The sequence below is a fragment of the Ananas comosus genome, linkage group 4 (genome assembly GCF_001540865.1).
Source record: "Ananas comosus cultivar F153 linkage group 4, ASM154086v1, whole genome shotgun sequence".
Lineage (NCBI taxonomy): Eukaryota > Viridiplantae > Streptophyta > Magnoliopsida > Poales > Bromeliaceae > Ananas > Ananas comosus.
Window position 1 is genome coordinate 9113751 of NC_033624.1, and position 56265 is coordinate 9170015.

At 39.3% G+C, this 56265-nt stretch overlaps 1 protein-coding gene and 1 long non-coding RNA gene across 3 annotated transcripts; both read left to right on the forward strand.

The window, feature by feature from the left end:
- On the forward strand, nt 33402-35386 carry LOC109708665 (probable galacturonosyltransferase-like 4). Its single transcript, XM_020230482.1, has one exon. The coding sequence runs from the start codon at nt 33505-33507 to the stop codon at nt 34588-34590; it is 1086 nt and encodes a 361-aa protein (XP_020086071.1). The 5' UTR covers nt 33402-33504; the 3' UTR covers nt 34591-35386.
- LOC109709039 lies at nt 40207-46484 on the forward strand. 2 transcript variants are annotated; one of them, XR_002215877.1, is made up of 8 exons: nt 40207-40532; nt 40956-41319; nt 41429-41500; nt 41591-41669; nt 43220-43334; nt 43976-44038; nt 44421-44454; nt 46217-46484. It is a non-coding gene; the product is annotated as an uncharacterized LOC109709039 (long non-coding RNA). The 2 variants fall into 2 exon arrangements; XR_002215876.1 differs by having other exon boundaries at nt 40213-41319.

A 56265-nucleotide genomic window follows, 5' to 3' on the forward strand; every position in this document is an offset into this window, starting at 1 on the left:
GAGTGAGAGAGAGAGAGAGAAAAAGCAAAAAAAAAAAAAAATGGTCGGCCCCGCCGAAGCCCCCCGCCAAACGCAGGGAGGCTTCGGAGAGAACCCAAGAATTATTATTTCTATAGATTCCACCAAATATTTGGCTTAAATGCCCTTTTACCCTTTCACACTTTCAATTTTTGTAATACATGTTGTGATCAAGATTCTATGCATTTATTATTGATACTTGGGCTTTTTTTGCAAATAGCCCTTTCACAAAATTTTATTTTAAAATTGGCCCTGTCAAAAATTTATTTGCAAAAATGGCCCTGCCCCCGCCACGCAAGCGTCACATCAGCGCCACGCGGGCGAGGTAGGAGTTTAAGTTGAACACCATGAATGGTTCACCATGTCCAATACAAATAATTAGACACGGTGAAAGGTTCACCGTGTCTAATACTAATACAGCCTTAGCCAAAAATGACTAAGTCCTAGGTAGTTATATTGGACACGGTGAATGATTTACCGTGTCCAATACAAATATGTCGATCTTAGCTATTTTGTATTGGACAACCGTGTCCAATACAAAAACTTTGTATTGAACACGGTGAATGGTTTACCGTGTTCAACTTAACCATCTGGCCCAGCCCCGCCTGCGTGGCGCTGACGTGGCGCTTCCGTGGCGGGGCCAGGACCATTTTTGCAAATAAATTTTTGACATGGCCAATTTTAAAAAAAAAAAATTGTAAGGAGGCTGTTTGCAAAAAAAGCCCGAGTGCTTATCAAGGCCTTCACATGTAGAAAGTGGGCACTTAATCTTACCAAAGCCTTTGACTAATATACTTGTCTAAAACAGGTTGCACTGTTAGATTAGTTGAGGATTTGGGCTTTTTTTGCAAATAGCCCCCTAAAAAATTTTATTTTCGAAAATAGCCCTGTGTAAAAATTATTTGCAAAAATGGCCCTGGCCCCGCCCCGTCAGCGCCACGTCAGCGCCACGCGGGCGGGGCTGGGCCAATTGTATAAGTTGAACACGGTGAACCATTCACCGTGTTCAATATAAGATTTTTGTATTGGACACNTGGGGCAGGAGTTTAAGTTGAACACGGTGAATGGTTCACCGTGTCCAATACAAATATCATATTGGACACGGTGAACCATTCACCGTATTCAATACTAATACAGCCTTAGTCAAAAAATGACTAAGTCCTAGGTAGTTGTATTGGACACGGTGAACCGTGTCCAATACAACTAACTCGGCTTAGCCAATTTTTGGCTAAGTGAGGATATTTGTATTGGACACGGTGAATGGTTCACCGTGTCCAATATGATATTTGTATTGGACACGGTGAACCATTCACCGTGTTCAACTTAAACTCCTGCCCCGCCCGGGTGGCGCCGACGTGGCGCTTGCGTGGCAGGGGCTGGGCCATTTTTGCAAATAAATTTTTAACAGGGCCAATTTTAAAATAAAATTTTATCAGGAGGTTATTTGCAAAAAAAACCCTTGATACTTTTATAGTCTAATTTAATTATTTTAATATATTTTATTTGACAAATTTAGTATGACTTTATATTACTGCATTTAGCTGGTATACATACTCTTATGAGCAATGCTTCTATACACCAACAGATCTTAGCCTTTAAATTTTCTAAAATGAATGGTGAGGATGCCTTTTATTTAAGAGGGTGATCGCTTTTGTTGTATTAGGTACCGTTCACCTTCTTATCGAGGGCAAAATATTTTCTCATAATGTAAAGTTAGTATCAAGGGCTTTTTGGGAAATTTTTATTTTCATTCCCATAATGCCTCTTTAGTAAATATAGAACATTCCATTCCATTTTTGTCCATTTTGCTTTCCTTTTTGAAGTAATAGCTAATCTACATTTATAATTTTTAATTGAATTTATTTGTACCGACCGTCCCTAGAGCAAGTGGCAAAGGGTTTGGTGGTTGGTACCCGAGACCCAAGTTCGAATCCTAGTTGATTCACATTTCCAGCTAAGTTTATTTCTAAATGAAATAAACGAAGCGGGTAGCGTGCTACCTATCTCTCTAAAAAAAAATTGAATTTATTTGTATGATTTGATTATAAAATAAAATTTTAAATTTGTCTCATATTTAAAATTTTTTTGCATAAAAAATTTTATGCAAATATAAAAATTGCAATTAACAAATTATATTATGCAATCTCTAAGTAATTGACTATGAAATATTGTCCCCAAGTGAATGTTTAAAAAATTTTGAATTTGACTTTGTGATCAATAGTTCTAACAAATTCAGTTCAACATCTTAATTAAAATAAATTAAACTTTTATAATCTTCACAAGTTTTAGTATACATTACACACTTTATTCTCAAATTATAAGAAGCGTAATACTTTGGTTGTCCAACTTTATTCAAAATTTTTAAATTATTGAATTGAGCTTCACGCTTCAATTTAGATGGCTGAATGATGAGTTAAAGTTGATGTGGTCAAAATTCATGACAAAACTCTTAATAAATTGAAATTGGATGGTCCAAACTAAAATTCAATTAGAAAGAATGTAATATATTGATATATATATTTTAACTTTTGAACATAGATAGTTGATCCGAAGTTGACTGTTCGAGTTATGATTATTTGATTGGATAGCTCAACCAGTGTTATATTAAACTGATTAATTTAATTGTTATTTTATCAGAAAATCCTATGTCAAAATAGGTGGTAAAGAAAATTTTTTAAAGAATAATGTGGTTACAAAGTGAAAATTGTGCTAAACTTTGCATGGGCGCAAAGTGATGTTTTAGACCATGGAAAAACCATTTAAATTGACCTTATGATCCAAGTCAGATGATCCAAATCAAATGAATTTAATGTATTATTTAAACAAGTTAAAAACCATTTTAAAGATAATTTGAAATTTTAATAGCTAAAATTAAATTCAGATTTATAATATAAAGTTAATTTTCAAATATTGAAACGTTTAGTTTAAATAGTTAACAAAATTTATTTTTTTAACTATAATATAAATCAAATCTAAATTTAAAATTTAATTTTAATCAATATTTTTGAACTTTAATGTTGTTTTCACTATTGAATAAACAAGTTGAATTTAATTTTAAAAGCCTTTTATTTAAATAAATAATAAAATTTGGATTTATAAGTACAACATAATTTACAATTTAAAATAAGTTAATATATTTGAATTTTCATGTTATTTTAATATTAGATTAACAATTTGAATTGAAATGTACTACTCATTTAAACAGAATTTTTTTCTTTCTGAAAATTAAAATTAAAATTAAAATTGAATTTAATGTATACAATTATAAAGTTTAAGCTCAAATTAAATTTTAAATTCAATTTTATGAAGGTTTATTACTTATCAAATTAGCGAATATCTAATTTGGTAAATAACAAAATTAAATAAGGAAATAAATATTTATTTAGGGTTTATCAAATTTGGTAATTCGCTAATATTTATTTTCCAATATTACCCTTACTATTGATCTTGAATGGTGACTTGTTGAGCAGGTTACTACTGTCTAAAAGTCAATCTTGCCTTTAAAATATGAAAGGCTAGATTTAATTTAGCCAGTGTATTGAAACATTCCTCTACATTTATTATATTTTTTTAGACATGGAAGGAAAAATTAGATACTTTTTATTAGATTTATTTTGAGGTCTTTATATTATTTTACATGTAGTTCGATAGTTCTTTATTTTAGTTTCCATTTATATTACTATCCATTTGTTTCAAATTTGTATTTGTATGGTGTACTTTAATTATTTTTTATCTCTATATTATACCAGATGCATGTAGTTTGAACGTCCTTTATTTTAGCTTTGATTTATATTACTATGCTTTTATCTCAATTTGTACTTTTAAAGTTTACTTTGCTTACTCTTATTTGTACTGTTTTATGTCTAATAAATAAAAACACTATCTTAAGTGGCATAAATTAAATAGAAAGTTAGAAATTATACGATAATTAACTATTATGAGGGATAAATAGGTCATTTTGTAATTTAAACAAATGAAAAACTGACAACAAAGATGTTTACGATATTAAATACAAATTTATAGGGGTAATATTAATATTGACAATTTTGAAAGGGTGTTTGTGATAATTTTCAAAATTTTGGGTGTTCGAAATTGCCCCTTTAATATAGCAGCGCAAATGCTACATGTACATCTTGAGCCTAGGTATAAATCTTTTTACATCTTAGACTTTCTATGGTTAGGATTAGTCGATTAGTCTTATCAACGTTTTTTTTTTTAAAATAAAATTTATTTAGAATTTTATAGGCTCTAAATTGAAATAGTGTAAGATATACAACCCTATATAGCGTGTGCAAGTAATTATTCTAATATAATTTTGTCCTTCTAATAAACCTGTTAGGTACAGCATCTGTAGGTGTTATGGTTTAATATCTGAACCTTACTTGCACAACGGCACGAACTTAATGGAAAAAGAAATAAAAAAGCAAACAAAAAAAATGTACTAGGAACCCATCGACTGAAGGCGATGTTGAAATAAGCCCCTCAAACATTGTTAATTTTCTTTCACTGACATGTTATTAGGGTTTGAGTGTTTTTTCTTAGTTAAGTTGAGAATCCTGTCTAATTTGGTAGTTACATCAGCTATTACTCGATAGGTATATTTGCTAAAATGTAATTTAAAATATTTAATAGAATTACTTGTCACGCCCTGAATTTTTTGGTGAAAGCCAATTCGAAATCGGATTATCTTCGAAAATACAGAATAAGTGAAAAAACGCCATTTTTTTTTTAACTTTGACCCCACGGTGCAACAAACCCGCTACAAATATAAAAATTTTTCGACATAAACGGATAGAGTCTCTTCTATATTTGCACAATATAGCACATGTACAATTTAACAACCATATCTCTACTCACACACATAACAACTGGATGTATAAGAAGTATCATAATACATCAAACAGCTAGCCGTCCTTAGTCACATCCATTCCACATTCATTCACATTCGTCTTAGAAGTTAAAATTGTCTCCCACACGAAGACTTCTTTTTTAAAACTTTAACTTTGCAAAAAACCTCGAAAAATTTATTTAAAAATATTTCATACACAGAAACCATTATTTTAAAAAATGCTACTACAAAGGGTAGAAAACTATCGATGGGAATCTGATTCCAAAATCACATGTGTTCAAAAATCACAAATGTCCAAAACTATGAGCATCAAAACCCCCCATAAGTACAATATCCAAAATTATAAAATATCAACTGAATCACAAATAAATGTCTAGTAGCAGGTGTAGAGGTAAACTATGTGTAACACACTGAACCTGTGCAAATTGCAAGGTTCGAGTGTTTGACTTGAGTTCCGAGCTTTGCCACGCTTTGTGGAGGGTCGTAGAATGTATTCCGACCTAAAAAGTTCAAATTCTGAATTTTGGCAAGTCCTGAGAGTTTTTACTCTCGGGGACCGGTCCCTGGTGGGAGAGACCGGTCCCCTCGGAATAGTGTCGCGGCCAGGCTTGAGGCAACCGATCCCTGGCGGATGAGACCGGTTCCCGAGCACGATTTTGCGGGGAGAGACCGGTCCCATGCGGGGAGAGACCGGTTCCTGAGAGCAGGTTTTGCGGGATGGACCTGAGAGACCGGTCCCACCTGGGAGAGACCGGTCCCTCTGGGCGAAAATTACCCAATTTGAGCTGATGCACAGGATGGATTGTTGGGGGACCTAAGTAGATATTGTTACTTGGGAGGGCTTATAGGCCATTTCCTCTTTCTCTCTCACACCCTCTAGAAAGAGAAGAAGAAGGAGAAGGAGGAGAGGAGGAGCTTGCTTGAGGGAGCTTGGAGCATCAACCCTTTCTCTCTTTCTTCATCATTGGAGGCTTGGAGCTTAGGCTAGGAGCTTGATAGAGGATCAATCTTCAACCCTTGAGCATTTTGAGCTTGGTTTGGAGCTACCAAGGAGGTTAGTATGTTTAATCTACTCTTTGGAGTATGTTTTGGTAGGTTTTATCAAATGAAATCCTAGATTTTGGGATTTAGGGTTTATTTTGGGAATTTTTGATTTGGGGGCTTTGGGACCTAATTGATGGGTTTAGAACCCTTGTTTAGGTTGGTTTGAAAGGACTCTAACTCCCATTTGGAGATCAAGAGAGCTTCCTTCGCATTCGGTGAGTTTTTCTCCACCTTAGCTTGAGATGGTTAATGATCAACCTTATGGTTGTTCATAAGGTTCGTTTAACTCTTGTTCGTACATCTTTAGGGTGTTAGGAGACTAGTGGACATTTTTGTCAGAGCAAACGAAGGAGCGCAAGAGTTGTGGTGGATTTAGCCTCACCAAAATGGGATAAATCATTCCTATAATGGTTTTTACTTATCGTAAAATGAAAATGCATGCATATTCATGTTAGATAGAATTATTGAGAATTTTAGAATGCTTAAAATACATATGTTATGTATAATGCATTTTTGGACCTCTATGTAGTAGAGGATTTCATGCTGGGCTCGGCCCTATGGATAGCATTCTTATTGTAACTTTGGATCATGTTGCATATAGTGAATTTGACAAGCTTCATACACTCTTGGACTTAGAATTCATGGTTGGCATAGATAGTAAGTTAATGTTATAAAGAGACATTAGGCTTGGAATTGGTATAGTAAGCTAATGTCATAAAGAGGCATTAGGCTTGGAATATGTATGGACTTAGTAAATCTAAGGTCACAAAAGGGTATTGGAATTATTGAACGGTTAAACCTTCACTTGGGACATTGGACTAGACCTATGAGTTGCTAGCGATTATTTTCATGGTAGAGCCATGATGATCCGATCGTTAAGACGATGACTTTGCTTTCTTGCCATTTGTGCTCATTCGCACATGCTTGTGAGGGTCGCTCCCTACAAGCCGGCACTCCGGAGTTGGCCTTTTTCGACACGGTTCGCGCGTGCGGGATTGAGACGCCTGTAGGGTCGCGTGGGACAGTCTCATTCCAGCGCGGGATGATGAGCTACCACGGGCAGCTAGGCAGCGAGACGCCTGTAGGGCCGTGTGGGATAGACTCATTCCTAGTATGGAATGATGGGCTACCACAGGCAGCTAGGCGGCACAAGCTGGACTACCTTGTGTAGGTCCTTAATTGGGACATGGAAATCGACACGGAGTCGTATATGATATAATCACTACTTGATAGTATATCGTAGTTGGATTCTGTGGACATTGGGACATTTAGTATACTTGGTCGCTATGATAGTGCATACTAGATATGTATTAGACACTTGGACATTTAGTATACTTGATAGTATTGCTTATTGCATTTCTTATAGCATACTTCGATGCCGTGATACAGCATACTAGACATGTTTTGGCATATTGGATCATAATAGAATAGATGTGCTCCATGTTCATATCATGTATACTTGTGGCATAGTAGTATAGCATCTCATTATATGCTTTTATTTCTGCAGTTATTATTTCATTATCTTTATCTGCTCATGATTTGGGCCTAGTGGTGCATTTGGCTAAGGTCAGTAATTGCCCACTGAAAACTATAAATTATAGTTCTCACGCCTCCTGTTTTATGTTCTATTTCAGAACCTTCCACTTCGGGAGGGGCTCGGGATTGCGGGAAAGGTTACGCCTCGAGCTAGCTATCGAGAGATTTGGCGATAGGTGGTCCACCTCTCTTTTATTTTTCATTTGGAGAGGTTGTGAGAGTTTTGTACCTTGTTATGGAGACCACCATACTTTTGTATCTTGAGATTTATGATGTATTAGTTTATGTTATACTTTAGTGTTCAGTTTTCTTTTTCCTACTTGTTGTTAGTCTTTAGCTGCTAGTTGCTCTGATATTTATAGTTGTTCTACTTTCCTGGCTTTTATATTTCTATTGTTGTAGACGCCTTATATGTGTAGGCGTATGGCGAGTCTGGGCACGCACCGGGAGGGCCTATGCCGGGTCCCGGGGCGTGACACTATGCTATCACATGTATGTCTATACTAAGTATGGAATATAGTCAAAATGCATATCGAGATCGAGAGATCTAAGACCGCCAACTAGCTTCGGCCTTACGCTGTGTCCCGACTAATTCCACTCGCGTCACCTGTGGAGAAAAGGTGGTGAAAAACCAACAAAGGGTCTCCGAAAGGGTAACGCAAGCCGTCGAGGCAAGTATACTCAACAATAACTAGGTATATGTACACAAAGGCCTACGGTAATTGTCATGCCTCGGGACCGCCGATTTGGTCGGTTCGGGCACGTCAACAGACGCCGGACGGACAGCACCTTCCCTGCCCGCCCAAGGCTCAACACAAGTATTAGTATAGAGTGCAAGAATTTACCCAGGAATTTAAATTCTAAATGTACACAATCGCAATGGCACAAACAGTGCCAACAACAAGAGCAAGTAATCCACTAATAATATGAGTGAAAAGAAGAGAGAACTTTATTAACTATTACATTAGTTTGCATTCTTTTATATTTACATCCCTTTCCAAAATGAATACTTGATCATTTAAAATACATAGCTCTCCAAACCTCATCTATATGAATCTCTCTCAAATACATAGGTGTGCTAATGCAAAAGGAAAGCTACTACTCTACCAAAAATCCTCACTGGTCGGGCGCGATGCTCTTACTCTACCAAAAATCCTCACTGGTTGGGCGCGATGCTCTTGCCGCGGTCCTCGCCCGGCAAACCTGTACCTAGCCCTGGAAATAGAGTGGGGTGANATGAACTATACTCGGGTAGTCACTAGCTAGGGGGCGATACCCTTGCCATGGTCCTCGACCGCCTCGCTCGGATCTGGATCTGAAAAAAATAGTAGGGTGAGAACTATAAGAAAGTTTCCAGTGGATTTGGCCGCCAACCCCGCCGACTTTCTCACTAAGTCTAAATCAGGCATAAATAGAAGAAACATGTAGATAGATAACCATTCTAAATAGATGCAGCCACTATGCCTGAATAAGAATGCTAACAATACATGATGCTCATGATGCATGCCAATTTCCATTCACAATACCCAATCCTCTCGGCTAACCCGTAGGTTTCGCCCAAAAACTCACCAACTCAAATCCCTGCTATCGGGGAGAAACTTCTACAACCCGACAGGATCGTCCTCTGGGGAAACTACAATCTAGTGATGACTACTCTGGAGCTCATCGCTCGAGAGAGTGCGACCGCCCTCAAGCTAAGACTTACAAGTGAGTATGATCCAATCCACAACTCTGAGGATGCAATGTTCAATCCAATCTTTAACTATAAGGATGCTATAATCACAATGCCACAACGCACTATGTGTTCTATTCTCTAGCATTCATTATGCTCACTAATGCTACAAGGTGCTATTTCACTTACTTGTTACAATGTCACCATATTCTTTACCTCAACTAGGTTCATATCTCAATTCATACATATATAGGATTCACAAATGCTCAATAACTCATATGCATCTTTATACTAAAAGCATGCAAGGGACATACGTATATGAACATATTCTCATTTTAACCCTATAATGCATGAATCCTATATATACATATATGCTCAATGGGTGACATTTAGATATAAAAGGAGATTTGATGATTTCGGATAGCACCACCCACCTCGTAGGGTTGCTAAGGTGCTAAAATCCAAGTTCCAGAATTTTTACTCGCCACAATCCCCCGACCCTCGGCAAACGAAGCCAAAACGGGGTATTTCCTCGATTTCTTGACGTAGACTCGATAGAATCTCGATCCGAATTCCCCGACGCGTCAGCTTACTCGTCAATTAGGGCTACAAGAGATCAAAGCCTAGTTAGATCTCATAATTAGCAAAACCCCAATTTGACCTCTAGGGTTTCCAATAATCCACATAAACCTCATAATACATGGATGAACATGAGCTAATCTACTGTAATAGCCCATAGACACAACAACTAGAAGGGATTAACTCAAAACCCTAGCTTAACCATGAGAACTCACCTTGAGTTCAAGCTTTCTCCATAACCTCTTGCATAAGTGCTAACTCTACCCTCCAAGAAGTCTTCTTCTCTACCAAGCCCCCTCTTGGGCAAACACTAGTGAGAAAAGGAGAGGAAGAGAGAGAGAAGTGAGAGAAGCTCTAGAGAGAGAAAGAGAGTACTTTTCTCTTTGTTTCACAAGTGAGGGAAATGAGTTTAGGGCATCAAACTCATATAAAATACCTCCCCAACAACATTTGCACTTAGGCCCCTCACCAAAATACTGTACCGAACAAACCCACGACTTTGTGGGTACGGGGTCCGGACCCTACAAGGAGGGTCCGGGCCCTAAGAGCATTTCCAGCACGAATTGAGCTGAAAATTTCTCAGCTTACTCTCCAAGGTCCATACACCCTGTTTATACACTCCGAAACACACGGAATGAATAACAGAACATTCTAACTAGTCCCACTCTGCACTTCGGCCAATTTGACTGAAGTTCAGTACAACCTGCAGAAGTTTCGATATATTACAGTAGTAATATAAGTGTGAAGAGAGATGAACTATAAGTAAGCATGCAACAACCGCTACTGTAGCTATAGGCATCAACCGGACAAAAAGTCCAAATGTACTCAATCTGTACCGTCGTGTCGGTTTAAGGACCTTAGGCAAGCCACAACCACTGTCTAGCATATAACCCTAACATGGCCGCTGGGGTCACAGATTGGCAACCAACCATTTTTTCGAAAAAGAACACTATCCTGTGGCGGATCAGCCTACTTGCGTTCGTGAAATGCTCGCGAGCTATGACGATCAATGCGAATATGATCAATAGCCAACCGTTTGCGAATAGCCGACAATCACCGTCTCTCTGGGCACACCGACCAATAGGTTATCGAAGCTGTATGGGAACACAAGTACCGACCACTCAGGTCAACTAGGATAGACAAGTTCAATATCCTCTCAAGTATGCAAGTACTGACCACTCAGGTCAACTGGAAACTGTGAGATCAATGACACTATAAGTACACATGCGCTGACAACTTAGGTCAACTGGAATATAAATGCAAATGTCTCTACCGCTCTACTTCTATGTCATGGCAAACGGGAGAGTATACTAAATAGAGTAAGGGTCGAAGTCATGTGATAAAGAGTTCAAATACTGAACTGACTTCGGATTGAAACACCCACCTGTGTCGCAGTTGTACCTAGCTCCTGTGGTGTACAAAATTGTCGACCGGACCTACGACAAGTCCTCCGAGTTAAAAACCAAACCTACTGACTCAAAAGACATCGTTCACAAATCCAAAATCACACGCGGGATCTATTTTCCAAAACCAATTTTCGAACTCGCCGGGAATCCCGAAAACGCACCGGGATGCTTGTAGGACCCACGAAACGTCTTGAAACAAACCGAATCATGCCGCGAGTCGCCCACTGCCCTGAAACACATCTATTTTGAGTGTCTTGGCAGCAAACACAAGAACCAAGTTAATGCGGTCGTCGTCGGTAGATCATTTTGTTCTGGGCTTTAGAAAATGTCCACTTTGGCACCGAAAGCCTCCACTGCTCACCTGTCACCTCCGAACACATGAGATGACCCCCAACAGCAAGCCAACAAAACTGCATTCTACCGGTGATTTCGTTGGAAAACGCACTAAAACCCCTCCATCGCTTATCCACCGCCTCCGGTCTTCAAATGTGGCGGTAGCAACCAGCCAACAAGGCTTGGCCGAGTCTCTAGGGCATTTGATTTGCTAATGTGTGAAAAATGCAACATAAACCACGTCCGATCGGCGAATTTCTGCCGAACAAAGTCGGGAAACCCCATTTTCACTCCGCAACGGCTCTCGGACCTTTGGCAATCAGTTAAGACGTCGCTAATAGTAATTACACATTCTCCGAGGCTATGCATGGGGTCCCTATGCATACAACTTGCAAACAACCCAATATAGCATTAATTACTATACAAATAATATATAAACTAGAGTTTTGAGCTCGTTACCCCGATCCGTGTCGCAATGGATCCAACCAACCAGTCGATTTGATTTGTCTCGACGTAATGATGCTCGTGCTCGCTATCTCAAGCGTAATCAACGGTCGGAAGGCTTTGAAATAGTGAAAAAAACCCCTCTAATTGTTTGCTCCCGAAAGTGGCCAGTCCCACATTCACATCGAAGCTTCGTTGATCGCAGCACAGGTCAGCATAAGACTCCACATGACTCTAGGAGTGCGGTGATCACGTCTACGGCGTTTGCCGAAGCCTTCGATGGCTGAAAAATGAAGATCGCCCAAATCAGCCCCTCGAAATCCACCTTGGTAGCATCCAATAGGGTAGGGCTCGGATCTGGCAGTCGACGGCATGGTAGGCAGAGCTCCGACAAAGGGAGGGTCATCGCGGGGTAGTGGCTGGCAGCCTTGGCCGGTGGTGGAAGGCGGCGGCAGTGCAGCAGCAGCGATGGGGGCCAACAAAGGGCTGTGGCTAGGGCATCACGGATCTCTGCAGTGGTAGGTTGGGACAGCGAGAGGCAGCGCCGGTGGACGCCCTGGGACCTCCGACGTTGCCTTGTGGTGGGGCGGCGTGGCGGCGGCGGCTGCCTGGTAGCTCCCACGGCTGCACATGCTCTGCAGAGCTCCACTCTGTTGCGGCGGTTCCCTGGTGCGTGGCGGCACCGGGGGCAACTCGGGGAGTGTCGCTGGAGTCCGGGATGATGGTGGTGGTGGTCCTGGTGGCCGGCAACACGATTACAAGGGTGCTTGGGCTCTCCCTCTCACACTACTCAAAGTTGGAGAGAGAGAGAAAGAGGAAGAAGAAAGGTTCTTTTTCGTCTTCTTTGGCGGTCGGCGACAACAACGGCCGTGGTGGCTGACCTCTTAAGTTAACAAGGAGGAGAGGATTGTTGGGTTCTAGGGTTTTTGGGTTCCAAAATCCCCAAATCCCCATTTTAAACCCAAATACTACTATTCATAGAGGTAATAGCTCCGAAGTCCCCCAACTCTCGAAATTCACATTCCAGTCCCTCTCTATTAAGTTTCTCTCACCAGAAGGTCCCTGCCAACGAGTTTTCACGCAAAACAGAGCACCGATCTCTTCTAAAAAGCAAGAAGAACTCGGAATAAATGCCCTCCCAGCGACAAAAGCTATTTTTCTCGAAACTGTCTGTCAAATATAAAATCTGTCAGTGTCATTGGTTTCGGCACAGTTGGACCATTGAAAATAAGCTATTGGATCGCCGAGAACGGATCCCGATTCGCGTCCGAAGCCCACCTCTTTCCTTGGCCATCACTGGAAACACGGATATTCACTTTAAGTTAAAAGTAATAATCACGTAAAAATTTTATTTTAAATTATTTTTTGCTAAAATTTGATGGGTAATTTTAAAATTAAAATACACATGATAATACTTAAAAGGGTTAATTTCATACAGGTCCCTGCAAACACAGTGAATTGCAGATATATTCCTGCAAAGTTCAACTTTCAGATCTTATCCCGCAAAAGTCCTAATGTTTTTAAATATGTCCCTCTGGTTAGGATCCGTTAGAGAATTGTTAATTTTTTAATAGTAGAGTTGTGAAATGATAATTTTGCCCCCGCCCTCTTTCTCTTCCTCTTTAGGCTGCGGTAGCGGATGGCGGTGGCGGCGGCGGCGACGGTGACCTTGGGGAGCTTGTCGGAGTTGCGGCCAACGAGGACGAGGAAAAGGCGAAAGGTGAAGGGGCGGCCGATGCCGTTGGAGGCGCCCTTGACGACGGTCCACGCGGGCACCACGTCGGCAACGACGATCGGATCATTAACGACGACCATGAAGAAGAATGAGGAGGAGGAGAAAAAGAGGGGGAAAATGAGGATACGAAGAAAAAGAGGAAGAAGAAGAAGAAGGAGAGGAAGAAGAAGAGGGAAAGGAAGAGGAAGAGGAAGAGGAAGAAGAAGAAGAAGGGAAAAATTGTCAATTCACATTATTAATTAATCATGATTAAGTATTTTAATTGTGGTTAACTAGATTTCTCTAACAGATCCTAATGGCAGGGACATATCTAAATACATTAGGGCTTTCGCAGGGATAACTTACGAAAGTTGAACTTTGTAGGAATATATTTGCTATTCACCATGTTTGCAGGGACCTGTATGAAATTAACTCTATTTCAAAAGATGTCAAACATACATAGAAAAAAAATCTCAATTTTCACATCATCCCCCTTCCCCTCCTCCCCCCTTAAAAGAAGTTTCGTACTCGAAATTTGCTTACACCTCTCCTATAATAAATCTCGATACCGATCTAACATCACCGACTCTAACCCCCGAGTCACATCACACTCCTTTTGATCCAACCCGCAATACCGACACATAAGGAACCGTCCGATTCCAAAGTTGCCTTTCATCGCGTGCCAACACTAGCACTGGAGCCTCCTTGAAGCTCAGATCCTTGCGAGTCTTAAAAGTCGTAGGGTTGATCACGTGGGAGGAGCCACGAATGTACTTGTGAGGCATAGAGACAACGAAAATATAGTGCACTCGGGTGAAACTTGAAAGTAGAGCGATCTGTACGCCATCGGACCAACATGCTCTAGGATTACGAACGGTCCAACAAACCGTGGACTAAGCTCGTTCTGCAAACCAAACCGTTTGATTCCCTTGGACGACGATACCTTGAGTAGCACATGCTCATCGACCCAAAAATTTAGGTCACGCCGTCATTGGTGCGCATAGTTCCTCTATCGGTCAACCACCGCTATTTAGTGATACGAAATCTCGCCTCTGCGTCCTCCAACAAGTCTGGCCTACGGTTGTAATGCAAGTGTGAAGAGAGATGAACTGTAAGTAAGCATGCAAGAACCGCTACTGTAGCTATAGGCGTGAACATGACGAAAAGTCCAAATGTACCTAATCTATACTGTTGTGTCAGTTTAAGAAGCCCAGGCAAGTGTCAGTTTAAGGACCTCAGGTAAGCTACAACCGCTCTGTCTGGCATATAACCCTAGCAATGGCCGCTGGGCTTACTGGTTGGCAACCAACCACTTCTAAGTTTTGAGGAGCCCTAGGATCTATCTAGATTGTATCAAACACCTAGAGGGGGGGTGAATAGGTGTAACGGCCAAAACCACAAATCTCAATGCGATAAAAATAAATGCGGAAAATAAAAATCACACTGAGATTTACGTGAAAAAACTCCAACTTGGAGTAAAAAACTCACGGGACCAACACGCGAAAAATAATTCACTAAGAGAAAAGATTACAAGGTGATTACCGACTCCACGGACTCGACCTCTCTTAACCTCCTATGAATCTCGTGCAATCCTCCGGGTTGTCCACGCCCTCACGTTCGAATCCACGAACGCCTCGCACATGTCCGAATCCACCAACGCCACTCGAATCCACGAGCCTACGATCCAAATCCTCGAACCGCCTTGATCATGCCGAATCCACGATGCCGTCCATGAAAAACATCATGCTATGGTGATCCTTCGCTTAGAGTATCGATAAAACCAGAGAAGAAAACTCCAAGCGAAAACTAGATCAAATCGACATATAGATATCAAATTATAATATCTCGATTTGACCTAGAAGAGGCTTCTTTGTAGAAAATAAGTTTTGGATGAAAAACTAGCCTCTAGGGTTTCTCAAACATGAATTCTCGTAATGCTTCATGAGTTAGAGAACCCTAATAACTTATTTATAGACTTTAGAATCAATTAGAGTTGGATTAGAAAGTTTTTAAATTTTTACACTGTATACCGGTACAAAAATAAGTTGTTACCGGTTACACGAGGACGGAACAAAAAACTAATAAAGCCTCTAAACCGGTTACAAGGTCAATGTTGTACCGGAACAATTTTGTACCGGTACACTTTCAATGTTGTACCGGTACAAAGTGCATTTTCCAGATTTTGCACTGTTTCGGGTTTCACAAAGTTCCAAAGCACTTTCTAATCCACTAAACTTTGATTTTGATGATTCTAATGCCTATAACTAACTATGAATCACCATAACATGAAATAAAACTTACCTGAGCATCATGATTCACATCGTGAGTTATTTCTATATTCTTCGAAGTCTTGAATTCTTCGGCCTTCGTCAATATGCATCGATCCTTCAAGACTCTGACTCAATTCACGAAACTTGCCAACACACAAGACTTAACACCACTTTTTCAAAAAAAAAAAAAAACCATCCTGCGGGGGATCAGCCCGCTGGTGTTTGTGAAATACTCTCAAGCTATGGCGATCAATGCGAATCTGATCAATAGTCAACCATCGGTGAAGTCAACCATCAATAGTCAATCACCGCCCCTCGGGGTACACCAACCAATAGGTCATCGAAGCTGTACGGGAACACAAGTACGAACCACTCAGGTCAACTATGTTGGACAAGCTCAACATCGTCTCAAGTATGCAAGTACCGACCACTCAGATCAACTGAAAAGTGTGAGATCAATGACACTATAAGTACATGGGCACCGACCACTCAGGTCAGCTAGAATATAAATGAAAGTGTCACTACCGCTTTACTTTTATGTCATGAAAAATAAGAGAGTATACAAAGTAGAGTAAGGGTTGAAGTCATGTGGTGAAGAGCTCAAATACTGAAAATGTATATATATAAGCAGTAAAAGGTACGGATGAAAGGAACATCTCTGTGAGTGCACCATTGAACTGACTTCGGATTGGAACAACCACTTGTGTTGCAGTTGTAGGTAGCTTCTGCAGGGTACAAAACCGTCGACCGGACCTACGATAGGTCCATCAAGTCAGAAACCAAACTTACTGACTCAAAAGACATCGTTCACAAACCCAAAATCACTTGTGGGATCATTTCCCAAAATCGATTCTCGAACTCGCCGGTGTTAGATGTATGCCCTAGAAGCCAACCAGGCCGACACACGTATTCTTTCTAGGACATAAATTTATATTTGACTTTAAACTATTATGAATAAATTTGGATTCTTATTTTCATTCATATTGTGTATGTGTCCATGAATCGTCTAAGGAATTAATAAGATGATGACATATATTCTCAAGAGTTGAGAATTTGAGACATGTGTCATTGGTGGTTAATTCGTAAATGTTCCCGATCAATGGATCATCATGAGGATGGTGATTGATCCGGTGAGATTGGTGCATAGGTCGCTTTCCTTTTTGGGTAGGCGGGTCTCAAATCGACAATGTGGGGACACTAAAGCGAATATGTATGTGGTTGTTATAGAACAAGGGTACCGAGCGTGACCAACGCAAGAAGTCACTTGGATATCTACTCATTCATCAGTAACTTACTCAATGTTGCAGTAGTGTGACTGGTTCTTTGATCTGCGGTGCCTCGGCTATTCACAATTAGGTTACTGTAGTTTGACTGTACATACACTTGGTCCCTAGCCATTCGGATCCTTGCGATGCATGTTGGTTGCAGTAGGTTCATTGTAGGAATAGGATGCGCACTTAGATGGAATCTATCTACCTTGGTAGATAGGGGTGTTAGTCTTATGTGATTTATGAGACCGAGTTTAGAAGACCTTGGCCAGGGCAGAGTTAATAGCGGAAAAGGGTTTCCGATATTAGAAACTCGAGTTAAATAAATTTAACATATGACAAACGATGGGGTTTGACGAGTTATTCAATAACCTCCGTCTAGTCGGGACTCATGATAGAAGGATTGTATCACACGGCAACTGCACCAAGAGGTTCAGTATTCTATTCTACTGGAATGCCACTACATGTTGCTAGGCGTCACTGGTGGATTGTGAGACTCGTGAGAATTATCTAGATGATCGATAGTTCTCATTGGGCTGAGTTGGAATTGTTCCAATCCACTGAAAGGAGTTTCAATGATATTGTTGATAGTGATCAAAATATATCTTAATACGAGATAGAATAGAACCTATGGGGTCATATACATAAAAGGTTGTGATTGATCAGAAAGCTAGATCGCGATTATTGAATCGCTGGAGGACCTAATTGTCAATATGTTGATAATTGGACTAATTCGTAATTATTACAAATTAGTGCTATTAAAGTGTAAACGTTATAAGAGAGGCCTTACTAATAGTTAGTAAATTATAAGAGGACTTATATGCAAATGTTGTATTATTAAATTGATATGATCAAATTAATATAAAGTTCAAGTCGAATCAGATTAAGATTTGATCGATCAAACCAATTAAGAAAATGATAAATTTAAATCTAGATTTGTACTTATCCTTAATGGTTATTATATTATTAAAAAGAGGATTATATTCCTCTATATAATATACGGGAGTTTTTAGAAAACCCTAGCCGTCATCTCTCTTCTCCTCTCTCTTTCATCTTCTAGCAAAAAGACGTCCTTTGCAAGGGAGCTAGCACCCCGATGAGGACATCAATCAAATCATCAACCTCGTGTGGACACCTATAGAGGCCGGACGTGTGTGTGGCTTCAAGAGAACTCAATTCTACGATCATCAAATTGAGGTGAATATCTATCCGCGCAAAATGTAAATATTCGATCTTGCTTTTCTCCTTTAATCTTAAAGAACACGAGAGATCCTAATTGCATGATTTTTGAGATTGGATCTTGAGAGTTTTCAAAATCAAATTTGTTTGATTTCTTTTTCCGCTGCGTTTTTACCATATGCAATTTTCTAATAGCCAGGATTTGCAAAAACGCACCTAGATGCCCGTNAGTTTCAGTGATATTGTTGATAGTGATCAAAATAAATCTCACTACCAGATAGAATAGAACCTATGGGGTCACACACATAAGATGTTGTAATTGATCGGATAGCTAGATCGTGATTATTGAATTGCTGGAAGACCTAATTGTCAATATGTTGATAATTGGACTAATTTGTAATTGTTACAAATTAGTGGTATTAAGGTGTAAATGTTACAAGAGATGACTTACTAATAGTTAGTAAATTATAAAAGGACTTATGTGCAAATGTTGTATTATTAATTTGATATGATCAAATTAAGATAAAGTTCAAGTCGAATCAAATTAGGATTTGATCGATCTAACCAATTAAGGAAAGGATAAATTTAAATCTAGATTTGTACTTATCCTTAATTGTCATTATATTATTAAAAAGAGGATTATATTCCTCTATATAATATACGGGAGTTTTTAGAAAACCCTAGCCGTCATCTCTCTTCTCCTCTCTCTTTCATCTTCTAGCAAAAAGACGTCCTTTGCAAGGGAGCTAGCACCCCGATGAGGACATCAATCAAATCATCAACCTCGTGTGGACACCTATAGAGGCCGGACGTGTGTGTGGCTTCAAGAGAACTCAATTCTACGATCATCAAATTGAGGTGAATATCTATCCGCGCAAAATGTAAATATTCGATCTTGCTTTTCTCCTTTAATCTTAAAGAACACGAGAGATCCTAATTGCATGATTTTTGAGATTGGATCTTGAGAGTTTTCAAAATCAAATTTGTTTGATTTCTTTTTCCGCTGCGTTTTTACCATATGCAATTTTCTAATAGCCAGGATTTGCAAAAACGCACCTAGATGCCCGTAGGACTCACGAGACATCACAAAACACATCGAGTCATGCTGTGAGTCATCTGCTGCCCTGAAACACATCCATTTGTGTGTCCGGGCAGCAAACACAAGCACCAAGTCAACTCGGTCATCGCCGGTCGATCGTTTCGCTCCGAGTTTCCGAAAGTGTCCACTTGGGCACCGGAAGCCTTCGCCGCTCACCTGTCACCTCCGAACACATGAGGTGACTCTCGGCGGCAAGCCAACGAGGCTAGGTGATGATTTCTGGGGTGACCACGCAGCCGAAAACTCATCGCAACGCGAAACTATGTTCTATTGGTGATTTTACTAGACAACGCACTAAAACCCCTCCGCCACATATCCACCACCTCCGATCATTGAAGGTGGTGGTAGCGACTTGCCAACAAGGTTTGGCGGGGTCTCTAGGGTATTCGAATTGCTAACGTGCAAAAACTACAACTTAAATCACGTCCGATCAGCGAATTTCTACCGAACGACGTCGTTGGACCTCGTTTTCACTCTGTAATGGCTCCCAGAACTTTGACGATTAGTCGAGAGGTCGCTAACTGTAAGGAAGTGAATTCTCAAAATCCGAGAGTTGTACTTCGTCCAGAATCGACTAATAGTCAAGTGAGAATCCTTATGGAAAGTTAAAGTTGTCCAAAACACAAAAAGTGCATTGGAAACGTGTCCGCGAGAGTAAACAGTGCGAAAACCTGCACTTGGCAGATTTACTCTTTGGGACCGGTCCCTGATAGGGAGAGACCGGTCTCATCGGCTGGTGGTTGCAGGGTTGCTGATGCAACCGGTCCCTGGCAGGGAGGGACCGGTTCCCGAACGCGACACCAGCGAGAAAAGCCAAAATTTGGCTAAGTCCCGAAAATCCAGCTCTCGGGAACTGGTCTCTCAGGTAGGAACCGGTCTCCCGAGGACCGGTCTCCCGGGGAGAGACCGGTTCCCGAACGCGAAGAGGCCCTCTGGCCGTGAGGACTACTCTCGGGGACCGGTCTCCCCGACGAGGGACCGGTCCCTCTGGGCGAAAACTGCCTAGTGAGGACTGTGTACAGGATAAAAAGTTGAGGGGATAAAATGGATTTTGTTACATTAGAGAGGCATATGGGCCCTCTCTCTCCCTCAGCCTCTCATTTCCCCCTCTCTCTCTCATTCTCTTGCTCTCTCTCTCTAGAAAAGAAAGAATAAAGGAGAGAAAGAAGAAGAAAAGAGGAAGAAGAAGAAGGAAAGAAAGGAGAAGAAAAAGAAGGAGATCAAAGGGAAGGCTTTGGACATCTCCATCTCCCTCTCTTCTTCCCTTGGAGCTAACCTAGAGGTAAGCTCTTGAACCCTAACATGTAGAATCTAGGGTTTTTGGGTTTTGAGCTTTTGAAATGGGGTCAAATTGACCTCTTGCACCATTGTTGGTGGATTAGAGCTAGAGGCTAGGGTTCTAAATTGCAAATGGCAAGATGTGAACGCTTGGGCACCCAAAATGAGAGTTTTGGTAAAGTATGAGATTGATCTCATTCGAGGCCTTGTAAACCTAATTGCTATGTGTTTAAACGCGGGGGCCAAGTTGGAATTTCGATTCGTCGAGCGGGAGAAAAGCTATCGGCAAAATAAGGCCGATTGAGCATTGTTTTGGACCAAGGAAGCAGAGACCTCGTCGTAACGTTCGGCGAGAGGCATTTCTAGAACCTCTACAACGAGAAAAGGTGGGGGGTGTCATCCCGAAGCAACCGGACTCTTTTCTATGTCTTAGAATAACATATAATTTCATCTCTTGCATGTTGCATTGTAGAATTGCATGTTTAACCTTCTCCTTATACTTTCTAAATGGTAACCTAGTGTGCATGGAATGCTAGGTGAATAGGATAGGTGAGGATTGGGTCGGGACAGTTGATCCTATAGTGCTAAAGAAAAGAGGTGAACGTGATGGTTATCTAGTGACAAAGAGTGGCATCTAAATATCTAAAGAACAAACGAGTAGCATTAATGTAGTGTACTTGACACTAGAGGTTTGAGAACCTAGGGATAGGTGAATCCCTTAGAAAATGCCTTATGGACAATAAACTTAGTAAAGCTAAGTATCCTCACATGGATGAGGATGTAGATAAGTTCGTTTTAGATGTTGGCCCTAGTTCATAGGGTATCCTCATTTGGAGAGGATAGATCTAGCTCACGGTCTGTTATTTGGGGTGGTATAGCCATCCATATACTCACATGGAGAGGATTGTTGTCAAGTACTCCGGAGTGTCGGGCGATAGGGACCACATGGAGGTCCACAGATAGTCCCGGGTTTGGGGGCACATGGATCTTCCCTACCCAAATGGGATGGAAAAGTGAGTTGAGGGCGAACCCAAGGGTCTCGCCATAGATTGGGTAAATGGAAAACAAGTATTGTCATTAAACATTATTATTCGAACATGGATCGAACTTGTTAGCATGGTAGTAAACCTTTACTATATGATGCATGCATTTATTACACATGTTATGGGCATAGTAGCATATATTTTCTATTATGTCATTTACAGCTTTGAGATATCTATCTATCTATCTACTTGTTGTTACTTGTGCCCACTTCCACCTAGTGGGGAGACCGGCGGAGTCGGCGGCCGAGTCCACTGGAAACTATGGAAGATAGTTCTCACCCCACTCCATTTCCAGTGGTAGGTACAGGTTTACCAAGCGAGGACCGCGGCAAGGGCATCGTGCCCGACCAGTGAGACCGTGGTAGTATAGTAGCTTTCCTTTTTGCATTAGCACACCTATGTATTGAGAGAGATTCATGTAGGTGAGGTTCGAGAGCTATGTATTTTGATGAACAAATGTATTCATTTTGGGAAAAAGATGTGCATGTAAAAAGATGCAAAACTATTGTATTAATTAGTAAAGTACTTTCTTTATTTCACTTATTTTTACTTGTGGATTACTTGCTCTTGTTGTTGTTGGCACTGTTTGTGCCCCGTTGAATGTGTATGTTTAGAATTTGAAATCCCTGGGTAAATTCTTGTACACATTCTTGTTGTTGAGCCTTGGGCGGACAGGGGAGGTGTTGTCCGTTCGGTGGTCCGCCTGGGGCGCCCGAATCGTGCTAAATTGGTAGTGGTTTCGGGGCGGGGCATGACACTAACAGTGATTACATGCTGTTCGAGGCTGTGCGTGGGATCCCCATGCATACAACTTGCAAACAACACAATATAGCATTAATTATTATACAAATAATAGATAAACATGAGTTTCGAGCTCGTTATCTCGATCTGTGTCACAACTGATCCAACCAACCAGTCAATGATTCGTCTCGACATGATGATGCTCGTGCTCGCTGTCCAGAGCACAATTGACGACCGGAAGGCTTCGAAATATTGGAAAAACCCCTCCAATTATTTGCTCCCGAAAGTGGCCAAGTCCCACACACTCACTGGAGCTTCGTTGATCACAACGACGGTGAGCACGAGACTCCACATGACTCCAAGAGTGCGGTGCTCATGTATCGGGCACTTGCCGAAGCCTCAAGTGATCGAAAAACGAAGATCGCCCAAATCAGCTGCCACGCTCTGCAACCGCCAGTTTGGTCGGTTCGGGTACGCTTAACAGATGCCGAACAGACAGAATCTCCCCTGTACGTCCAAAGCTCAACAAACATCAATCATGTATATCTAGTTGCCTAGGTAAACATAGTCAACAGACATGAATCATGCAAGTATAATACAAGCAAGAGCAAGAGAGAAAACTAGCTATTACATTCACTTTGCATTTAACCACCAAAATGCATACATTTGGTTTACAACTTTCATCTCATGACACATATACATCCACAAGTAACCTCTCCTAAAATACATCAAATCTCTCATATACACATGGTATTCTAATGCAAAGGAGGCTACTAACTAGGGCGCTATGCCCTTACCGCGATCCTCCGCCAGTCCGCTCGTGCTAGGCCCTGCAACAAAGTGGGATGAAAACTAACAAAAGTTTCCAGTGGGTTCGACCGCCGACTCCGCCGATTTTTCTACTAGGTCTAAGCAGACATAAGTAGAGATATAAACAGGGTAATGAAATCTGCTAACATAGTAATGAAATCTACCATCATGCTAGTATGCCTCAACAACATGATATGAATGAAGTATATACTATGCTCATGATGCATGCCATTCATATACTTGTCACCCAATCATTTTGGTTAACCCTAAAGTTAAGCCTCAACTCACAACCAAATCCCATAGGTGAGGAGACTCTGCGCTACGCTCACCCGAGACCGTCTGCTGGGTAGGTACGTTAACCCATCGTGTGACAACTCCGGAGCTCACTGCTTGGGTGGAGCAACCACCGCCAATCTAGGACAGACTAAGTGAGTATGATTCAATCCTCTCAAATCAAGGATACGCTACCAACTAGGGATAACAATACACTTGGGAATCCACCTATCCCAATAGTCATGTCATAAGTGTCACTACTACACTAGTTTCACATGCCACTCTTTTATGTCATTACATTATTCAAGTTCATCACTTGTTCTTGGCATTATAGGATTCCATATCAAAACCCAATCCTCATGCATCCACTAGATCATGTGTTCAACTCACAATTCTATTTTTACCATGGAAGCATGCAAGGAATTGAAATACATTTAGCCACATATCCTATAATGCATGATATCAACATATGAACATATATGCTCAACAATAATAACTTAGACATATAAGGAAATCCGATTGCTTCGCATAGCATCCCCCATCTCTTGGTGATGCCGTGATGCGAGAATTCAAGCCTTGCGATTTATAGACGACGATTCGGCTCGACCCAACGCAAACGAACCGAAAAGTGTACTTTTCTTCAACGACTTGCCGCACGTCCGTAGGAACTTCCATTCGAGTTGCCCACCATGTCGGTTTTACATTCAATTAGGTTTATATAGGCTAAATTTAGATCAAACCCTATTATGATCAAAAGCCCTCATATGAAACCCTGAAAACCGATTATTGCAAGAATATACACTACACCTTATGATTCATGCAATAATCTAGTGTAGCAACACCTAGGGTTCCCATTCAACTCATTTATAAGGGATTATATCAAAACCCTAACTACATACCACTAAATCACATGAAGCTTACCTCCAACACAAGCTTCTCCTCAAGGCAAGGAGGAAGAAGATGATGGCTTGACCTCCAAGCAACTCCTCTCCCAGCTATCTCCACTACTTGGAGCAAACCCTAGGAGAGAGAGAGAGAAGCTTAGAGAGAGAGAGAGAGAGAAGTTTTCTCTTTGGTTGAGAGTTGTGAGGGAAATGAGAGAAATGGGTTGAGAACCCATCCTTATACACTCTCATTGCATAATTACACCTAGCTCCTCACACAATTCAAGTTTGGGACAACCCATCGTTTTCTCGCGTACAGGGTCTGGACCCTACAACCAGGGTTCGGACCCTGAGAGCACTTCCAGCGTGAAAAATTCTGAAATTTCTCCAACTTGCTCTCCATGGTCCTCTACACCCTTATAAGCCATTCCCATCATTTGGAATGCTCAACGGACCCTTCCGAAGCATCCAATACCACACTTTGGTCAATTTCGACCGAAGTTTGGTTTTACCACTACAAGAAAAAGATTCTTTAGTGGCATATTTTATTGTTGCTAAAAGCCCAAAATATGCCACTACAATATTTAGCAACATATAATGCTTTGTGTTGCCTATGTTCATATTGGTGATTCTTTTAGCAACATTTGTTTGAAATGTTGGTGATATGGATGAATTAGCAATATTACCCAATTGTTGGTGTAAAATTATATATAGAGACATTTGCTAAATGCCACTAAATGCTATAGGTTAAAAAGTCAATTGTATTCACCAAATGCCACTAAAAGATGGTATCGTTTAGAAAATTATATACTAATTGATGTTAACTAATCATCATATATACTATTTTCTAGTTATACAATTTATATTTAGATAATTTTTATTATAATACTATATTTCTTTCTCACAACAAAAGTTCACCATCCATATTAAGATAACACATAATTTTAAATAAATTAAGAAGTAATCAATCTTCTAATAAACAAAACAAAAGTAAGATTTTTTTAATACATTCAATATCCACAAGGTACCCAAAATACAAATTCTTAGATCCGTAAGCTATAATTTACAAATTAACTACCCTATTCTAGATGCAAAAGTGACGAGAATACATAACAAATTTAAATATGATTGTAAAAAATGAAAAATTAAGACACTCTGCTCCTCTTTGATTCCAAGAATTTTCGAACCATACATTGTCAAACTGCTACACCTCCCTTTAGTGCAAAAATTTTATTTACGCTAATCCTGCAAAAAAAGGAAAAAAAAAAGGAAAAAAATAACATATCATTCACTATAGTTAATAAATAGCAATAAAATGCTAAAAAGGAGAATTTTGCTATTTTCACCCTTACAAAAACACACCCTACCCAAACGTTCTTCAACACATAGGAATCCAATGGTTCACTAATTTTTCTACAATTTTGGAAGTAGTTTGATGTGCATAATTGGCAAATTAACTAATATGTCTCTGCACAAGAGCAAAAATTTTCATGGCTAGATCTTTAATAGAGAATGTGAAACTTTTTTATATGCATAACTCTTTAAACACCTCAACTAATATGTGCGAGTATGACAAATTAGCACAAAATATGAGTTCTTGCTGCTAATTTTTCATATCATTTTCTACTTTATAAACTACTGTCTATGAACACTTTTCCAGATATTTGATCAATAAGTTTTTTGGTAATTAAAGTTTCTTTACTACTTACACAACTAACAGCCATGGGATCTAAAAAATAAAAATATAGCTACTATTAGGCATTTCATCAAACACCTACTAGACAACTTTCACATACCAACCTTTACATAGCATAGCTATCATGTATTGTACAGTGTGGCATTTTCATCAGACATATTAGGTAAAGTTGTTTTACTTGCAGAGGTTGTCGGCGATGAGGGGCTTGTCGTCGTCGTTGGTGCCACATCTAGCAGGAGTGGGTGGCGTTCACCACTTCTAAGCTGCCATTGCCGAAACTTACCTTCCTGAACTCCGAGATTAGTGGGGACGACTCCTTGAAGTCCCCCGCAAAAACCCATGGGTTCGCACCTGATTGAGTTAGCGAACTCAAAATAGAGCCACTCGTATTAGGGGAAGTAGGGGACAGAGTCAATGTAGGAGCCGAGCTTGCGAACATAGATGGATCTAGCAGCGAGGTCGAAGGAGTAGTGAGACAACAATACAAGGAGTAGGGAGGGAATCAAGAATTTTGGAGGAGAGATGATGAAATAGGGAAAAGAGAGGAGCAGGGTTGTTTCAAAATTGAATGGGAAAATGAAACATGGGCGGGAAAAGGATAAATATAAGAGTATTGGGATAATTTCAATATTAAGTGACATTAAATATATATGCCACTAATAAGATATTATTAGCAACATTTGTTAAAAAATGCTGATAACTAAAGCAACATATAAATATATATGCCACTAATGCGGCAATTTTATCGATATAAGTATTAAAGTGCTGATAAATTATTCTCTTTAGCAACAATCAACTAAAAATGTTGCTAAATAGTAGTTATAGCATTATTTGGTTAATTGTTGCTAGTTTTATGTTGCTAATTTTCAAACTTGTTGTAGTGTACGCGTCGAGAATTCATTACCTTACATTCTCCCTTCCTAAAAGGAGTTTCGTTCTCAAAACTAACTCAACTCTAATTTAAACTCATACCTCCACTTAAATCTTCGAAAAGATGAGGATGATGTTCCTTCATCGCGTCCTCAAGTTCCCAAGTGGCTTCACGATCATCATGATTGCTCCGCTGAACTTTGACATACGGAGTCTCACGGTTCCGCAACTTCCGCACTTCCCAAGCGATGATAGATACCGGAAACTCCTCATATGTCATATCCTCTTGAAGTTCCGGTGGTTCATACAAGAGAGTATGCTCGGGGTCGTGAACATACTTGCGGAGATTAGACACGTGAAACACATTGTGAACTCCCGCAAGCTTAGCCGGTATGCTACCGCACCAATTCGTTCTAACACTTCATACGGTCCGATATATCGGGGACTCAGCTTTTTCCGAACACCAAACCGCTTCACACCCCTCATGGGTGACATCTTCAAAAAGACGCGGTCTCCTACCGCGAATTCAAGATCCCGTCGGCGCCTATTCGCATAACTCTTCTGTCTAGATTGCGTCGTCAACAACCTTTGGCGAGCAAGGCGGACTTTCTCCTCTGCCTCCCATAAAACATTGGGACCAAAAACCATTCGTTCGCCAACATCACTCCAATGTATAGGAGATCAGCACTTCCTCCTGTAGAGAGCCTCAAACAGTTCCATCTCTATACTCGCTTGGTAGCTATTGTTGTAGGCGAACTCGACCATCAGCAAGTGCTCATGCCAACCACCATTATAATCGATTACACACGCTCGTAGCATATCCTCCAAAACTTGAATCGTTCTCTCCGATTGATCGTCGCTTTGAGGATGAAACGCGGTGCTAAAATTGAGCCGTGTGCCAAGCGCTTCTTGTAGACTCTTCTAAAAGTGTGATGTAAACCGGGGGTCCCGATCCGACACAATCAATGTTGGTACCCCATGTAGCCTCACCACCTCATCGAGGTAAATCTGCACTAACTTATCACCTGACCAAGTGTTGTGGATAGGTAGAAAATGTGCCGACTTCGACAAGCGATCCACCACCATCCAAATAGCATCGTGGCCACCCGACGAATGGGATAAACCCACCACGAAATCCATCACTATATCCTCCCATTTACAAACGATAATAGGCAGACTCTGAAGTTTCCCCGTTGGAAATCGGTGCTCCACCTTGACTTGTTGACACACAACACATTGCGCCACATAGTGCCCGATATCTCTCTTCATCCCCAACCACCAATAGTGCATCTTTAAGTCTTTATACATTTTGGTGTCGTCCGGATGGACACTATAGGGAGACCAATGAGCTTCTTGCAAAATCAACTTTCGGATTTCTTCATCATTCAGCACACACTATCGGTTCCGATACAGGAGCGCGCCATTGATGCCTATATCGAAATCACCACTGCGCCCACTCTCGATGTCGCGTCATACCTTTTGGAGACTCGGGTCTGCAGATTGCAAACACTTAATCCTATCCAACAAGGTCGGTTGGACAACGAGAGCCGTAAGCATAGCCGGAACCTCCTGAGCTACGATCTCAAGATCAAACCGCCACATCTCTCTCCATAACGGCTTTTGATTCGTGACCAACATTGCAAGATTTTCTACTGATTTCCTACTAAGCGCATCAGCCACTACGTTGGCTTTCCCTGGGTGGTAGAGAATAGTAATATCATAATCCTTTAACAACTCTAACCATTGGCGTTGCCTCATATTTAGTTCCTTCTGAGTGAACAAGTATTTCAGGCTTTTGAGGTCCGCATATACCTCGCAACGCGCACCATGTAAGTAGTGTCTCTATAACTTCAGAGCGAAGATTACTGCAACTAACTCTAGGTCATGGATGGGATAGTTCTTCTCATAGCTTTTCAACTGGCGGGATGCATAAGCAATAACCTTCCTGCACTGCATCAGAACACACCCAAGACCTTGGTAGGATGCGTCGCTAAACACCACAAAGTCCTCTCCTTGAACTGGCAGGGCGAGCACCGGAGTCAAGGTCAATCTTTCCTTCAACTCTTTAAAACTCCGGTTGCACTCGTCACTCCATATGAACTTAGTGCTCTTCTGTGTAAGACGGGTAAGTGGGATAACAATCTTCGAGAAACCCTCCACAAACCGTCTGTAATATCCCGCTAAGCCAATAAAGCTGCGGACCTCCATTACTTTCGTCGGACGAGGCCAATCCTTGGTCGCCTCAACCTTCCTCGGGTCAATAGATACTCCACCCTCGAAAATCACATGTTCCAAGAAAGCAACTTCACGGAGCCAAAATTCGCACTTCTTTAACTTAGCATAAAGCTTCTCCTCCCGAAGGACTTGTAGCACAATCCTTAAATGCTTCGCGTGCTCTTCGTTGCTACAAGAGTAGACCAACATTGTCTATGAACACTACGACAAATCGATCCAAGAAAGCCTTGAAGACACGGTTCATCAAATCCATGAATGCTGCCGGGGCATTTGTGAGCCCAAACGGCATGACCGTGAATTCGTAGTGCCCATACCGCGTTTGAAATGCGGTCTTATGCACATCCTCCGACTTTATCTTCAACTCATGATAGCCAGACTGAAGATCTATCTTTGAATACACCTGAGACCTGTAACGACCCAGCCACTAGCAATAATAACTTGTTGGGCCCAACCACTGGCCCAGAATGCTTAATCCCAGTTATTATTACTAGTGTCTAAGTCTCTTATATACCCAATCACATCCCCATTCCTATCCGAAGTGGAATTATTGGAGTGTGACAGAAACTCCCCCTGTTAAGGCCCTGACATCCTCGTCAGTCCAATCACACACACAGCCCAAGATCAGAAGTACTTGGATCCTCTAGGAATCATATTCTGTGATTTTTGAAAATTATTATGTAGTTTATCAACTGGCCATGAAATAAATAGTGACAAACAAACAATTTTGTAAAAAGAAAGCTTATACCTTGTTTGGTATCATTGTCATTTTCTTATTCTTTTTAACAATAATTTTATATAATTTGATGTGTTGGAAAAAAGACCTTTTTTTTTATTGTTATAATTGGTTAGTTTACAATGCATCTGGCTAAGTGAAAAGTAATAATTTATTTAAAAAAAATTGAAGAAAAAAAAAAGTTGCTTCGAAGTTTTTATTTTTTGCTATCAAATAAAAATCTTGGATGAAAGGATTGCATGCAAGCAATTTATTGTCCGCTCCGTACATTTTTGGATATGCAAAAGTTTATTTAAAAAAACAAGAAATAAATATGATAATAAACGATGCCTTACCATTTCTTAATTCAAGATTGTTATTGCCGGATATAATCTAAAAGGCAACAAAATTTCAATTAATTTATTATTTAGCATTGTGGAATGAGCAAATGACTTCCGTAGTTCATAAAAAATTGTGTGTTAAAACATTTCGGTTTCTATATGTGTAAATAATTTTTGTAAACTACGAAATTCTAGGAACTTCAAACACTAGTCTTTGTTCAAGATTGTCCACCCTCTTTTACAGGGAATGATTTTGCATAAGAATTAGCTAGCTCCTTCTCAGCGGATATAATTAACAAGAAGGTAAAATGTATAAAACTACTTTAGAAATGACTATATCAAACCTTCAACATTTTGATTTTACTAAACCTCTCAAACTAGCTTTTTTTTTTTTTTTTTTTGAGAGAGATAGGTAGCACGCTACCCGCTTCGTTTATTTCATTTAGAAATAAACTTAGCTGAAAATGTGATTCGAACTCGGGTCTCGGGTACCAACCACCAAGCCCTTTGTCACTTGTTCTAGGGACGGTTGGTACCTTTCAAATTAGTTTGATTTGAGTCATCTGATAGTTCTGCAAAGTTATTGTATACGTAGGTACCTCCTCTCTCTCTCTCTCTCTCTCTCTCTCTCTCTCTCTCTCTCTACATTTGTGAACCATACATTTATCCGCTTTCCATTTTATTTAATAATTCAGTCTCTATTGCTCATTGGGTCTTGGTTTTACCTCTTTTAGAACTGTACTATGGTTCAATTCAAAATAGAACATGGATTAAAAATGGATGAAGACATGATATAGATATACAAATGCATAAACACATTGAGTGCAATTAAGTAATAGTTTCTCAGGCCGGGCATATAGATAAACTAAGGGTGCGTTTGGTTCGCGCTATCTTTTAAAGATTCCTATTAATCCAATAGGAATAAAAAAATATGACGGTGTTTGGCTAAACGCACTAAGTAATCTAGTCGGTAATATTGGATTCACTTGGGAATAAGATTCACCCCAAAGTACTAATCTCATTTCCTTGAGGGAGGATGGGTATCCTCACATTAATGGATTGGGATAATCATAATGTATCTAATATCTTTCTTTCTTCCTACCCGCCGGCTAATTGATATTATTTTTCTTTACACTATAACCTTATATCTCTCTCTAAACTTATTTTTCTCTCTAAAATTCAACTTTTTTTTTCTCTCTCTAAACTAAGCTCTCTCTCTCTCTCTCTTTCTAAAATTTCAACTCTCTCACTCCCTCTAATTTTGACTATATTTTTCTTTCTATTTTTTTAATTATGCTCTCTCTCTAACTTATACTCTCTCTCTCCCTTTTTTCTAAAAAGAGGTTGAAACTTTTGGTAACATTATCTAAAATTAATTAAATAAATAAATTGTATATTTTTTGTAATATTAAATAACATGGCTAATTATATTACCGTGCGAACCAAACACAGGAATTCCACATTCTTAGTAATAGGATGAATAGGAATAAGATTCTCGGATATCTTTTATTCCTAGTAATCTTTCATAATGCGAACCAAACGCACCCTAAAAGTGAAGATAGTGAAAAAAAAGTCATTAAGGGTCAATTTGAGTTTAAGGTATATTTTTTTAAATGCTTGCAAATTGGGGGTCAGAATTATGAAATCCTATATTTATTTTATGATCGAATACTGACTTAGCATGTAGAAATTAAAAAATTTCATGAAAAATTATAATCCCTTAAATGTGGGATATTTGAAACCAACCTTCTCCCTTGGCAATTTGTTCTGAAAGAAAAGTGATTTAAAAATACTAAAATTCCTTTTAGCAAATTTTATATCGTATTTCAAAATTTTAAATTGAGTACAAAGACAAATAAAGTTATTAATCCCCTAAATTTAAGAATTTTAAATAGATTTCATATATGTCAATAGTTATGATTTTTATATAGTTAATTTAGAGGAAAATAACATATAAAATTAGTCCTTACAAAAAAAGTATTGTGGTAATTTACTGATATAGTTGGGTAATTTTTGTGAACCTAATATATTAACAATATATTCCTGAGTATTCTAAGATATTTACCAAATAAAAATATTTCATAAAACAAAAATTCAATTATAAGAATAATTTTTTTTGAAAAGTTAATTGCGAATGAAAATTTTAAATTACGTGAACCAAACAAGTAAAATTAATAGTTGTTTTCAAATCAACCAAAGTTCAATGAAGCTCCAAATACATTTACCTACTAAATATATCATAATTATATTTTTGTAAGTTGCATTCACTATGGGCCTGTTTGTCTCTCTCTCTTTTTTTTTCTTAAATTTTTTTTTATAGGGTTCTCCAGATAAATTTAATAAGAGCTTCTTATAAAGGATATCATATGGAAGGGGCTTGGTGTTGTTCATTATAATTTCTTTTTAATCTCAACCATCAAACAATTAAAAATAGTAGTTGAATGAAAGGAGTCCAACTTTTTACAATATCTTCTACAAGGAAATCCTCTTGACATTTTTGTTTCGTTTCTCTCCTCCGTATAGTTTAGCACTTTGTCCTTGTAGGGATAGCCGCAACGAAAAATGTACACTTTTTACAATTTCTTCCACACAATTTCTGTTGGTTTTAATAGTTGTTGATTGGTTAATTTTGGTTGACGTACGCGGGGAAATTACAAGGATATAGCGACGGGTAAACCGCGTACTAGCACTATCGACAGGGAAATATATACGAATCCCATTATATTCCCCCTCTTCTATTTTTTCCTTTCATTCTTTCATTTGATATCTCTCTCTCCTCCCTCCGTCCAAATCAGTAAAATGGCATAGAATAGAATGGGAGAAATTACTTGTGATCACGTCTTCACCGTTCTCCTTAACTCTAACCAAAAACGCCACCAGTCAACGTGTCTTTCTATCTCAATCTACTTAATAAGAAACTAACAAGGCAATTCATTTGCACTAGATAGCTGTCCCTAATAATAGGCCTCTTCGCCACCATTGCGTAACTACTAACTAATAATAACAATAATAACAATGCTCACACCAATATATGATAATATTCCTCCGTCCTTCTCTCCCTCCCTCACAATTCTACCCACCTCCCAACTAAAGCTTGACCTTCCCTCTCCCGGCCCCATTCTTCTTCAGCATTAATGGCTTCCTCCTCTTTACATCTCCTACTCCCCCTCTCCCTCTGATACCTTCCCCTCCTCTTCGGACAGGACTAGGATGGCCCACCGTTGCCCTCGCCGTAATGGGGGCCGCCTGTCCTCGTCCTCGTTATCCATCCCATTTTACTCTTTACTTGTCCTTCTCGCGGGCACCGTTAGTCGTGAAGTGCTCGCCACCAACAGCATTCGTGTGGACATCATCCGTCAGCCTTCCCTCTCCTTCCCGGCCTTTCGTGAGGCCCCTGCCTTCCGCAACGGCGAAGAATGCTCCTTGTCGTCCCGTGTGGACATTGCTATGACCCTCGATGCCAACTACCTCCGCGGCACCATGGCTGCCGTCCTCTCCATCCTCCAGCACACCTCCTGTCCGGAGAGTGTGACCTTTCACTTCCTTGTCTCCTCTCCGTCGTCTTCCAATCTCCTCGCATCCATTCGCACCACCTTTCCCTACCTTGACCTTCGTGTCTATCGATTTGACCCTTCCTGTGTTCGTGGCCGTATCTCTCGCTCCATCCGCCACGCTCTCGACCAGCCGCTCAACTATGCTCGTATCTACCTCGCGGACGTCCTCCCGGCCGACGTCACCCGCACCATCTACCTCGATTCCGACATTATTGTTGTCGACGACATTCGCCACCTTTGGCAGGTCGATCTTGAGGGCCGAGTTATCGCTGCTCCTGAATACTGCCATGCCAACTTCACCAAGTACTTCACGGATGCGTTCTGGTCGGACCCAACACTTGCTACCACATTCGAGGGGCAACGACCGTGCTATTTCAACACAGGAGTGATGGTGATTGATGTGGTGATGTGGAGGAAGCGAGGGTACACGAGGATGGTGGAGGACTGGATGGGGGTGCAGAAGCAAAAGAGGATATACCACCTTGGCTCGCTGCCGCCCTTCTTGTTGGTGCTTGCCGGCAACATAAAGGCGGTGGACCACCGTTGGAACCAACATGGCTTAGGTGGGGATAATATCGAGGGGAAGTGCAGGAGTCTCCACCCAGGGCCCATTAGCCTCCTCCACTGGAGTGGGAAGGGAAAGCCTTGGTTGAGGCTCGACTCGAGGAAACCTTGTTCCGTTGATCATCTCTGGGCTCCCTATGATCTTTATAGGTCTTCATCACCTACGTTAGAAGAATGAGTACTTACTTATAACTAACTCATTTTATCAAGAAAGAGAGAGGAAGCCCTAGGGATAGTGAAATTAATAGTCATAGGGAGATTAACAATTTGATCACTACAGTAAAATGAGAAAGAAATGAAGCACAAAAGTTTCATTGTCAAATCTTAGAAAAATGAAAAAGAGAACAATCGAAAGTCGAGATTAAGACGGGGGCGACCTAAAAGGAAAAATAAGTAGAGATATTGGAAGGCAAAAAAGAAACTAAAAAAAGAGGGAAAAATATTAGAAAAATAAAGAAAGAAAAGTTAGTTAGAGGAGAGAAGGAACTCATTTGATTTTACAAAGTCGGAAAATCAAGACTTGCGATAGTAAACAAGCTAGCGAAAATGGAAAGATTGTACAAAGAAAAGAAGAGGAGGTATCAGAGGGTGTGGAGAATAAAATGAAGAAGGGGCTATGATGTTCATAAAACTTAAAGCCAATTTTTTAAATAGTGACTAATCATTGGAATCCATAAAGGAAGAGATGCATGGGGATGTCTTGGTAGGACATGAAGATGAGAGAGGGAATATATTGATTCCTCTATTCTTTGTTTTTCATTCTTCTAATAATTAAATTTTTTTTTTTTCCCTTTCATTCATTATGTAGGCTTGGATGTTGATGCTTTGAACTTTCATTCATTATTTAGGCTTGGATGTTGATGCTTTTGTATCGTAAAGGCACCAACAGAAAAAGAAGAAAAACCAATATTAGTCAGGATTCAGATCAATGTAATGTTGATACTCAAGTGCAAAGAATTGGTGGATTATGATCATGAGCTATTGTTTGTTTAAACTTTTAACAAGGTGCAAAAGAAATTTATGAAGTTTTTAGTTTCCATTTGTAGTGGGGCATTTATTTATGTACCCTTGCAAGTCTATCAAGTCACGTGAATACTCCCGTAACAAAAATCTTTGATATTCCCATTTACAATACAATTTATTACAAAAAAATTGTAAGTATTAATTTCTAAAAACAATGATTTAAAACTTCTATTTAGCCCTTGGACCTCCTGGGCAGCCTAAAACTCTATGGGCCTTTCTTGGGTGCCCGTGTTTTGATTTTCATATATGAGGTTTAGTTCCATATTGAAAATTAAAGACATGTTGCTACTCTTTATATACTCTCTCACTCTCAACTTAGTTGCTTTGGAGAATATGAGAAAAAACCTCTCAACTTAACACACGCACGGCACAAGCATGGGTCGGGTCGAGCAGCGGCACATGCTGTCTTGGACTCGGTTCACTTAGTCATTGTATTTTATTTTTATTTTTTAGGATTTTTATTTTGGAGCTCAATGATTATCTTACCTTGGTAAGGGCCTTATCTGGATTTTGTCCAGATCCGGTCCAACCTCGCTAAGGGCCAACGGCTTATCCGAGATTGAGCCGTTGGACCCTTACTATTGGACCCTTATCGTTGGACCTTACCTATATACAGAGGATATGGTGCACTTGAGGTGCACCAGAAGCATCAACCCAGATCTTCATCTTCCTCCTCTCTTACACTGAGCATTCTATCTCTTTACATCTTGCTATTTTGCTGGATCCTTGAAAGCTACTTCGGTTTGTGTTGCGCCACCCTGAAGACGTGCCGATAGGGTGGACGGTGATTCTTGTATCGCTAGGAGTGATTTGCCGGAGCTTTGCACGTGGAGGGATAATCTCGCTTTTAGGACAGTGCTTTTTCACGGCTTGACTCACGTGCCTCATCTATTCTCTTCTTCATAATATTTACTTATTGATTCTTGTTTGCGGTTTTCAAAACTGAAGTTAAATTATTTTCGTTCAAAATTATTTAAAAGGAAATTTTACTAACAATTTAGAAAGATTTTTTCAACAAAAAATTCTCATATTAAATAGTTAGGGCAGCCATGAAGTTCAATTAGTGCTTTGGTTTTGAACTAAAAAAGAAGCTACATGCGAAAGGATATTTTTATATCAAACCTTTTGGTGCACTACAGTTAGAGGAGGCGAAAGTAGGTTGTCAAAAGGCAAAAAACAGGCCAATCCGAGCCTATAGCCATGTTAATTTAAGATGACTTGATTTAAAGCTGTAATTTTGTTTTCCGGTGTTGAGTTCAATTTTTTATTTAATTTGGGCCAAATTTTGCGCATTTCATATTTAGTTTGGATTTAATTAACTCTAACTTAAGTTCGGTCTAATCTAATATAATATATAAAACCAAAAAATTTAGAGTCCGTACGTAGCGGTATCGCCCGTCTAAAAACATGTAAATTTTGCCAAAATAACGATAAAGACAATTTTTTGTTGATTCCATGTTGTGAAATTATGCTCTTTTCAATTTAGTTTTCTTAGCATCCCTTCACGAAAGGATATATAAATTATTTAAAAATTACATAGTTATAATGTCACTCTCCGGACTTCAGCAAAACCCTCCGTCGACATGTACTGCCTTGATTCGCCGCATGTACAGGCCTTTTCTATACGCACGAAACGATAATCAACAAATACTACATTTGACTCATATACAATGCGCATATAAGGAAAACATCTGTAAAGGAGTATTATCAAACAATAAAGCATAATTATTCTATTACATTTCCAACCCCAAAATAAAGTTCAACAACTAGTCCAAAGGAGAACATTCCAAAAATATTACATCTATGTTTGCAGGGTCCCAATTCTAATTTGTATTAAAATGAGCAGGGAGCTATCGACTAGCGATGCCCTTGCCTGGGTATCCCACAGGAGAAGAAGACTCCGAAAAAAACAACGACACGGGCATGAGAACTATAAAAAATTATTTTCAGTGGATATAGTCGCTGAGAGGGGCGTTTTACGCCACTAGGTTTAATGTTGGGATGCCGTGTCAAGTAGGATTTTTTACCATAAATCCATCTCATCAGAAAAAACTAGCACAACCATAAAAAAAAGAAAAAATAAAGATGAACATACAGGTGAAATAAGATTCACTAACCAAGAAAAGAATTACATATGACTCATTATAGATATTTCTTACTTACATGCATTTCTATTGTAGTAATAGTTGTTGTTTATTATTACTTGCTATTAATACATTCCTTGGACCGAGTGACCGTATAACGTGACTTTCAGTGGTTGCAGCCATTGAAAATTTATTTAAAGTTCTCACCCTTTTGTTGTTTTTTTTTTTTTCAGATTCTATTAACGCCGGTGAGGAGAAGACCACGGCAAGGGTGTCTCGGAATAGTTAGATTGAGTAAGAGATTTAGAGTGTACCCTTGTATGAACATGAAAAGACTTGTATTATTTTGGAAAGATATTAAATATTGTCAACTTGAAGAATATGGTTGTAGTAGCTTTAAAAATTTAGAAGTAATCGCCTTGATGCTTTTTGTACCCTTATCATATATGGCATTGTACAAGTTGGTGCATGATACTGCTTCGTGTGGATAAGAAAAGTCTTGCTTGTAAGGGGGCTCTGTTCACTACAACAAAAATGCTTTTTAGTGGCGACTTTTTGGTGGCGACAAGTACTGTCGCCACCAATGTATTAAATATGACGGCGACATATAGGAGTCGCCACCGATACGAGATTATTGGCGGCGACATATAAAAGTCGCCACCGATACAGTATTATTGGCGGCGACATATAAGAGTCGCCACCGATATAGGATTATTGGCGGCGACATATATGAGTCGCCGCTGAAAAATGAGCATTAGTGGCGATATTTGTCGCCACGATATCTCCTTATTTACCGCGCCGCATGTTCCCTCTTTTTTTTTCAGCACTCACCTACCTCTATGCCTAAAAGACCAATTTACCCTCACTTACTCTATGGCGGCGACATGTAAGAGTCGCCGCCAATTCATAAAAATGGCGGCGACATATAGGAATCGCCACCGATACGGGTTTCGTTGGCGGCAACATATAGGGTCGCCACCGATATTGGATTATTGGCGGCGACATATACGAGTCGCCGCCGAAAAATGAGTATTAGTAGCAATATTTGTCGCCACAATATCTCCTTATTTACCGCGCCAAAGTTCCCTCCTTTTTTTTTCGGCAGAGACCTCCTCTATGCAAAAAGACCAATTTACCCTCACTTACTCTATATACATTGCATTAAATTGTAGGGCTTTATTGTCTTTTTATATTTAAAAATAGTAAAAAATTTTAACCTTACTTCTAAACCCATCTCAAACCATGGTCTCGATCACTTTCCTCTCTTTCTTAGCCTTTCCCTAGCTCTTCGTCCCCTCCGCCCCCTCCACCCGCGTTTCCAGCAAGCCTCGCGCCTCCGCCAAGCCCTGCGCCTCCATCCGTCTTCATCGGAAGCGAGCCCCGGGCCTCCGCCGCCTGTGGCTCTAGCACCCCCACGGGGGGCTTCGCTGCAGGCCAGTAACTTCGTCCCCTCCGCCCCCTCCATCTGTGTTTCCAGCAAACCTCGCGCCTCCGCCAAGCCCTGCGCCTCCGTCTTCATCAGAAGCGAGCTCCGGGCCTCCGCCGCCTGTGGCTCTAGCACCCCCTCGGGGGGCTTCGCTGCAGGCCAGTAACTTCGTCCCCTCTGCCCCCTCCACCTGTGTTTCCAGCAAGCCTCGCGCCTCCGCCAAGCCCTGCGCCTCCGTCTTCATCGGAAGCGAGCCCTGGGCCTCCGCCGCCTGTGGCTCTAGCACCCCCACAGGGGGCTTCGCTGCAGGCCAGTAACTTCTTTCCAGGGTAAATTACAGAAGCGCGACTAAGCATTCGAGTTGTTTTAAGGAATTAAGGATAATTAGGACATCCTTTGTCTTCCTGTGTGCATGTGTTCTTCTATTTTCTTGGTGCAGGTTTAGAGAAAGACTCCATGTATTGCATTTTCTTTCTTTTTATTTTCTATTGCCAGATAAGTGAAAAATGTTTAAGAAAAAAATTCTCCTCTTTTGGAGCAAATTAAGAGGTTAATCTTAAATGCTTCAACTCTGTTTCCCCTCACTTTATCTGCATTTATCCTAAAGATATTTTAACATTGTTTGATTCCTGCGCAAGTAGCAAACCTCATCGCATGGTGAGGTTGTTTTGTTTGTGTCTTATCTGATGAAGTTGTTAAGCTTTTTTGAAGTAGCTTAAGCACCTAATCTGAAAACTGCTTCTTTGAAGTAGCACCTTACGGCGGCCTCTGCCGCCTGTGGCTCTAGCACCCCCACGGGGGGCTTCACTGCAGGCCAGCAGCACCTCACGGCGGGCTTCGCAGCAGGCCAGCGCACCTTCGCTGCAGGCGAGCCGCAGGTTCAAGCCGCACCTTCGCTGCAGGCTAGCCGCAGGTTCAAGCCGTCACCTGCGCGTCTACAGATCCGACCCAACTCCTCCACCATGTAACCCTCCCTCCCTCTCTGTGCCCTAATTTTCTAATCTATTTTCCCCTGTTTTTTTTTCTTTTTCTTTTTCTCTTTAAATTAACTGGGAAACCATCCCACTATCCAGATCTACGAGGTGTCATCGTCGTGGTGGAAATCGCTGAGAAATCGCTGAAGAATCGTAGGTTGCTGAATTGGAGTAGTAAAAATTACTAAATCACTCTACTCTTTAATATTTTGCCTCAGTTTTTTTTTTTTTCCCTAATATTTAAACGTTAATAAATGTGGGTCGGGTGGTGCACGAAAAGGGGCTTTTNTTCCTAGCTCTTCGTCCCCTCCGCCCACTCCACCTGCGTTTCCAGCAAGTCTCGCGCCTCCGGCAAGCCCTGTGCCTCCGTCTTCATCGGAAGCGAGCCCCAGGCCTCCGCCGCCTGTGGCTCTAGCACCCCCCACGGGTGGCTTCGCTGCAGGCCAGTAACTTCGTCCCCTCCGCCCCCTCCACCTGTGTTTCCAGCAAGCCTCGCGCCTCCGCCAAGCCCTGCGCCTCCGTCTTCAGCGGAAGCGAGCCCCGGGCCTCCGCCGCCTGTGGCTTTAGCACCCCCACGGGGGGCTTCGCTGCAGGCCAGTAACTTCTTTCCAGGGTAAATTACAGAAGCACGACTAAGCATTCGAGTTGTTTTAAGAAATTAAGGATAATTAGGACATCCTTTGTCTTCCTGCGTGCATGTGTTCTTCTATTTTCTTGGTGCAGGTTTAGAGAAAGACTCCATGTATTGCATTTTCTTTCTTTTTATTTTCTATTGCCAGATAAGTGAAAAATGTTTAAGAAAGAAATTCTCCTCTTTTGGAGCAAATTAAGAGGTTAATCTTTAATGCTTCAACTCTGTTTCCCCTCATTTTATCTGCATTTATCCTAAAGATATTTTAACATTGTTTGATTCCTGCGCAAGTAGCAAACCTCATCGCATGATGAGGTTGTTTTGTTTGTGTCTTATCTGATGAAGTTGTTAAGCTTCTTTGAAGTAGCTTAAACACCTAATCTGAAAACTGCTTCTTTGAAGTAGCACCTCACGGCGGGCCTCTGCCGCCTGTGGCTCTAGCACCCCCACGGGGGTCTTCGCTGCAGGCTAGCGCACCTGCGCGTCGCCTCGTCGAGCCGCACGTGCGCGTCGCCTCGTCGAGCTGCACCTGCGCGTCGCCTCGTCGAGCCGCAGGTTCAAGCCGCACCTTCGCTGCAGGCGAGCCGCAGGTTCAAGCCGCACCTTCGCTACAGGTGAGCCGCAGGTTCAAGCCGCACCTTCGCCGCAGGTTCAAGCCGCACCTTCGCTGCAGGTGAGCTGCAGGTTCAAGCCGCACCTTCGCTGCAGGCTAGCCGCAGGTTCAAGCCGTCCCTGCGCGTCTACAGATTCGACCCAACTCGTCCACCATGTAACCCTCCCTCCCTCTCTGTGGCCTAATTTTCTAATCTATTTTCCCCTATTTTTTTTTCTTTTTCTTTTTCTCTTTAAATTAACTGGGGAATCATCCCACTATCCAGATCTACGAGGTGTCATCGTCGTGGTGGAAATCGCTGAGAAATCGCTGAAGAATCGTAGGTTGCTGAATTGGGGTAGTAAAAATTACTAAATCACTCTACTCTTTAATATTTTGCCTCAGTTTTTAATTTTTTTTTCTAATATTTAAACGTTAATAAATGTAGGTCGGGTGGTGCACGAAAAGGGGCTTTTGCCACAACAACGTGAGAATTCAATTATTCGGAAAGCTTTATGAAGTAGGAGGTAATAGTGTGGTGATATTTTGAGTGCAGATAACAATCCAAGGAATTGCTAGTTAGTAAGGATTTTTCTCTTGATAATTCTTCGCCACCAGAAAAAAGGAAAAAAAAAAAAAAATTTTGATAGGAGCTATAATTCGCGCCAAAGAAATGATCGCAGTAGAAAAAGGAGTGGAAATTTTTAGGATATGTTTGGAAATTGGAACTGGAGGAAAATAAGATTGACAGGTTAAGGAATGCCTAATTAATCGCATTTAGGTGCGCAGTTAAATACGTACTTTTAGTGTCTGATATTTGATAGTGTTGCTTGCACATGAAATCCATGCTGTTGGATGGTGTTCATTATTATGAAATGCTAGTTTAAACCTAGAGATTTTAATATTTCTTGCTAGGCTACGATTTTCTAAGTATTTATGTATGTGTCAGTCATGTCAATCTTGGTTAGTAGGAAAGGTGCATTTAATGGTACAAGTTTAACATTCGATGAGCTTTATGATTTATAAAGAACTTTCGAGATGCCTCATAAGAATTTTTGCAGTTATTAGTGTGGAGGCATTGGGTATTGAATTTGTTGCCTTAAGGTTCAGACATCACTTGGTTCATCACCTAGAAGTTGGAGACTTTATCTGCCTCTCGTTATTGCTCAGTTGCTTGAAAATATCTTGAACCACTTAAAATCTACTTGTAATTGTGGTAAAGGCGTTGGAATGATCGGTTTAGTTATGGTTCCTAGGACCCTTACCATTTCTCTTGTGCATCATTTTATAGGTACAGATCGTCTGCCGATTTTGTTGTGCAAGTTGATGATTAAAATCATGTTATAAATATTATAGAATGCTTATCAAGTAGATTTGCAAGGTTTCGACAATTTAACTAGTTACATTAATGTGCTATCTGTAGCAGGGTATTGATACTCTTGACTTGCACGCCTAGTTGAAGCTAAGGAACTACTTAGACAAACTGTGATAGTGCATGAAACATGATTATGCTGCTCCCAACAAACTTCTACTTTACTGTAAAGCGTCTCACTTCATTATAGCGTGCATATTGCAGATCGATTCTTTGTCCATTTTAGATTAGGTATTCGTCTATTGCCTCACTATTTTCTTGGTGGTCAATATATTACTTATTTTGTGTCTGCCTGCATGAACATATGTAGCGACAATATGCATTATTACCTCGTCAATGATTTGATAAGAAGTGCACTCATTTTATATGTTGTTAAATGCTGTAGAATTGAATTTCTCACCTAATAGGTAATGGCATAATCACTTTTCTCAATGGCCGCGTGCACCATTTCAAAATTTAATATACGCTGTAGCTATCTCACTAGTGATATTATAGAACAAAGATATAAATGTTACCCTTGATAAGTATTGTGGCCTGGGCCAATTAATCCTTTTGGAAATTTTAGATCAGTGCAAGTAGTAATGCTGCTGCTTTCAATCCTATATTATTTTTCCACTAGTTTTCTGTCCTTTGCTTTGAAATTTCCTTTTTAGCAGATGTAATGTGACCAAGAACTGAACTTTTATGGCTTTTTCTCTTTTATAGTACCGCTGAGCATAGTTCGCGGTGATTACCATCAACTGGACATGTGGTTTAATGGGAAATCAAGAGTGGATTCGTCATCTTTCGGAAGATTGTCTACAATATTTAGCAATGCCATGTTAGTTTTCATTGACGTTTTATATTTAATTATGTAATGGATCAAGTACCTGTAAGATGTGGTTGCAGAAACTAATTTCTTCGTGGTTTAGTGTCAATTGTGTCATGGATGAAAGTTTCACATGTGCACCTTTCTTTTTCCTAGTGCTACTGCTGCCCGTTCCTTCATCCTTGATTTGTTTCGCCAATACTTCTTATTTGATTGTTGTTTAGGTAGTGCGGTCCAATCATATTTAGATATCCTGTGTTGGATTTCATCATATTAATCTTAGTAACACCAACTAAGTGATGTTGTTTTATACATCAACATGCCATTTTGGGCTGCTATGACCAAAATGGCATGTTGATACATGTTAGGCCAATTACAAATAGCATGTTAGTTATGGTGGCAAGAAAACAACTAGTTTATGCATGTGGATCTTTGATAGTGATTTGAATTCGATTGTACTTAAAAAATCTATTCTTGGTAGCCAGGCACTTGATCCACCATTTCTTTGTGTGTTGCACAGATGTGCTGGTTGGAGCATTCTTTTATTTATATTAAATAAAACTTTATATGTTAGTCTTGTATACGGTTATGTGATTTTTGTTATTTGTTGTATTGATTGTGTGTTTTTCTTCTGTTTGTTTACTCCACCCAAGGATTTAAAGAAAAAAGAGAAGGAACTCCAAGCAAAGGAGGCAGAACTAAGCAAGAGGGAAAAGGTATTTGCCATTGAAGTTCTGCCAGAGACTAGTCTTGTATGATTTTGAAACTTCGACAGTTCCAGCATTACTTCTTTTGCAGATTATAGTGTATCATTATGGATTGTAATCAAGTCGGTAGATTGGATGACACATCATTCCCTATATATATATATATATATATATATAGGGATTCTTTAGTAAGCAAATAGGATATATATGATAGACCTCACATGAAGCTTCTAGATCTAGGTGGGATTTTTGTATCAATTTGTTTTCGAATCAGAGGACACCCTTTGAATTTTTTTCTCATTGCAAGTTTCGTACTCCTTTTATCACCTTTTCAAGTCATTGGTTCCTCATTCATTGGTTCCTTATTGCATTATTTGCATGTGCTGCTCAGGAACTTAAACGAAGGGAAGAGGCTGCAGCACGCGGTATGTTCTCATGGTTCATTTTGTCTGACTGATTTCGCAATATTTGATCCAGCTACTTTTTTTCTATCTCTTATAGTTCTTTGCTTGGTAACCAGATTCTTATTCTGATGAGTCAGGTCCGTCCTGTGTAGTTTCTACTTTGGCAAGTTTTAGAGAAAAATTTATGGGAAAAGCACAACACTGGCTGTGCTTCATGATTAGGAGAGTTGGCAGACAGAATGATAAATATATTTTAAAAATGCATATATCTCTCAGAAGAGGATATTCGCATAACCAACTGGTGCACAGAAGTTTTTAAATTTTGATTTCAAAAATTAATTGTTGCATTAATGATGTGTATTGATTAGTCTGGTTTGAGTTTTGATAATAATCAACAAAATAAAAAATCAGTATCTGTTAATTTCAAGTATCTGTTACTATCTTGTAATGAATATCGACAATCGGTTATACCAAAAAATGAGATTATTTGACTGTTGTTTACAATGAAGCATAGAGCAGGAACAGTTCGATCAACAGCAATCAATTTTGTGAAGAAAAGTAACCTATATAACTGTTACTAATCTGATCTTTTTTAAGGTGCAGTAATGGACAAAATACATGTGCTTACATTTCTGATTTCTATTTGGCCATTTCATAATCTTTCCCATGCATATTTGTCGAGATCTGTTCGATTTAATACCTTGATTTCCAGTCTTATGTTCTATGTGTTTTGTTCATCCCTCTCAACATCGTCATGTCCGGTGCATTCATCTTGTTGGCCATATTGTTTCTTTATAGCTGAATGTTTAATACCATGTACTATTCAAGTTGGCTATAACTCTCAGGTTAAATGGAAATTTTCCTAGTAGAACATGTTTATTGGTTATTGAAATTTGATATTTTTTATGTTACTCATCTGGCACGCTTTCTTTGTCCTATGTTTTTCCGAGGAAAGAGAAATGATATTTAACTAGTAATAGTGAGGTAATTTATGTCGTTTTAGTTGTTAGTTACAGTAATGTAATTTCAAGGATAAATTGTATGTTTGGTCCTCAAACTATGAGGTAGGTGACACTTTAGGTTCTCAAATTTTAATTTATTGTAATTTCTGATTCGAACTTGCAGACTCGTTGCAATCAAGTCCAATAATCTAATTTAGTTGACTAAAGTTTAACGTGCTGTTGATATAAAAGTGATGTGATATCTAAATTATTGATGCCTCATCGGTCACAACATGCTACTACATTGCCTCTATATTAGCGATAATAAATATTTAGCCAACTAAATTAAGTTATGGTATTTAAATGCAACAATTTTGAAAGCTTGAAATAACTTTGATGAACAGTACGATTTTATTCATTCGGAATTTTGATTACTTTGGCCAAAAAAGGGATCATAACTAATACCGTACGATTAAGAAAATAAGATTTGAAGCCCTTCAAATCTGATTGTTTTGTTTGTGATTGAAACATGAGCTGAAATAAACGTTACTTGTTACTTCATTCGCATTCGTATCCTGTTTTGTAATTTCTTTTTATGTAATACTAGTCATATTTGTAATTATTATTCTAATTTCTCAAAGTTACTCAGTTTATTTGTTACTCTTAATGCTCAATATTTGGTTACATGAATTGAATTAATGTCGGTTTCTGTCTGTTATATAGTTCATAGCCAATATTATTATCTACGTACTTGGCCTCTTTATTTCTATATTGTTTGCATTATCAGTCCAGGGATCAACAAATGTTGAAAAGCTAATTTTTATTTTTATTTTTATTTGCAGATTTATAAGAGGTGGTGACGAGAAATATTTTGGCAGGTCATTGGCGATGTATTGAATCAAGTTTAAGAATTTAGATATATTTTGAAACTTTACATTTGATAGCATGTGGAAATGATCAAAATACTATTATTGTGTTTTGTTTTTGGTTGTGTTGGGTGATTGTATTACTTATATATGATGATTCAGTCTTACTTATATATGTTGTCCCAAACTTTTATCTGTTGTGAGAGATACTTCGATGCAAAATGTAGGATTTCTGCTTGTTGATCTGTGATTTGTTTGGAAAGCTTTCTATCATATTTATGAGAATTGGCTCTTTTTGTCCTAAATTTTATTTGGTTTTGAGAGAATTAAATTGAAATTAAAGGTTAAAAATTAAGAATGAGAAATTATGTTATTTTTTAGCAATTTATATTAAATTAATAATATTTATTACTACTAATTATTTTTTAAAAAAAATTAATTAAAAAAAATTAATTTTATATCAGAAAATGGTGGCAACGACAGTCGCCACCATAAATTGTAAAGTTTTCGCGGCGACAGTTCATCGCCGCTAATTATATACCTTTAGCGGCGACAAACTGTCGCTACCAAATATTCTGGTCCGGGTTGTTTTTTCGTGGCGCTGATATGTCGCCGCTAATTATATAACTTTAGCGGCGACAAACTGTCGCCATCAAATATTCCGGTCCGGGTTGTTTTTTCGCGGCGCTGATATGTCGCCGCTAATTATGTAATTTTTAGCGGCGACGGTACGTCGCCACTAATTATCGACTTTTAGCGGCGACACATTGTCGCCACTAATTATCTACTTTTAGCGGCGACTCATTGTCGCCACCAAATAGTTTTACCGACGGGGCTTTCGGCGGCGGCGTGCGGCGACCGATTGTCGCCGCCAAAACATTTTCCGTGGCGACAATATTAGTGGGTTAATTTAAATGGATTTTAGCATCGTGCGAGACATAGTATAATGTGGTTCTATATTAGAACTCTTACTCATGTATTGCAAGGTAACACATAAACTAGTGTGATTGCGACTTAACTGTAATGATAGGATAGATGTACATTTTGGTTGCACATGTTTAATTTGAGACACAGTAGAAGACTTATTTATGTTCTTTCAGAAGTTTATTGTATATGACTCCTTATTGCTTTTATATTATATATAGCCTTGTTTTGGCTAGTGGAGAAGAGCGAGCTTAGTAATTGCCATGGGAAACTATCAATTATAGTTATAGCTCTTTTCGCGATGTTTTTCAGAGCCTTCACTCAGGAGAGGGCCAGGGATCGCGCGAAAGGACGGTTATCGCCGAGGTAGCGTGAGCTACGAGGATGTTCGATAGTGTGGTTAACTCTGTGTTATCTTTTTGTTGAGAGAGTTGAGTTGACCCGGCATGTATAGGAGACCACCATTTTTGTAATAGAGACAGATTTTACTATTATGATTTCCTTTATTTTATCAGTATCTCTTAATGGGTGTAGATGTTATAAATATATTTGTCTGATTCATTGAGTTATGTTATTTACTCTATCTACTTGTTTATTACTTGCTTTTACATTCTCGCTTTATGTAGAGCCTTATAGTGTTGATATGGGGGTCTGGACTCGGCCCATAGGAGGCCTCGCCGGTCGGGCCTGAATTTCAGTGCCGTAACCCAACGTCAGAGCATAATATGCTCGATCTTGCTTCAGTTGAACCATGCCTGGTACCAGTTCAACAATGAGTAAACTCTCAGTTTGTACTCCCGTTACGACGGTTCCTGTCTCAATTCCTAAATCTTCCTTTCATCTTTCTTTCCTGTCCCATACTGGAAGTATCGTGAATACTATCTCTCTAATCTCCCATAGGATAATCGATGAAGGTGTTAAACCATCGGCTTTCTTGTGCATTTGCCACCATATTAGGCATAAAAATTTTCAAAACATGCGTGAAATAACATGAACCTTATCCTTTTCCAAGGTATATATATCTAAACAAGGATCATCGATGTGTAACCGTCTCCAGTATCCAAGGATCGGCTTTTTTCACCGTTCGACATCGGGGAATGAAACCGATGAAACACCGTCAGTACTATAAGATGACTCGTGCTCGGCCTTGTCGCGGAGAAATCAGAACTAGAAAGGCCAGGACCACAGGGGATAACAACTTGGAGGAGGTGGCGATTACATTGGCGGGATCCGGGTAGGTAACATCCTGGACTCCCAGAAGATCTGTCGTCGCTGTTGCGACACAATCCGTGTAGCTTTTTCTATTTCTCGTTCTTGCATAACCGAATACGCGCTACTGAGCCAGCAATCTAAACCTCATCAGGATCACAGATGCTCTGGCCCACCTCAGAGGTGGATGCGGATTGAATTCTCGTCGCACGCCCGGTGGCATTTCTCTGAAATGAACCATTCAATTATTAGACAACCAATCAGCGAAAGCATTCAAGTGCATTATACTCAACTTAGTTTATGTTGTGCATTCAACATAATCTTTTGGTTGCATATAAATACACAACTCGTCAGGCCCGTAATTAAATTAAGACTTGACTAACAACTAACTCAATTGTTTGGCTTGTATTATTAGATTCACGCCACTCGTCGTTGCCTGGCCTAGGTTTCCAATCCTAAGTCTTAAGGTAACCCTAGATTTCACTATCACTTGCTCTATACACTCCTATCTGTCACGTTCCGTTACGCATTTGGTTCGATACCGGGTCAGCGCCAGACTGCGAATGACGACAACTCGTTCGCCAAGTTAAAAATGAGTAATGTATAAGAAATAAATAATTCCAGGACATATTTAATATACATGGCTGCCGAAGGCAAGCAACAAAACAAGTGATGTAAACTACTGTACAACGAAATTACTGTAAATTAAAATTTTACAGAATGACTGTAGTAAGACTGGAAAATTTATTTATACAGCTTTTATATATTCTTTACATGTTCTGTACATCAAAAGGATGAACATGAACTTCAAATGGTAATGCCTAAAACTCTGGAATGTAGCTAGAATAAGGCAGGCCGCCACGGGATCTCGGCTCGAAACTGCACTGTAACTGTATGGTTAAGTGGCTGTGAGAATACAAGAGTTACGTGGTTGGCTGGCGCTTCGGCGACTACCCACTAGGTATACTCAGGATATGTAGGCAAGAAAAGTAAGCAGTATACCAACTATAAATATAACTGACTACAATGCTGTACAAGACTGAAAAGAAAGTAACAAGATATGAAAACTGTAAAAATGAATGCATGGTGTGTCATTAACTTTACCCATTTTTGGTATAAACCGTGCTGGTTAACACTGCGAAAGTACGTTAGTCCTGGGGGCAGTAGTTAGCTAAATTACCAAGCAGTGAGTTAACTTTGGTAACAAATAACTCACAACGAAATCCACGGGCCTAAGCTGACCATCCGATGGGAGATCTGTCGGCAGTAGTTAGTCCTGGAGAGTACGTTAGCACAGTGATACTCCTGGCTCATGCCTGGGGAAGCGACCCACAGTAAGAAAAAACTATGTGAGTAGTGATCTTGATGCCCCTTTAGGGATTCACTGAAAACAATGTCACAATTTAACGCTAACTAGTTCTTTGATTATGTTTCTAATTGCGATTTTCGATGATACCAAATCTTAGTCATGTTGTCCAAGTTACTATTGTTTGGCTTTAAAGTTTATACATTCATTAGGGTTCTATGTCATTTAATGTTTCCAAATTTTATTTGTGATTAGGATTCACATTTTCACTAGTCAATGCAACACTAATGCATACTACAAATATAAATATGGCTCAACGAAGAATTATGGACTAAAAGGTGATTCAAAGAGTTCGGATAGCACCACCATGTATGGTGTAATCATAGAATCCAAGTCTCGGAAAAGTCGACGACTATCTTCGCGACTCGTGAAAGTAGGTAGACGGTTTATACATTACCGTGCAGATCGACCTGTCGGAAAGTCCAAATTTAGATCTTGGGCATGTTACTATTCATTATAAAGGAATTAGAAAATGATTAAATAGAGTCATTACTCATATATTTACAAGGTAGATTTCAATTGCTATATAAAGAGGGAATATAGTCGAAACTTCTTTTGGCGATATCTTTTGCTAGGTTCGGTGAGGTCATTGTCCGAACGATCTTCGGCAACGCTTTTTTTACCCTCAATTTGGTTATACACGCGGTCAATTTGCATTAGGACTTTATTTTGCAAGTGCATTGCTAGTAGGTCGTTTTATTTAACCGATTTTTATAGAAACCTAATTATTTTGATCTCTATTTCACGTTTTTTTTCTTATTTCTTTTTTCTTTTTTTTGTTCTTTTTTTCTTTCCTTCCTTTTTCTTTATTTTCTTATTTCTGGTTTTTTTTCTTTTCTTTTTCTCTGCAGCCCTGAGCTGAGCAGCTGCTGATGCTTGTTGACTGGCTGACTGCTGGCCACCAGACCAGCTATGTTGCTGAGACGAGAGCTACTGACTGCTGCAGCAGCTCTGCCTGATGACTGCTGCATGCTCTGCTGCCTGCTGCGATGTGCTGCTGCTGCTGCTGCTGCTGTGTGGCATGCTGCTGCTGTGCTGCAAGCTGCAGTGTGCTGTCCTGCCATGCTGTACTAAGCAGTAAAGTGCTGCAGGTGCTTGCTGTTGCTGCTGCAAACTAGCCTGTGCTGCTGTACTACCAGTACCAGCAGGGAGATGGTGAGAGAAAGAGATAACAGGAGAGAGATATAACCAAATCATCGGTTCTTTTTTTTTTTATTCTTTTCTTTTCTTTTCTTGCTTTTCTTTTCACTTACTTCTCTTTTCTCTGTCTCTGTCTCTCTAGCTATTGGATACAGAGGGGAGATAAGGATGGATAAGGCTCCCTGCTGAGTTTAGTGGAAATCATAAATGCCATTGTGTAATTACCAATTGAGCCCTCGATAATTTCGTTTAGTCGCACGGATTAATACTTTTGCAGGCTTCTAAAGAGTCCGATTGAGCCTCAAATTTGACAGAATGCTGTTTTTATCTTAAACAAGTCCATAAATTGTTAAATTTCTAGTTTCACCCGTTTGGTCTGAGAACTGTCCCGAATGTAATCTTTCATCAGATACTTTCGGATGCTATTCTCTCTCTACAGGGTCAGGAATTTTTTATATGAAACTTAAAATCTAGCTATAAAACTATGTGACATCTCCGCAAAAGTTTCATAATTTTTACCTGTGCTTTTGTCTGTTAATTTCTCTAGTCCCGTCTTTACAAAAATTTATAATCTTTCGGTTTGCGCTCGATTTAAACGAGCATTAAACTTATATATTTACACCTTAGTCAAATAATGTGTTAGACGATTGTATTTATTTTGCTCACTTTAATTCTTTAATCAAACTTAGAAGTCGGAAATCCGCAATTCCTTTAAATATTCGTTTCGCCGGCCCAATTTGCGCCGAAACTTATTTTATCTTTGAATTATTCTCACGCGTCCAAAATCACTCGGGGAGAGTCAACTAGCTCAATCCTACTTGATCCTGGATCAAAGTTGAATCGCAACTCCAAGGAATGCCATATATACAAGCTAGCGTGGGCGACGTTTTCAGCTGACGAATTTATTACAGAAATGGGAGTCGTGGTACGACAATATGCCACCATTAATGTTAAAAATGCTGAAGTACTTATGTTATAAGGATAAGATGTGGGTAATTTAATGGTATGATATTCATTTTAAATTAGTTTTTAACAAATTAATATATTCTTGTTTGTTATTTAAATACATAGTTATATGATATGCTTTGATTAGTTGTATGTATTTATGTTTTTTTAGGAAATATGATGGGATGCTGGTTTTAGAGATGAAGTGATGTATAATTTCAATCATATGTATAGCGATGGGAACATCGAGAGCATCGATTATAAGTCGATTGCTTGACAGGGATGAAGATGGTTAATTGTTCCAGATGTATATGGATTCGATGGGCAGTTTAGTTGAATCTTTGGTTTGAATATTTAAGGTTATTAATTTATCATAATGTTATTAGTTGCTGAAGATTTATATTTTAATGCAAAGTATGACATCTACTTAATTTTTTGGTAGAGTAATGTCCCCGGCTGCGAAATAAGCCAATTCGAGCAACAATGGCTAGCCAATGTGTGGAAGGAAATCATTCGCTAGGTTTTATATGTATGGTGATTTTGTCAATTAATTCAATTTATGGTTAAATTTTATATTATATTAATTTAATGAACAAGGTTTTATTTTAATTGAGGAGGATCCAATAACGGAGGTTAGTCATGTTTAATGAATACTGGGAGGCTAACCATAACGAAGAATGATAATATTGTGTTTGATCGGCTAAAATGCTTATGGTTATAGCACATCTTTGTAGCATCAACTTTACTAATTTTTATATATACATGTATTAGACTGTGAAATCTTAGAATGAAATTTAGTTTAGTATTTATATAATTTTTATATGTTAGATTGTGAAGACGAGCATTTTTTTCTAAATATAAATATGTTTCAATATTAGTTTTGTATTCATTGGAATAGCAGAAACAATTGAGATGTTAAGAAATTCACAAAGAAGTTAGGGATCCTCATATCAACGGGTGAAGAAATTTAACAAAGACTTTTGGTGCACGCTCGGATATTTGTGGTTAGGATGTGACTAAGCACTAATTAGCAAGATTTGAAGCTTAAAGCATCAAAGGGCTATGATAGAGGGACAAATAGAAGAATGAAGAATGAGCTGAAGCAATCAGAGAGGAGATGAAGACGAGAAGACGCCTACAAAGGAGAAAGATGAGAGAGAGGAGAGGTTTAAAAAGAATTGAAGAGAGTAAAGCACTTCAGTAAGATGAGAAAGAGTGAGAGGTTTAAAAAAGAAATTGAAGATATTAAGACCCACTTTAAAGCTGAATTTATGAAACAATTAAGATAATTGTTCAATTTATTATGGAGCACCGATACTATCTCTTCATCAAAATCAATTAGTGAATTTCTTAATGAAAGGTAACTATATATTCTATCTCCGTTATTCTTTATTTTTATATTTTTGTGCTTTAAAAGTAAAATTCCAGGTGATGTGCAATTATCTTTGATGTGCAATTCAGTTATTTGCTCTTGTTGCAGAAGTATGCTAGTTACATTTAATATGTTTAATAACCTTAATTGTTTCTTTTTTTTTTTTTTACTGTTGCAAATTCATTCGAAGGGAAGTGCCTGGATTGATTTTTACTTATGGGTATAAGCGAAGTAGAAAGTGTAGTAATGGTTCAGCAAACAAGTATAGATGATTTGAGGAATGTGAGTATATATAAGCTAATTCTATGTTAGTGTAAACACTTATGTTAAGCCTGACAAGATTGATAATTTTGCAATGGAATAATAGAAATTACAAATCAAATGATAGTTTCGAACTAAATCTTAATTTACTTTCATTTGATAGTGGATGTGTGTGTGTGGACTGTGTGTGCATGTGTGTGTTTTGTTATGTATTCATTCAGTGAAACATGTCAAAGGATAAGAGGATTTGGGAGGTAGTGTGGAATATTGAACATACATTGAGTTGCATAATTAAAGCTGACTGACATACATATGATCACACTTTAGTGTATACCAAGTTGAAATAACTACAAAAATGATTCAGGATTTTAAGATTAGGCCATTGATGTATGCTTAAGGACAATATAGTTTGGACTCTGTTTGTTTTTTTTTTGAAGAGAAGTTGGTTGTTCATGTGATATATAGCTAGTTTCTTAAGTCTAATATAGAACACTTGATAATTGCTTATGCATAGCATTTGACAAATTAGCACAGTGGAGTTCTTTTTTTGTTTTTGTTATATTACTTCATGTTTCAAGAATAATGTTTACATTTGTTTACCTTATTTTTCATTATGATGGATGTTAGCTTTGCAGAGAATCAAAGAGGGTTCGAATGCTGATGTTGTTTGAATATTGAATATAGGGTTTTAGGGTTTGTTCTGTGTTTCAGATTCGTGCTTCATTTGGGAAAATGGAAAGGTCAGTGAATGTTAGTTGACATAGATCAGAATAGATTTATAGTTTGGTTTTTGAGGCTAAAATCATTTTATTTTTCTTCTCTAGCCACAGAGGATATAGACTTTCAGTTTTTAAAGTGCTTGGCTTACTGATTCTTTATTAAAGATTCCGGAAGTCAGGTAAACGAGTATATTCAACAAGCACAAGCTAAACTAATTAATGATTTTAAGCATAAACTTTCAGTATGGTTCTCTAAAATTGCTTCATGAAATGCATGCTGTTCTATCACCCCCTAGAGAGCTATAATCATGGGTTGTTTTAGAACTTCTTGATTTTACGTGGAATTAGATGTTATTTATAAATTGTTCTTCTAGAACTGTTTAGTGAATTATATCATTCCTGGGGCATGGACTTCGTCTTGTCAAATTTCAGGATCTCCTTGTACTTATTTGCATAATGTATGAGTAAATTATTGCTTTTGTTTTTTTTCTTTTCTTGCCCTGAGAAAATTAGTATGGTGAAATTATTTTGTTCCACTTTTCTTTTTTCATGTTCTCTAAAAACAATACGGATGCAGTTAATTTATTAATACATATCTAATGTTTATGATATGAGCTAAAGCAGTATATTCTGTCAAGGTCCTGTATTCTGATTGAACATTCGATTAGTAAGTGTTTGTTGGGCGAGATTCAATTTTAGAAGAGTTGCATGGAATCGACAATAGGAGATTGTTTCACTTAGAGGATACGAATTCAATGCTTGTAAGTAAGTAGGCATAAACCCTGTCTATTGCGCGACAATTAGCTTTTTATGTTGCTTTTGTTATGTAGAAGTCTATACAGAACAATTTTTATTTAGTAAGTCAAGACACTGAAACTAGATTAACAGAAAGATCCTTAATTGTGCGTAAGATGATGCTTTGTTTACTGTTGGACCCTTTTCTAGGAATTTTTTATCATGTGTTAGGATCTCTGGGATTTAATGTATGATAATCGCCTCTAAAGTTTTATTCTTAGTTTCAGTTTTGAGATGGGCTTTATGCAATTCTTTAATATTATTCAATTTTATAGTAAGATTTTACTGCTATGCTAAATTGTGATTTTGGCCAAACAGTAGTAGGTCTTGCGGATTGATTTCGGATATAAGTTCAGGACAACGACAGAATAGGTTTATGAACATGCTTAAACATTAAATGTCTAAGTGTCATAAAGGGGCACTAGACCTAGAGAATGTTGGAACTTCATTTGTGACTTAGAACTAGATCTTCGAGATGCTAGTGACTATACCATGTTAGAGACATGAGGGTTGGATACTTGAGCCATTGACTACGCTTGTTTGCCATTTGTGCTCATTCGCACATGCTTGTGAGGGTCGCTCCCTACAAGCCGGCACTCCGGAGTTAGCCTACGCGACTTTTGTTCGCTCGTGCGGTATTGAGAAGCCTACGGGGTCGAGTGGGACAGACACATTCCAAGAGTAGGGATGTCGGGCTACCACAGGCACTTAGGCGGCACAAGCTGGACTACCTTGGGTAGGTCCCTTATTGGTAATAGGAACCGACACGATATTGAGTGTGTGATAATCACTACTAGACAGATAGTAGTAGCTTGTCACGCCCCAGGATCCCTCTTAGTCTAAAAGGTAGCGGAAAAGCGTCTGAATTTTTTTTTGAAAACCTGACCCCAGAGTGTGCCAGATCCGCCACAAATACAGGAGTTCCACTGTTCACACGGACAGAGTCTCCCCTGTATTTGCACGGCGTCGCACAAGTACAAGAGTTCAATCATACAACAACCACAACCAGATGAACATACAAATAACCACAGATATACATTCATACACCATTCACCACAGATTCACAAATATACATTCGCTATTTAAATATAAATCCACAGAAAATCTTTTGAAAACTGTTCCCTACACAGGAACTTTTATCTTTTCAAAACGCTACCACGAGGGGTAGAAAACTATTTTTATTTCAAGAAAACACAAATTCCTTTATTACATTCCAAAACCAACTGAAAACTCAGATATCCAAATAGTAAAATAAAACTGAACCATAATATGTCTAAGTTAGTTATTTATTTAA

What these genes read in the sequence shown, in the direction of transcription:
- LOC109708665 (XM_020230482.1), top strand. Translation starts at nt 33,505, where the DNA reads ATGGCCCACCGTTGCCCTCGCCGTAATGGGGGCCGCCTGTCCTCGTCC.